Below are 72,089 nucleotides of genomic sequence, written 5' to 3'. Positions count from 1 at the left end.
ATAAAATTGTACAAAATTGATTATTCGTGCTGTATATTCACATTTACAAATAAGCATGCTGAAACTGTATTTTCCGTTATCAGATTTTTCTTACATTGTTTTTAGGCTGATTTCATGTGGGTTATAGTGTCACAATTGATCTGAACTTATGCCATTGGTATGATGCTTTCTTATATTAGATATTAGGATCACTCGAGAGTGAAAATGTTCATTTTCATTCATTTTAGAGTGACCTCGGGGATCACTCGAAGAGTGACGAGTGATCCCTAAGGCAGGGCTCGACACTAACGGTGGTCCGGTGGCCCGGGGCCACAAAAAACGCACGTCGGGCCACCAAAGTGTCAGAAATGAAGAATTTGGTGGCCTGATCGGGCCACCAAAAAAGGTCGGATATTTGCCTTTGAGCCACCAAATATAAAAGTTAGTGTGGAGCTCTGCCTAAGGTCACTCTAAAATGAGTGAAAATGAACATTTTCACTCAAAAGTCACTCCAATGTCACTCTAAATTCACCGTTTTCTGTTATTCACTCCTCACATCAAAAGTAAAAACTTCCACTCGATTCGTTTTTTCTTTTTCGGAGAGTAGAATATCACTGGTTTAAAAAATGTGTCCATAAAAACTTAAGACGGTTTAAGATAGCACAACAGACAAATTTGTATCAAAAACGAAATACTACATTTAATTTGGCGCAATACACTATGTCAACTTTGATGGCTGTCATCTTGATTTTTTTTCTTTTTGAGCGGTTGATCTAAATTCTGTCTTAAACTATCTATAACAAGATTGGTGCCAAGTTTCAAGCTACTACCTCTATTTGAAATTTTTTTTTTTTTGCTTCATCTCATCTGCTTCAGAACAATCTACTTTGAAATAATAGCGATCAGTATCACCTGAGCTACCACTTGGTATGAAAAGTTAGTTTGCAGGCACAAACCCTTGTCTGTCAAAGAAAAAGTCTGCATTTGTCAAGACTACTACACGCGCCACTGGCACTGCTGCAAGCGCCAGTGGCAGTGGTGCGTGTAGTAGTCTTGGCGCGTGCAGACTTTTTTTACGAACAACAAGGTGTTGGTCACAACTAAAGTGGCCATTTTTACTTAGTGAGTTTTCAAGTTTGAGACATTATAACTCCTGAACCGAAAACGGTACTGACCTCTAATTTTCTCCAAATATTAATTATATGTCAAACAAAATTCTTGAAACGTTTCAAGATAATCCGTCAATCTTTCTCTGATTTATGCTGAATCAAGCATTTTCATGACTTTCCTTTTTTTCAGAAAAATATCAAAAAATGAGTGTTTTTTCCTTAAAATCTCAATTCAATTATCACAATAACCCACAAAAATGGTATCAACATGTAGAAAATTTTATTCTCTTTCATATGACATCACATTTGTTGAAATCTGATGTTTCTATCGAATTCTATCATTTAAATAACAAATTCAGTAAATATGGCGGACATTTTGGACGCCATCTTGGATTTGGAGGCTTTCGCAACAAATTTTTTGAGGTAGACCAGTGGAATGTTGTTTGTTACAATAAAAACTTGAAAATAAGCATGGTCTACTTAGTTTGTAGAGAGAGTGCAACTCGACCTCTGTTTTTAGCTTTTGGCCCCCCGGTTATTCGGATAAAGAGAGGTTCAAGAGACCGACAGTGCGTGAGAGGTTCACGAGACACACTGCGGCTGCTGCTGCATGGGCGCGGGCCGCGCATTCTCATTGCCCGGGGGGTGTTTCACAAAGATTTAAGTTTGACTTAACTCATGCGTAAATCCCCAAACCCTGCGTAAATCCCTAAGTCCTGCGTAAATTTACGCAGGACTTTGAATCCTGTTTCACAAAGCTTAAGTCATGCGTAAGTCCCACCAAGTCCTGCGTAACTCTACGCATGGCCTGAAGCCATGCGTAAAGTCAGACTTAAATTCCAAAATGGGAAGTTCAAAAGCATAATCAACTCCTAATATTCATTAATTTCTTCCACTTTATCTTATCCGGAGTGAGATGGCAGTATTTTTAACAAACTAGAGAATCACTAGTTTTGTAGAGGGTCTACTCCTACACTATTCACTGAACAATGGTCCAAATTAAAAATAGTCATAAAAATAGATCCCTACCTACAAATGTACTGATAGTTTGAACTGTTTTTAAGTTAAACCAAAATTTTAGCTCATAAAGAGCTATATAATCTACATGTATCTGGACTTAATTAAATAAATTAATTATATTTCTACCAATCCTTTCTTGCCTGTGTTATCTTCTTAGCTGCTTACCCATGAATATTAATGCATGCCTATCCATTATAAATATCATGCATTCACAACAAATTAGAAAAACCTAACAAATTAGACCTATACTTGTTAGAAATATTATACCTCTTGTGTACAGGACGGGGCTGTGTCTATCTACACTAACTGGTTAGACCGATAAATTTGTCTCTTGTTCGGTAGCCTAATTGTATCTGTACAGTCTGTAATACGGTCGACTGCATTAGCGACCATATAAATACAGTTAACAAGAGGCTACCCGACAAGAGGCAGATTTATTGGTCTACCTCTACACATGACTGCCAATGAAATTAGCCAAGTTTCCATTTCTACGGTACCAGTTACATCTTAATGAATGCTTCTTTTTTTTTTCCTGGAAGCAAAAAACAAAACAAAATAAGACATGACAACCTCCCCCCCCCCCCCCCCCAGCATTTTGTGTCAGTTAGAGGAAACGGTTAGCCAATAGACAGTCACCTCTGCCTCGCATCAAAGGCTACAGTAACGTATACACGGAAAATGTTAGAGGTCTAGTAGTTTCTATGCCTAATCTTGATTGATGCAGTTCTCAAACACATTCCAAAATCCGAAAACGCATAAATTCATCAATTACTTCCCAATTCAACTCAGGGCCCAGCAATTGGACTTTAAAATTCGACCAATTGATAGCCATTATAGTAATAGCCATGATTTATTATGGTTCTAACTAACCTTATACATGCAGTCTAGGGCAATCATGCACTTTGTTTTCTTCAAAATCATGAAGATGTGGCACTGTGCCCCTATCTTGATTAATAACACAGTGCACAGACTCTACACTGTTAGGCATAGCCATGTTTAATTGATAGTCATACTAATACTAGAACTGATAAGAGTTTATATGTAGACATAACTAGATCTATACACAGCCCAGTTATTCGCACAGCGTATAAACAGCGTCTGGTCGGGCTAATGTAGACATTGTCTAATGACATGATATTAGTAATGAGCAGACTCTACAAATTACAATACAAGTACCGGTACAACACACACAGAGTTCATAATATTCAGTCCCTTCCTAACCTCGATGAATCATCTCTTGCTCAAATTACATAATTTCAAGGACCTACCTAATGACTAACAGATTAAGCTACACTCACTTCTGTAGTTACGACCAACCCTAGCTAGTTGGAAAAGAAAACTTCTCTTCGTGTGCAACAAGAGGCTAGCCAGAATCCTCTTCTACCAAGGTCCACAGTTACCAATTGTGCAATGTGAATGGTTGTACAGAATGCAGAGATCATATCAATGCCAGCTAGCTGCTGCGAGCTGCGCGAGCAACCCCATTCATCCTAACTTTCACACAGTCCAATATAAACATGTGGGACTGGATTAAAGAAGCCTCATGCACAAAACATCTCTTATATCAAAATAATCATCAAACGAGCGGCTATTCATGTACAAAAGAGAAATAATATGAGTCAGTAAATGAGCACTGTGAATAACGAATGATACAGTAATGTCATATGAATCGTAAATTTAGTTGCAGAAAATCAAAGCAATTTCCCTTCCAGAAATTACTCAAAAATCATCAGCAGACAACAAATGGCTAATTTGCATATTTTTGGCTCGTACATTATTATTCAAATCGAATAAGTCAGTCTTAGCCTAAGATTGACTTTGTGAAACAGACTTAAAAAGTCGCACTTAGACTAAGATTGACTAGCGCTAAGTCTGACTTACTAAGTGCGACCTTTGTGAAACAGGCCCCCGGTGTCGGTCTCGTGGGCTCTGTTTGCACAGTGTCGATCTCGTGAGCCTTTTTTGCTTAGTGTCGAACTAATGGGCTATATAACTCGTGATCCTATATTACCTGATGTCGAACTCGTGGGCTTTGTTCGCTTAGTGTCAAACTCGTGGGCTGTGTGATTCGTGAGTTGTATGACTTGTGGGCTGTATGGGTCACCGACACCAAGACCGACACCCATGAGTCATACAGCCCACGAGTTTGACAGATACAACACGGGGTTTAATGTGTCGAACTCGTGGTCTGTATGACTCGTGGGTGTTGGTCTCTTGACGTGCACCCTATTATGCGCATACTGTACTTGGGATCACATTGCAGATTTCCTTTGATTCTCCATGTTTTAGAATTAATCTCAAAATATCCACTGTTTTGAAACATACATAATAAACAGAAAAGAACATCTTTCAAGTACGGTACCGGAGTGGCAAAAGTCGAAGTAAATTTCAGGATGCTTGTAACTTATTTATTTATTTATTTACTTACTTGTGAAGGAGGCAACACATACTCTAGATCTTGTGTTCCTTTGCTTTTTAGTGGAATTTTTACGTGCATGATACAAGTACAATGTAGATTGAGCATGTATCAATCAAATTATTCTCAAAATCGAGTTCGCATGTTCTGTGATAAATGAACAAGTCAGCTGCACCCCTTCAAAGCTGCGAATAATTTGTTACATGGCTCATAACAATTTTCTACATATTATTATCTTTGACAGACAGTAGAGCAAGTGGACAGACGTTCCTATTTTTATGTGCATGATACAATGTAGTTGATGAAGCGTGAAACCTCAAAATTATGTTCAAATGACCAAGCTCTGATGTCAGGAGTGAACAAAGTAAGTTGCATCCCTTACTAAAAAAATAATGAAAAAAAATAAAATCATGTCAGTGAAAATGCATGATACAGGCCCATAACGCTTTCCACAATATCTTAGACAATAAACAGGAGCACAGAATGTTCCGAGCTCAACGGACGCATCAACCATACCAGCACACATGACTTCATGAAAAGATAAAAAACCAAGGAAGGATGGCAGGATTTATCACAACGTGCAGAAGCATTCTCGATAGAAATGATGAATATGGATTTTAATACAATGTACAGCTTGTAGATGCATACTGAAACTGAATAATTGCTGGTATAAAACATGTGAATTCAACATACCACAAGTAAGATATTCTCTCAATCGCCTCTTACATAATAAAGACCTTCAGGAGGTAAAATAAAGAGACTTATAAACATGAAGTCAAAATAATGATGATTTCTGAATAAATGGGTACAGGTACATGTGTAACTTATTCTTGCAATAGAGCACCTCTGTAAACATCTACTCTTTACTCAAACTGGCCAAAAACATGTCTGAGCTTTTCAGTTTGAAAGTGAATTATTTCGTTTCTAAATACATAACCATGTACAGTAGCAGCCTCCTAGAATATGGATGGGTGGGCTAAGGTGGAGATAGCAATGTAATGAAAAGGATGAGTTAACACAAACATTTCTTTTCCAGATACTTAGTTTTTAAACATGGTAAACAAAATCTTGGGGCAGGCTGCATTTTTGAGAGCACAATATGCATTCAAGGCACCATGACAAAACGGCAATTTAGCTCTGCTATTTCATGTACACAAATACATAACATCTCATTAACTCCCCAACATAATGTATTGCAAAATGGGGAGTTTTGCACCGGTCATTTGCTATCATGGCCCAATTTCATTGGCTGTGCTTGTTCATACTTTTGCTGATCACAGTATTTTTTTTTTTGTACAAGATGGAATATCTCCAAATATGTTTGGATGTTGTTATTTTTGACAACGTGCAAATGAGCACTCAATACATGAAAAAAAAAAAGTTCCACACAAGAAAACATTCTATATTTGAACACTGGATCCCTATACTCAAGATTATACATGAATTATGAGATTTATTTTTTTCTTTCTGTTCATGTCAACTCGTCACCTTTATACAGTACCTCGTAAAATCAACATTTCTCTAGGAAAACAGAATTTATTCGAACAATTTGAACACTACATCCAATAATCACAGTATACATGAATTATGTGATTTTTTTCTGCTTTCTTTTCATGTCAACTCTTCACCTTTATACAGTACCTCGTCAAATCAACATTTCTCTAGGATTACACACATGAAGAGCAGCATGTTCTCCATCACAACTCCTGCATAACAAACAAATCCTCAATTACAAAATTCATTGTGCATGTGTGTCATGAATTGATAGATAGATACATACTGCATGTCCCCCCCCCCCCCCCCAAAAAAAAAAAAAAAAAAAAAAAAAAAATACAACGGTACCCTCCGCAACGATAACTTTAAAAAAAGTGAATCAATCCAAATACAATTTCAGGGTATGAAACTATCAAACTCATTGCCCACATCATACAGAAAACTCCATTCGATTTGCTTCAGTGGTCAAAGAGAAATGAGGAACTTTGTAGAGCATGTCAGGAATCTCTTCCCTCCAAGTTCTGTCTATTGTGTTCACACATTAATATGCAGTTCCAAGAGCATCCAAGTGCTAAACTTGGAAGAATAAGACTCACAACATGCTTTACAACAATCCACATTTCTCTTTGACCGCTTCACCAAAACTGAATGGGGTTTTCTGCAAAATAGAGCTAAGATGTTATATTTTAAGACCCTGAAGTAGCATTTAGACAGTTTAATCATATTGGGTGTTATCAATGTGAAAATCTGATTGTAATTTTTTTTCTTTTGGACTGCTGTATTTAGATGGAAAGATATCAAAAAGATAAATTTGGGACCTGCAAAATCACCTAGTTATACAGTTTTATTATATCTGACCTCGATATAATGATGTTCCACTGTAATGTAATTTAACCCTTTCTATGCCAAATTCTGAAATCCATATAGATTTAATACACAGGCCCCCAGGTTCCCGTAGGGAATGGGTAAAGCCAGAGAGTCTACTAAAGTTAACTAAAACATGGGAGTGGAATTCCATACTAACTTGGTCACTATGGACTCTACTTTAATTTAGGCAAGTAACACTGCATACCAAGAACATAATCATTACATCACACCAGACACTGAAAGAGAAGAAGAACAAAATTGCAACACATGAATCCAACAGAAATCCATGTTTATCTAGAATTTTGATATCATGTACGAACTCGAACTCTACAAGAGAAAGGACACAAAAACATAAATCAAAACATATCATACAGTATATGAAGTGAAATCAGAGAAGGACAGAAATGCAGTGGACTCCCGTTACAACAAAGTCCGAGGGACCGCTAGTTTTCTTTCATTGCCTTCAAAATTTCGTTATAACCGAACAAATAAACAGTAAAAAACATAGAGCCGATAATTTTGCGACTCGGATTATTATTTCGTTGTAACCGGAATTTCGTTAAAACCGTGTTAGTTATAATGGGAGTGCACTGTACCTAAGTATACTTGAAAACATCTTGCATATGAACTGAAATTAAAGAAGGAAAGAAGTACATCGGCATAACTCAACACGTCACATACATGCAAATAAAACAATGAAAAATAATGAAAGAAGAGATGACTAGACTCTACTCTTTTGATTACACCGCAAAAATAAAATTATCACTTGGTAAAAGCCAATGATGAGGTAGCTCAGTGGTAAAAGCACTGTGAAATCCATGAGGGGGATGTGTTATATAGGGCTACATGACGATATGACTGAAAACCAAGGGAAAACCGTCGTAAGCAGGGGTGCATCAAAAATATATCAAGGTGATCACATGCTTACGATTCTTTCTCTGGCTTCTTCTTCTCTCTATTTCTTTTCCCTCTACATGTTTGGTCCTACCAGTCCTAAACTGGCAAGTCTGGTCCAGTTCCAGTAACATAATGACAACTTCATACACTGATCAGTGACAATTTTCATCTGTTAACGCTCAAACTCAACACTCCAATCAAAACTCACCTACAATAGATTGATGACGACATTTATTACTTGGCATCATTATCTAACTTATTGTCTTCGAAGATGAGACAAGTTTGACTGTCTACCCTAGAAAATCTGAATCTGAATCCTGAATGCAGCTCGTTCGATTGCTTATAAATACAAATGATCAACCTTTCCTAATGGCTTGCAAACACTGGATAAATAAGTGTTCTCAAAATTGCCAATACGTCACACACTCTTACAAGCCTCAATATGTAAAGATATAGGAGAGAACATAAAAAGGACCAAAGCATAGTATACACACGTATCTCCCACAGGAATAAAGGAGGAAAAAACAGCAAGCTGACCTCTTGCTATACAATGCATTATGCAGACTAGTTGCATTGCCCAGCAATAAATGTTTCCCAACATTCACACCTTCACACACTTCTTCTCCCTATAAAGCAGGTCTGTAGCTCATACATGTACAAGCATCAACATAATACATGTACATACAGTGTATCAGTGCAAATCCGGATTGCAATCAATCCCACTGATCATGAATTCATGAAAAGTTTAATGACCCTTTGCTTGTGTGAACCAGTGAATTACATGTGACTAGTATCTCACAAGCTATGAGGTCAACGCCCTCACGAGTATCATTTTCCATCAGTCATGCACACCTAAGTAAGGTCAAACCTGCTTCAGCAAACCACTGTCTATAGAGACCACTTGTTCATACAAACCATTACCAGTATACAAGTACATGCACAGGTGTATATCTTTTCCTGCGGACACGTTAATAATTATATCTATAAAGACTTTGTTAAAGATTGTGTGTCCATTACACTTTCTTCTGCCACCCTTAGTGGACTTCATATGCAGGTTTCATTGTATTTCAAACGTGTAAAATAGTTTAATACATTCTGGATAATCGGATATGGTTTGCACATTAAAGCAGGGATGCCAACATTGTAAATGGCGCTGCAGCATTCTGAGAGCTGAAAAGGCTTATTTTTGTTGTGAAAACAGTGTTTTTACTGTTCCTGGAATGACAGCTGAAGTAATATAATAAGGGGAAAACGGCATTTCCTATGAAACCTGCAGTATTTTTTTTTTGGGGGCTACAAACAGGAGAAAATACTGAAAAGAAAGTAACATTTACAATTGTGACCGTGCATCACAAAACAAACAAAAAGTCGCAGCCTTTGATTTTACATGAGGACTCAAAAAAGATGGAATGGGTCAACCAAGTCAATGTTGAGTTTTTCATATTTTCTGAAAGAACTTTTCTTCTTCTACATTATTCTTTAGTTTGGGATCATAACACAAATGGGAAAGTATGTTTTCAGCAGTTTTTCTACAACCCTTTTTTGGGGGGAGAGTAGAATGATCAGGGATATCTTAGACGTCCCTTTTCATTTCTTGAAATCGTTTGCATACTCTTCACTTTCAAGTCTAATATCTTTTGAATGGATAATGCTACTGCTTTGAAAGTTAGCAATACTCATGAACAGAATGTGTTAATAGAGCATGCCCAATTTCAGCTTAATCTGATAATCCCTTCATTGTTGTTGCTCTGATGGTTCACATCCTGTGTTTTGTTCCTTTCATCACACCGCTATCACACGGCTTGGTAAGGATTAAACACTTGAATAGACCTTGTACTTCAGAGCCTCTTTTCTCAGTTCACACTTTGCCCGAGTGTGTGCTTTCTTTCCAGTGTTTAGGTTAGTGGAGTCCATTTGAGTTGAGTAATACATCATTTTAAAGCTTAGATTCTGCTCTTTCAGAATCTGCCCTTAACTAAAAATTCATATCTGGTGACTTTTTGTTCGTTTTGTGATGCAGGGTCACAATTGTAACATCTGTGGTAAAAGCTTTGTGGAAAAATTTCCTTTCTTCGCACAGGTGCAACTGCTTTTCTCTATTTTGCATCAGAGTCATCTATAACAATACAGCAGCGTCTAACTAGCCTATAGGTCACGGCCAGAACAATTGCCATTGCATCTAACCCGGAAGTAGATGTACACACTAGGACACTGTATGCTGCACATCACAATTTAGTCCTGTTTCTAATTCAAGAACATGTACACGAGGTGCTCACTGCACGTACATAATGACAACCGGTTGTAGTTCCTAGTCAGAAGTCCACAAAAAATCCTCTCTGTGCCCTGGTTGCCACAGCATTGTATACAAAAACAAAACAAAACAAAAAAATACAGCAAAAACTCAGACGCATACTCCCTGCATCCTCCCCTGCATCCTCCCCTGAAAAGATGCATGAGTGGTTGTGGAAAAAGAGACGTCAGGTTGTAGCTTGAAAAACGCATGCATGGGGGTTTGAAATACATGTGGTCAGGGTGAAGAAAAAAATAAAAAAATAAAAGCTTGACACTTTCTTGCCAAGACTGCTGTTGGGGAGAAAGCCACTCCATTGTTCTGGATATGATCAATTGATGTGATCAGAGTCTCTCATTACGCATAAAGCTGAACAGGCAAAATATCCAGAATGATATACTATGGTACTTCCACAAATTTCAAGTCTTCCAGTTTCTCTTCCAAAGATAATAACCATATGAAAATTGTCTCCCAATCAAAAATCTTGGTTTCTCTCCGCACATCTCAAATACAGTGTATCATCATTATTATTATTTTATTACTATCATCACTTTTAAAAACATTTTGATATTCTAGACTCTATTCACACACTAACCACAATAGTTTCGACTTTCTCTTCATCTATTTCTAGATTCATTGATTTGAGCAGGTACAGGATAGGACCAGAAGAGGTCTTTTCACATATCTGCTCATACAGAAACATTTTATACATTTACAATGCATAGTAGTCTCATCTTGCCAGACTCATGCCATTCTCAACACAGCCTTCTTTTGAGTGCAAGGTAATCTACAGACGAAACAGTACCATCGCATTTTATTTTGGCAATTTGTTTAGTCTATCAAACCTGCTGCTTAATCTGGCAATATCTGACTCTTCAGCTATACTCTGCTTCCATATGCACCGTAAATTCCAAAAATTCAAACACTTTGAGGGCTTGCAAGTTTTCCTGTTTTTTTTTCTTTCATCACATCAATGCAAAGAGAAATACATGTGATGAGACTAAAACTGTTTCACATTCAATTACAGTCTATGGGATAGCCTTCTGCCAGTACGTTCAGACCTCCTAGTTCATCGTACATATCTGGTCGTCATGAAGTCCATCTATCTCCAAAAGCTCTCCATGGAAGCAATAGAACCACTAAGAGACTGGCAGATGGGGCCAAGAGAGGCTTCTTCCAGAATGAGAATATTGCTGCTAGTCCTTGGCCTTAGAGCAAGCATTTACAATTCTCTTCAATCCCAAGTCATCTCCTTCTTCTCCTTCTCTCCCTTCTCCTCCTTCTCTTTCTAGTACTTCTTCTCTCCATCCTTCTACTCCCTCTCTTTTTCCTCCTCCTCCTCATTCTTCTTCTTCTCCGCATCCTTATCTTCCCTTTCTTTCTTCTTTGTTCTCCTTCTCCTCCTCCAGACCTCCTCGTCATCCTCCACCACCATTCCCTCCTCCTCCTCCCTCCTCCACAATCTCCTCTTTCTTCATATCTTCTTCAATCTCCTCCTCTTCCTCCTCCTCCTCCAAGTCTTGCCCCTCCCCTCCTTCTGCTCATCCTCCTCAATCACCAACATCTCCTTCTCCTCCTCCCCATCATCCTTCATATTTTCCATCTCTTCCTCATTTTTTTTTTCTCCTCCTCCTCCTCCTTCTTCTCCATGTCCTCCTCCTCATCCCTTTCATCCATCTTTATATCTTCCCCCTCCTCTTCTTCCTCCTCTCATACTCCTTCTCCTCCTCCTTTTCTTCTTCTCCTCCATCTTCTCTTCCAGACCTCTTGGTCCTCCACCATCATCCCCTTTTCTCCCACTCATCCTTCTTCATATCCTCCCCCTCTTCCTTCTACTCAACCTTCTCCTCTCCATCCTCTTTCTCCTCCTCCACCTTCCCTTTCTTCCTCTCTACCCGCTTCTTCTTCTTTTTCTTCCCATCTCCTCATCCAGACCTCCTCCTCTTAATAGCCCACCATCCCCTTCTCCTCTCCCTCATCCTTCGTCATATCTTCCTCCTACTCCTCCTACTCCCCATTCTGTTCCTTCTGTCTCCTCCTCCTCCTCCTCCTACATTCCTTCTCTCCTTCTAATCCTATCCATCCCTCTTATCCTTCACCCCATCTCTATAAAATGTTATCACGACAAACTGATCCTTTCCACATTCTGCGCCTTCCTCTGCCTTGTGCCATAGTGGTGTGGGGAGCTGTTGGTTGAACTTTCGTCGGGCAGCCCGTTAATCTGTTTGGTGGGCGTCGATGGGGCAGATGTGGACTGCTGACTGAGACGACGCACAGCTAGCGGTACCGGTCTCTCCTGAGGCTGAAGCGAAGATTGGAGTAAGGTGAAATTGCATTGCATAAATTGACAAAGATGTATGAAAGTATGTGGTAATTCTGAGGATGCCAATTAAAACACATCTGAGCCCTAGAAACCATATTTCTGTGGATTGGTGCTATAACATTAATCGTTATATCATAATTTTACAACTACTATTAATGTTTCACGACATAAAGAATGAAAAACCAGATTTTTGTCAAAATAAGGCCTTTTGTTTTACATGACCATTTGTTTTGGTAGTAACACTGTAGTGGCAATATATTCTAGAAGACAAAAATTCAATTCTTTCTCTCCTAAATTAGCAAATGTTGTAAACTGCTTTCTGGTGTGTTCATGCTGCCTTAACGAATTTAGCAAAAACTATGATCTTTTTCTAAGATATGCAGTGACATTTAGAAATATAATTCAAAAGACAAGATGATAATTTCTAAGAGACAAAGAGAGATGACGGGGGAAAGGGCAGACAGGTAAGATTTGAATACTACCATCAAAAATTTGCTTGATTTAGAGGTGAGCATACAAGACAAAATTTCAAAAAAAAAAAGAAGAAAAGAAATGAAATATATAACGTATGCCTAAAATAGTGATATTTGGGCATTGATCAGCACATAGCATAGTAGTAATTTCACATTTATTAACCTATCTACATACATCATCATGCAACTATTACAACATCCTAAATGCCAGTTATTGTAAATCATGAATATTCCTAACTTTGTGATCATCATTCCATATATGAATATTCATAACATCATTGTCATTTTTCAATCTTGAATATTCATAACTTCATGGGAATCAATCAATATGAAGGGAGACAGAAATGATTGGAGTGGGGCATATTTAGCAACTCACAAGATGGTGCATAGTATAAACAAGTTTGTAAAAGGTGAAGACACTTGTTAAAATATACCTTAATCACTGCACCTGATCACAATCTCTCATAATTGGTACTGGTATAAAGGATACAGAACATTATATTTGTACAAACAACATTTGAGATTTGTGCTGGAACTGGCACTGCAAAGTATACTTTTGATTTTAAAAAATACACACAAAATATACAAGAGGCACATACCAGCATGGGCTTGTGTTTCTGGTAGTACCACCAAAATGCGTAGAAGCATATAAGGACAAAGATCAACTGTAGAAAAAAAAAGAAGAAAATGGGAGGAAAGGAATAAACATTATTTTCATCGCCACTGAGGACATAATATGCACATCATATTCAACGTGTTCATTCAGACTATATGGGGGAAAATTCTTTTTTATTTTTAAAGGACAAGTCCACCTTCATATACATAAGGATTGAGAGAATGCAGCAATATTAGTAGAACACATCAGTCAAAGTTTGAGGAAAATTGGACAATCGGTTCAAAAGTTACAAATATTTTAAGTATCTGCGCAGTCACTGCTCGAAGAGAAGACTACTATATAGTGTATGATGTCACATGCGTACAACTATATAACGAAAATAAAAAGAGAATTTCACAAAACTTTACTTTTTGAATAAAGTGCACATTTCTTCGACTTGCTACTGGCGTATGTTAACCCTAACTAGGCGGGGGGAGGGGGGGGGGGGGGGGGGGGGGTGGGGGGCCTCCGAGGCCCCCCTCTCGACGTTTCGCGCGATGTATCGCTATCGCGAAAAGCTATCGCCGCGACATTTCATGACTTTTTTCTTTCGAGTTTTCCGCATCTTTTGACACCAAATTTGCGATGCCCGGGCACGTGATTTCAAAGTTGCGCATAAATATGCACGTGCATGTCAGACCAAAAATTGCTCAAAAATGTGAATTCGTGTACAATTTCAATGCAAACTGTGTTTACAAGCAAATTTCATAAAAGCATGATTATTTTGGGGTTTTATTGATTAAAATCAATTAACAACATATTTTCGAAAAAACAAGGAAATACATAAGAAATTAAAAAAACAATAATATACTTAGGAAATTTTTTCTGATTGCACAATTTTTTTCTCTTACATTTGCTAAGGACACTAAAAAGAATATTTACATAAAAAATGTGCCTGTTTTGAGCTTCATTTAGTGATTTATTCCAAATTGGTTGATTTCATGCATCATTATGCATAAATTAGCATAATTTAGTGTAAATTATAATTTTGAAAAAATTAACTTCATGGTACTTTAAATTACATCATGGGGAATGTTTGTGCCAATTTTCGTCGCGATCGCGCGGTCGATGGCCGAGATCTGGAGGGGGGGGGGCATGGCAGGCCCCCCCGGCCTCTATCATCTACCTAGCCCGGCCTAGTTAGGGTTAAGGGAAATATTATTTCCCCTGCCTTCTGAAAGAGAGGAGTTGAGTGTTCTTTTGTTATGCGAGAAAAATGGAAATATGTTGAATTTTCTTTATTCTTTCTTTATATCGTTGTACTCATGTGACATCACAAGCTAAAGTAGTCTTTTCATCCAGCCGTGACTGAGCACAAACATAAAAAATTCATAACTTTTGAACGGATTGTCCGACTTTGCTCAAACTCTCACTGATGTATTCTGCTAATATTGCTGCATTCACTCAACTCACATGTCTATGAAGGTGAACTTGTCCTTTGAACTCTTTGTGTACCACGTTCCCCCGCACAACTCAGTAGATGGCGTGCCAATTTCACATATTTTGCTTGACCATATCCATATATCACAAAATGCCACCGTACAGTTAAAGCTTCACTCACGATTCCATTCCTCTCATACAGGTGTACTTATAGCTTGTATAGTATCATGATTGAATATCAAAGGGGTGTTGAATACCTATTGGATTGTTTAAGTTAATTCTAAGTTTTTGTCAATGTTTTGTGTCCGTACAAAAATTTAGGTGGTGGTCATTCTGACAGAAATATCATCAAAAATTTGTCATAAATGTTGCATCATAGCAAGCTTGTAATTTTCTCTACAACTTTGCTCATTGCATGGCCAGGATAACAAAAACATTAAATCTGTAAAAAAATACATGGATTTGAAAAAAAGAATGTTTTTCTAAAGCATGCCTGTGTTGCAGCTTAAGAATAATGTAGCACACAGGGAATTCACACGGAGGTATATGAAGAGTTAGTGGACTTGTTATTTTATGTAATGTTCTGATGCATAGAGGCATAACGGTCATGAAAAATGAGAGGAAAAAAAATAAGAAATTTCTATTGTAACAAGTCATGAGCTATCATTGAGTCTTTTTATGTCAATCTGCACATATCATGAGGAGAATTTTGGATTTATGCATCAAATAACAACATCCATAACAATTACAATGATAAAAGCAATGACACTGAAAATCAGATAATTATGATTGTGACACACATACTGTGACTTTACAACTACTATGTACTATTACTACTATTACTACCACTACCACTACCACTACCACTTCTACTACCACTACCACTACCACTACCACTTCTACTACCACTACTACTACCACTACCACTACCACTTCTACTACCACTACCACTACCACTACCACTTCTACTACCACTACCACTACCACTACCACTAACACTTCTACTACCACTACCACTACCACTAACACTTCTACTACCACTACCACTACCACTAACACTTCTACTACCACTACCACTACTACTACCACTACCACTACTACTACTCCTAGCAATTACATGTTAATAAAGCGTAATTACAGTATTTCCAATTAACTGGCTGGAGTTGCGATTACCTGAGCTGCCAGCCAGAGAAAGATGTTGATGAAGATTGTCTGCTGGAACATCTCCTGGCCATGTTTGATGCATGCCATCAGTTCAATCAGCGTGATTGCTCTGGGGAGGGAATCGGTGACCCATAAAAAACAGTTAAATCAAGTGAGACCCAACAATATGCCCAGGATATAATATGCCTTGTTATTTCATCAACCTTTGACATGTGTTGCTATGATCAAAGCAAATGCTGTTTATCACCTCTGCTGGCAGTGCTACCGCTACCAGCACCACTTTCATACCCTCACAGGGTGCTACAAACCCATATGGCCTGCTTGCCATGGGGCAACTAAAAATCACTCTTGATCAGGTAATACAAACGGGCGATGTACTGATAAAGTGGCATGAAATCTTCAACCAAATGGTTATATAATCTGTTATGTCCTGCCTTAATACCAGTATCATCTTCCAATCCTGGAGTACCATCATCATCATCATTATCATCACTATTGTCATCACTAGCATCATCATCTCCATCATCATCATCACTATCATCACTATCATCATCTTCAACATCATCACTATAACCATCACTATCATCATCTTCATCATCATCACAATCCTAATCACAATAATTTAATCAGTTAATCACTACAATGCATCACCATCATCATCATCATCATCATCATCATCACAATCACCATCTTCATCATTGCTAGAATGTATCATTATCATCTTTATCATCATTACTTTTATCATCACAATCATCATCTCCATCATTATCATTATCATCACTATCAATACTATCATCCTCATCCTCATCATCATAAAGAGCTGTTGTGGTTCCATGGATGAGACCACAGGCATTGTTCCTTAGCGGCAATATGTAAAACAAATGCATTCAATTCAATGTCAATCCTTATCTTCAAAATCAACCTTGTGCAGGTGACGTGCGTATCAAGTCATTTGAGCGAAGTTATCTTGCGAGGGAATCAGTCTAGAAGCATACATAGACTAGAACACAAGACTCTGGGGAAAACAATGGTTTTGGATCAGCAAAATGATAAGAATTATAAAGCGCATAATGATTAACAAACTTCTCCATGCGCTTGACATAATATATACAATCGATCATGACATGACATATACAATCATCAACACTTGAACATAATGAGGATTTATCACTAAAGTAATGCTAGTTTACTTACAGGAAAACCCACGTCTGTGTGCCAACTCTCTTGCAGTGTGGGTCAGTGATGTATGTGTAGTATTGCCTGTAGAAAAAAAAATGATAGGGAGAAAAACAAATGTGTGGTTAGAATGCTGAAATTTGTCACAAGAAGAGAAAAATGAAATGCGTATAAAATGTCACAGGGATATCAACCTTTCTGGCTCAGCCTCAAGATAAACTTGCTTAAGCTGCTTTTGCATAGTTCATGCCCTCTCTGTTGTTTTTTTTAGCTATGTGTTGATAATTTTCTGTAGAACCTTGAACATCTTAATAAGGTGGAGTTGATGCAGTTCAGATATCAGTACTGTACCATCACTGTCACTGTTATGATCACTATGGTATTAGGCAAAAACAGAGATACTATACATTTGATATTTAATACATTCTTGGCACACTTTTGAATGTTACCAGCCCAAGATTCTTTGCTACAAGCATGCTGTCATATACTTTTAATGATAATCTGAACACATTCCAGAAATTCCCACCTTTCCAAATATATAAAGAGAGCAAGAAGCAAATTAATGAAATATTTAAAGCATGAGAAAAGAATGTACATTTGTACTCATAAAAAACAAAACACAACAGAATAGGCACTGATGAATTTCATAAACAATATGGAAAAGCTGACCTTTTCCCTTTTTTCCTCAGTTCAGCTTTCTGTCATTATATGCCCCTAATTTCAACAGGGGAAACAGTCCACTTTAAATAAATCCCTTACCTAATAGTGGGAGCTGTAATTGCACATATGATAGTGATCCTAATAATGCCGATCATGTGGTCTGCTGGAAACACGTAAATCTGCTTCAGGAAGAACGTGTTTAACTCACACAGCTGTGAATGAAAACAAACCCAGAAAGAAATGGGAAAAGATGAATAAATATACAGAGGTGCACATTAAAGAGAATTAAAGCTGAAAAATCTTTTGTAACAAAAAATGTTTTTGTAACAGACAGAATTAATCCCTTAATTTCAAAAGAGGGACATTGCTCACAATAACCTTTACAGATTAGGTGACGGGATAATGTCACTGCCTTTTAAAATCACCCATTGGCCTCTTGCAAAAGTATCCACTGAATAGAGAATTTCATTATAACTTTGTCATATATAATTGTAAGAAGTACCGATTAGCATAATGAATATCAAAAAGTAACACTCAACAGAGCATGTTTTATCAATTTTCAACCAGAAACATCTCATTTTTGAATATGCATACACAAACTGGTGGGAGAGCTTTGAGGACGTGATGTCATTTCTCAAATCTGATTGGTACATGAGGTAGCAGTCAAGGTCATCTCATCATAAAAATTTGTTTGCTCCTTAACATTCCAAGATTCTTGTGTTCTAGGTCCGCTTTCAGTGAGACTTCCTCCTGTTAACTCTATATTTACTCTATATTCACTTCAGTCAGCAGGAGGACGGAGTGACATCTCCCTTTCACTTCCTACTGTTCTCTCTGCTCAATTTAATTTCATTCAGTCACGTTGAGATAGAGGGATATTTCCCTTTAAAGGGATGAGTTTTGGTTGAGATGGAGAATCAGATTTTAACTTTTTGGGAGATAATTAGAAAGCACTTATGAAATTAAATATTAAAAAATATACAATTTTAAGAGTAATCAAAAGTTTAATTGATGAAAATCTGTTTTGAAATGGCTGAGGTATCCAAAAACAAAGTAAAACAAAGGGGTCCTAATAAACAATGGGTCCCAATCTTTACAAGGACCTCTTTGTTTTTAGATATTTCAGCCATATCAAAACCACTTTTCATCAGTTTAATAAACTTTGAATTTCTCTTAGATTTGAATGCTCTTTCATATTTCAGGTTGTTTCTCATTTCTCACACAACAGTCAGAAACCTGAAGCCCCATCTCAACCAAAGACTATACCATCCCTTTCAGGCATCTGGGTGGAAAAAAAAGTCAACCTTCACCGTACCTGAACCACAAGCACCATGATGTAGACAGCTATAACCCGTTTCAGTGACGAGGTAGGCTCCAGCCAACGAACGCTGGTCCAGCTACAAATTGAGATACAAAGACAAAGGAGCTCATTACTTGACGATCAATAGCCACTTCATAGAGGGTCTCAAGTCAGTCATGAAACATAATGGCCAGAATTCATGAAGGTGGTTTAAATTTAAGCCATGGTTTACTTTCAATAGACCATGTTCTAAAATAAGCACTTAGGTATACCTTTGACATGCTCGTATCAATGCATGATTGTTACTGGACGTTTGTTGGCCTAAGCAATTTGTCAATCGTATTTACGTAAAAGAAATTTGCATAAACCATGCTGTAATTTTACAAACTTTCATGAATTTGGACCAATAGCCTTCAAAGAAGTTTCAAGATGAGCAATGTTTCAAATTCAACAAATCTGAGCTATATAATCCTAAATGCTACTAGACTTTGATATATATTATGTTAAAATAACGATGTGGAAATAAATGTCACTAAAAATGAAAGTTTGTTGAAACTGCTGCAAGAAACTAACAATCTGTTATTGACCAGTTTACAATCATCACATTTTTTTTATCATGTCAGAATAAACCATCTAGTAAAATATTCATCACCATGGCAATTTCGGTTAAAGACATCTTGATAGTGACAGCTGATTTTCAGAAATTTTCACTGTTATAGTGTATTTTCTCAGCCATTTAAACATCACATCACAGCTCAGATTAAAGTTCAACAGTGCAAAATGGGAAAATGGACATATGGATTATCTTTGGTGAAAAGATCCAATGAAAGTCTTGAGTGAAGGGCTCTGGGCTTGAAGTTTTTCTTATAATGGAAATACAAAGACAATGCCCATTATCGGAACTTACACAGGAGGTGAATTGATATGACATACAACTTTATGTCTTTCTTTTAATATCTCAGTAGGAAAGAGCTAATTTTCAATCAGCATATTCAAAGCAATTGCATGACCATTTGCCACATAGCAAGACTTTTGTGGTATAATGTACAAACAAGTGTAGCATAGCACAATAGGCACTTGGCAACAATTGCAAAATCTTTAAGGGGGGGGGGGGGGGGGGGTTAAACTAGAATAGTACAGGATGACAAGAGTTAACACAGGAAATTCAACCCCCCATCCATTGCTCTCACAATGTAGGGCCTACATACACCATGGTGATAAGGCTTTCATATGCAGGAAGTACTTCTTACAATGGCCACAGGATATTTACAGGAATCTTTTGTTGGCTTACCTTGCTGGAGTGAACTGGAGAACTGCTCGCTTGATCTTCCCTGAGGTAGATGGAATGTCTCTGGAATGCAAAAGAAGGAAATCAACAATGAACATTCCCTTGGCTTGGTGTATACCTTTCTTTTTTTTTTTCTTTCTCTTCTTTTTGGTCTTTCTTCTATTCTATCTATTTTGTTGCCACGCCACGAGCAGCTAGAGTTATCAGCCTATGCCTACAAACGTGTATACACACATTGCAGTACATGATATGTACCTGTAATGATAAAGTTCAACACAGATTTTGAACAAATGTGTCAGCCAACTGCATGCTACGGCACTGCAGATGAAAGATTTACTATGCCCAGAAACACAATACTTAAGTTATTAATATGTGTTATCAGACAATCAAAACTTACCAGGCATATTGGAAAACAATATAAAATGGCTTTGATGGAATTTTGAGATAGTAATTGCATCATCAAAGCTTCAGGAAGAGAAAGACAGGGTCATATGAAATGTTACGTCACAAACACCTAAGCAGTCTTAACCCTTTGGCCCGAATTCACGCAGGTGGTACAATTGAAACCATGGTTTAAGCCATGGACAATTTGTATGGAGCGCCAAGTGTCGCATGGCCTATTTCGTTACAAAATCAGTCATTTCGTCAACAAAATTATAATTTCGTAACGAAATGACAACATTTCGTAGACGAAATGATCATTTTGTAATGAAATGACAACATTTCGTCATTTCGTCATTTCGTCATTTCGACATTTCGTTATCGAAATTACTGATTTCGTAACGAAATAGGCCATGCGACACTTGGCGCTCCATACAAATTGTAAATGGTTTAAACCATGGTTTCAATTGTACCACCTTCGTGAATTCGGGCCTTTGAGTACTTTCAGTGCAAATGGGCATAGGATCCCCCTAAAAAAAATAAAAAATAAAAAAATAAAAAATAAATCATACACACTGTCCAATGTCCCTGGCACAGAAAGGGTTAAAATTTATCACATCCAATACTGTAAAAGTGGAAATTTTCGCGGTGTTGAAATTTTCGCGCATTTTGCGCAACCAGAAACTAGCGCGAAAATAAAAGCACGCAAATATTTTTGCTTGCCATGTGTTCCTGTGCGTGATGTCTTGATTCTGCGGAATTAAAAACACGCGAAACTCTTCTCACTCGGCCAAGTGCGAAAAATTAGTTGTGTGAAAATATCCACTTTTACAGTATAGGCTGCAGGTATGCTATCTTTCACTGAATCCTATAGCACAAGTGAAACTATACCCATTCATCAACAAGGAAATACTACAATTTTCATAGCGCCAGTCATTATAATAATAATAATAATAATGATAATAATAATAATAATAATAATAAAAATCAACATTTATATACCGCGCTTTAATACACAGTTTCAAAGCGCCTTATATGTATCATAATTATACCAAAACATGCAAAACATGCAAAACATAATTACAAAATCGTATCATATAATTACAGTGTATGACCTTTTTTGAACACTACTTCAGGGATACCAACCTTTGCATATAATAACACTGCGATGAACAGTGAAAACAATATTGTAACATCACATATGTTCGCACGAGTAATTTTTCATGCTCAGCTGAGTATTCAGATGAATTTCACATTTTTTTCATTCCGTGGAATCAAGACATTACATAGTGGTAAGTATAGCAAGAAGACTTATTTTCATGCTTTTATTTTCATGCTAGTTTCTGGTTCCGCAAAATGTGCGCAAATTTCCACATTTTTAAAATTTCCATTTTTACAGTATTCTGAAGGCAAATATAGTACACATTTTGACAAGGATATGGGAAAATTGCACATATCCAGTGTACTATCAGATATCAGCAGAAAATCACACATATGTTCTCATCTTGGATGAAAAATATTTTCACGGCATGAAATTTTTGTGAATTGGAGCTGACGGCCTTTTTCGCAGCATGAAATTTTCGCGAGTTGCCTCTAACATTCAATGCGTATAGTGTAGACAAGAACTTCCATGTGCATTTTAATTTTGTGAATCTTGGCTCTCGTGAAATTCGCGAAAGAAATTAAAATGCACACGAACATTCCTCGTTTTACAGTGTGAGACAATAACACACAAACATACTTGTTGACGGCTCTTCTAGGTGTCGTGATTACAGCAAAGCAAAATGACAGCACTCACCTGATGCTCTCCCACTGAAACTCGGTCATCTCCAGCCGCTTGCAGAGTTTCATCCCAAGCCAGATGCCGAGACCGTTGCAGACGAGGACGTCGAGGACGATGGAGTCCCACCAGCACTCGGCAAAGTTGGCCTGGAGGTGGATGAAGAAGAGCTAAGGAGAGAAGAGAAACAAGACGTGGAATTTATCAACGATTAATATCCACAAGGAAGACCACCCAAGAGATGGACAGACTGTGTAAAAACAGGCTGAAGGAGCAAACGAATATGTGCTCACTAGTAGAAGCCAGTCATCTAGCCAGCGACCGCCAAGAATGGCGGGACATCAAGAAGCGGATGCCACCACTCAACCCTTTGTAGGAGCCAAAGGCGTAAGTCAAGGTAAGTCAACATCCATGTACACCCAGTGGACAACAGTTTGAAAGTAATGAACCCTCAGCCTAACACATTTATGTTTGGTTTAAATAGGTCCTTTACAACATAGCATCATAACAGGCAGGAGTTACAAGTGTTTCTGTCAACCAATAGGAGTATCATGAAAGTAATAATACACAATTCCAAAGAAATCAAGGTAAGGCCTATGTGGTAATCCACAAATGCAGTAACGCTGACGGCACCCTTCATTCAGTGAGGAGGCATAAAAATGGGGCTCAGGTGTCATGTACTCCCTTGAGTGTTCTTGGGACGGGGTTTTCTTAACAAACAGTGAAAGAATGTTTCAGAAAGACCTCATATTTCCTTTAAGATGGAAACAATTTCATACAAGTATTCAAATATTGGACTGTTCCTTTTCTTTTTCCATTGTTTGTTTCCTCCAGTCAAAATTGGGCAAACTTTGATATCTAGGCTCATGTCCACTCTTTGGCTTGTACACAGTATTCCCCTCACCATAAATTGACCTCTGACCCTGCAGCAAATGACCTTTCACCCCTCCCAGCCCCACATACCTCTGTGATCTCCCAGGTGATGCTGATGATCCAGCAGAGGATGGGGCTGCGAATCAGGAGCGCCTTGAGCATCCATCCGCCAAAATGGCACAGGGAGTACCAGTCGAAGGAGCCCCAGATGCGCTCGAACGTGACGTCCGAGCAGTTCACCGCGTACTCCTGTAGAGAAGGAAAAGATATCACTTTTTGTTTTCTCTCAACAAACCACATTTGTTCTAAAAGCAATTTATTACAACAGTACAGTGTAAGTATTGTTCAGAGTTTTCATATTTAATAATACTTAACACTGATAATACTGATCAACATTTACTTACATTGGTTTTTTGCAATCCCTAACTCTCATCTTTTAACTATTTTGAAGCACTACAAGTAAAACTGGGTTTTTGTTTTATCTGCAAATGGTAAATAATACCTTTAGCTCCAGTGTAGAAGTCAAGCGATATATTGTAAACTCTTTCTTCTAAAATGGCAATATTGGTACAATTGTACACTACCTGCATTTATGCACTGGCATAGAGTTTATAAAGTGTATGGCCACTTAAGGACAGCTTATGATATCAAGAAAAAAAATGCACCACAGCACTGAAGTTTTGAATGGCCTAGAGGCAAAAGCATGACTGCAACTTGCACAAACAAAGATCTACAGTGACACTTAAATTGTTACACAAAGACATGCAATTTGTAACATGGTATTCACTGTTTTTGGCTATACGGTACCCTTTAAGAGGACAAACAGTACAGTGCATACATACACACACATACAGAAACCGGGAGTTAGCCAAGAGCCTTATGCAAGGTCTGAAGCCTACCTCCCCCCCCCCCCCCCCCCCCCCCAATCAACAGTGGCGTATCTAGGGAAAACGGCGCCCGGGGCAAGCGCGCAAATTGCGCCCCTAATTTCTGAAAAGGACTAGTGTTCAACCCCAACCCGATCCCGTTAGGGACTTTAAGCAAAGTCCACATGATATGCTTTTCAAGCCCTTAAAAGGGGTCTTTTGAGGGTGATTTAAATGTAATGAATTTTGATAAATTTTGGCGAGCGAGCGCAGCGAGCGAGCCGAAAATTTTTGTATTTCAGCTGACAAAACATGGAATTCTTGTCATTTTTTGCTTATCAAATCTTACAATAACTAATCAAGATAGTGACGGCATTATAGATAACGATTTATCTATACCAAGAACCTGAGTACTTTAAAAAATATTCTAAATCAGGGGGGCATTTCATGAAGCATTTTGTCCGACAACTTGTCGGACAAAATTTGCTTTCAGCCAATCAGAAGCAAGGATTTCAGTAGCTTTTAACAGTTTGTCAGACGAGATATCTGACAAATTGCTTCATGAAATGCCCCCATGTACGCGCGAGTGAGCCGAAATTTTGTACATTTCCGCGTCATCATCACGTTTTGTTCTTATCTCCTTTTTGTTTTGATAAATTTTGGCGAGCGAGCGCAGCGAGCGAGCCGAAAATTTTTGTTTTTCAGCTTATAAAACATGGAACTCTTGTCAGTTTTTGCTTATCAAATCTTACAATTCTAATCAAGATATAGTGACGGCCTTATAGATAACGTTTTTTACCAACAAACTGAAGACTTGAAAAAATACTCTAAATTAGTACGAGCGAGTGAGCCGAAATTTGTATATTTTCGCGTCATCATCACGTTTTGTTCTTATCTCCTTTTTGTTTTGATAAATTTTGGCGAGCGAGCGCAGCGAGCGAGCCGAAAATTTTTGTATTTCAGCTTACAAAACATGGAACTCTTGTCAGTTTTTGCTTATCAAATCTTACAATTCTAATCAAGATATACAGTAGTGACGGCCTTATAGATAACGATTTTTACCAACAAACTGAAGACTTGAAAAAATACTTTAAATTAGTACGAGCGAGTGAGCCGAAATTTGTATATTTCCGCGTCATCATCACGTTTTGTTCTTATCTCCTTTTTGTTTTGATAAATTTTGGCGAGCGAGCGCAGCGAGCGAGTCGAAAACTTTTGTATTTCAGCTTACAAAACATGGAACTCTTGTCATTTTTTGCTTATCAAATCTTACAATTCTAATCAAGATATAGTGACGGGATTGTAGATAACGATTTTTGCCAACAAACTGAGGACTTGAAGAAATACTCTAAATTAGTACGAGCGATTGAGCCGAAATTTGTTATTTCCACGTCATCATTACGTTTTGTTCTTACCTTGTTTGATTTTTTTGGCGCCTCCCCCCCCCCCCCCCGTATTTTCGAAACCGTTGGCGCCTTCTTTTGAATCAATTGGCGATCGCTTCAGAACGAAAGAAATTGCAGCCGCTGCTCCGTGAAACATTTTGCCTGCTAAACATAAAATGACATGTGTGAACACAATAGACATTGTCATTTTGTCCGCGCCATCATCACATTTTGTTCTCACCTTCTTCTATGTAAAATTTAGAGAGCGAGCGCAGCGAGCGAGCCGAAAATTGTTGTATTTCAGCTTACATAACATGGAATTCTTGTGTGAACACAATAAACATTGTCATTTTGTCCGAGTCATCATTATGGTTTGTTTTTATCTTTTTTTGATTTGGTTTTCTGCCCCCCCCCCATTCTTCCTCCCCCCCCCCCCCCTTTCCGGTGAGTTGTTTCTTCTTCTTCTTCTTCTTCTTTTTTTCCCCTTTTTTCTTCCTATTTTCTTTTTTTTTTCTTCTTCTTTTTCTTCTTCTTTTTTTTTTTTGCGCCCCCAAGGAGTGGCGCCCGGGGCACGTGCCCCCCTTGCCCCCCCCAGATACGCCACTGTCTACCCTCCATTACACATGGCTGGTGGGTAGCATGACATAAGCAATGTACAGCAATGGGTGGGTGATAAGCTTGTTTACATTCATAGGTGTCTCATAATGCCATCACTCAGCCTGACCAAGCTACCAGTCTCCATACCGTGGAGGTCATGGTGTGATTAAAACCAGAAGTCATGTTGACATTTAGGAGTGAAATAAATGCCACAGGCCTCTAATATACCTGCAGATAAATCATCACGCAATATCCACCTTCATTTCAAGAAACTAACATTAAAACTACATTTAATGACTTCAAATATTATATACACCAAATGTTCCTTCATGTAATAAAACAAATTCAAACAAGAGCAAACACTGGCATATCATACCAGTATTTATCATCGCAAACCAAGTGCACCAAAGTATCCAAGTCACATTCACAGGTCACAGGATGCTGACAATATCGCAGGGCTGGCTATTACAACGTTGTATGTGTACGCATTCACACATCAAGGTACTGTATACGCCAGTATTCAGTGAGTCTAAATCTTTGCGGATCGGGACTTCCAGACAATTTCGTGAGTGGTTTAATTCGCAATTGAGGAGTACAGTACATGTACCTAACGAAGAAATGTATGCATACATGTCACATTCATGTCATGATGAGAGTTAATATTTTTGCATGTTTTTAAATTCACGAATAGCACCAAACTCGCAAAATTCGGAAAAACAAAAACCTCAGGAAATATTTGGCGTGTACAGTATACATGCATTCTCTTGTCAGTGCAAGATATGGCAATGGCGTCAGGGCAGTGAGCTAGCTCAGTCTGTAGCGCGTCTGCCTCCATATCCAATGGACCTGGGTTCGATTCCCCACGTCTCACAGAGCAATGTTGCGTGTAATCATACCATCCCCTGTAGTAACATGCAAGACACTCCTCAGATAGGACATAAAATGGAGGTCCCGTGTCACAACTCGTCACAACTCGTGCACATAAAAGATCCCGCTTCATCTATTCATCGCAAAGAGCAGGGTGTTTAACCCGGTGAAGTGGTCCCTCCTCACATCCAACGGGACCCCATGGAAGACCATCTTAGTGTATACAGGGTGGCCCAAAAAGAACGGAACACCTAAGATTCTTAATTTTAGCAATATTGTTCCTAATATGTCATTATTTTGTATACTATTGGAAAGGCCATTCTTTTTCCAAAAGAATGACACCAAGTTCTTTAATTTTGGTTGATGCATCATGGTTTTAGGACCATTTTTATCAACCCTTGCAATTTTCAAAATGTGGTCATTTAGCACTCTCAGAGACACCGAAATCAGCGAGAATCCGGCTTGCCATAGAAGCAGTAACGTTCACAATGTGTGGATTGTGGCTGTCATTGTCCGTTACCATTGTGAATGAGACGACCTGACGACAATAACACTGTCCACCCCACATTCCGCACATTGCGAACGCTACTATTTCTACGGTAAGCCGAATTCTCACTGGTTTCTGTATCTCTGAGAGTGCAAAATGATCACATTTTGAATATTGCAAGGGTTCACAAAAATGGGCCTCAAATCGTAACACATTAACTGAAATGAAAGAGTCTGGTGTCATTCTCTTGGAAAAGGAATGGCCTTTCTAATAGTATGCAACATGATGACATATTTGCAACGATATTGCTGAAATTAAAGATCTTAGCCGTTCCGTTCTTTTTGGGCCACCCTGTATAGCTGAATATGGGCTATCCAGCCATCTTCTCAGATGAAAAATGAAACAATGAAACAAAAGATATTCAGGGAGCTTCTTGCAGCTAATCAGGGAGATTAACAGGTCTGGTACACCAGGTTCCAAGACATTTGCTTAGCTGCGACAATTGCTCCCAATGAAATATCTGCATGCAGAGTCAAACATAAATTCTACCCACAAATATAACCCTAGCCCTAAACCTAATCTTCACATCAAACTAAACCTAAAACCCTATCACAACCCTAACCGTAAGGCCCCAGTCACATATAAACACGGATCCCCAAGGATCTACATGATGACCCAGGGAGATCAGGGATAGTTTCGACCTCAATGGAGCATCGACGGTGTTGGTATGACTGTACACACGGTATCAACACGGCAGCTACACTGATAGGGCCGGAAGAGCTTGGTGTCTACAGGGACAAACATGGCATCTACACTGATCAACACGGCAGGCTACACGGCAGCCACACGAACCATCCCAGATTGCACTGCCAACATGGCAGTCTCTGGATGACGCAGGATGTTTTTGACCTCCAAAAGTTGCTGTGCTGGCCTCTCGGATGTCCAAGGATGCTCAAGGTATCAACACGGATCTCTCCCCGGATCACCCGGATCAGATCCCGAGTGATCTGGCATGTCCATGTGACTGGGGCTTAACTTTTAAGTCCTTGGAGAAAATAAGACTGGAGCAACGGTCACAGGAGTAAACGTGTCATTGTCCTGTCCATGCCGTGCTCACCTTCTCATGGAGGTAATACTCCTGGAGGTCCGGGTAGAGCCAGATGAGGATGCGCCTGACGTCCTCGTAGGTCTGGAAGAGGAAGAAGATGAGGACCAGGAGGTACAGGACACTGACGCCTGGATGAATGGGAGGGGGGAAAAAACAAAACAACACAAAATGTAAAGTTACTACAAGTCAACAAACTGTGAACAGTCCATCATCTCAGCACACATTCAACATTTGATCTCTAATCACCACAGTCAGTTGTAGCGTGAGACAGAGAGAGAGTAAGACAAAGAGAGCTGCATGCTGTCAAAATGAAAGGGAATAAAAAAGGATGAATTTTTACCTCATGTTTTTATTTGATGGTCTTTGCAAGTATTCCTTTTCTGTTTGATTCCCAGTAAACTACAGCTGGGTGACAAGGGAAATCTGATATGGCAGAGAAGACACAGGGAGAACTAATTCTACAAAATTCTTTCTTTATTTTCTTTCTTTTCTTTAAATTCTTTTGCTTATTTCAAGCACAACTCTTCCGTTTCAATACAATACAATATCATGCAATACATGTATGTTCAATACAATATACTGTAAATTTTCGCAGTGTCGAAATTTTCGCCCATTTCGCGCAACCAGAAACTAGCGCGAAATTAAAAGCATGTGAATATTTTTGCATGCCACAAGTTCCAGTACTTACTGTCTTGATTCCACTGAATTAAAATCAAGCGAAACTCTTCTTACCAGGCCGACCGCAAAAAATTAGTCCCGCAAAAATATCCACTTTTACAGTAATACAATTGAAGTTTAGAATGCTCTTCCTTCAAGGCTCAGAGTGTTTGATATAAAATCACAGAAATATACAATGTATTTAAATTTAGACCGATAATCTTACCAAATACAACTCTCCAGATGGCAGGATGAGGTCGTGTGAAAGGTCCTGAGTGGAAAGAGAAAGTGATCAAGGGGACAAAATTAACAATTATTTCAAACACAATGAACATCAAATGCACAAATCATCACTTCTCTCTTGCTATATATAATATTTTGGCAATGCAGATAACTTTCTGAGAGTTGCTCACTACTGTTATCAGCTAAGATTTCCTTCTTTATTGGTAAGAAGAAGAAAATACCAATTGATGTATCTCATCATATCACATCACAGATATCTAGGCAACCAAGTTTCTTCTTGACCCATTTAAATTGCAAAACTTCAGCACTAGAGATTTTACCGACAGGTGAAATACCGTACAATAAAGACACAAACACCAAAGCAAAGCAAAACATTGATGATACAACATTACAGCAACAAAATAAAAAGTGAAAAAAAAAATATTAAACTCACCATTTGGGAATGCCAAGATACTGATGATCAAGAAGTAAAAGACAGCACAGCAGATCCCACGATATACATTATGCTCGGTGCTTTCACTGGATCTACCAACATAGCACAGGAATATTGAATTTGGTAAAGATTTCCATTCATGACTCTTGTTCAAAGTGCCTCCCCCCTCAATTTTCTCAGTTACTCTGGCCAGTCACACACATGTAGAATATGCATTTTGTAGTAGAATGCTGATTTTGTCAAAGTTTGCCTCAAACTACCAGTGCAAGAATGTGTGCAGTGCCCACCAAGGGTTCTTGTTTTCAGTGTCAGTTCACTTCACTCAGTCTCTTGAATAATCCATAAACATGTCATATTTTCATCTTGTTATATACATTGGGGTCACACTTACAGTTTTCTGAACAGGTGGATGACACATGATGATAGGAAGTGATCATTTCAACTCTCTGATTTAAAACTATTGGCAGAAGATCAGAATACAAAATTGGGATTAATGCTGAAAAGTTCCTGTTCATTACACATATTGGGCCGGATGCATAAATGCTAGCAATTGCTTGTGCTAGCCTTTTACTCGAATCCGTATGCATAAAAACAAGCAATTGCTTGCGAGCAGAAGCTCTTGCTAGCAAGTACAAGCAATTGCTTGCTGTCCGCAAGCAATTGCTTAGAGACCAAGCATTTGCTTAAAAACGTATGTATTAAAACATACCTTTTGCTAGTTCTTGCTAGCAATTGCTTACGATTTTCCAAGCTCTGTAAAATGAGCTTGAGCTTTTGCTTATCTGGGACGTTCCCTTTTAAGTATCATTTTCATATTCATGGAAGAAAGACAACAATTGTGAAGGAGTGGTATAAATCTACAAGAAATTACTCTTAAGTAGAGTAAGAAATTTTTCATTTCAACAACGGGAATGTCCAGTGGTTAGCACGCAAAATTTGATGAAAAACAGGTAGGATGTCTCACTTCGGTGGAGAGCAAGGAGACGTCTCTCCACGTGCGATCTGGCAGATGCGGGCTATTGTAAGCAGTGGTGGGAATCAGCCAGTAATACGCGTGTGTGTATAGTTGTATGTGTGTGCGTCTGTGTGTGCATTTATGAGTGTCATTTCATAGCTCTTCTGCTATGTCAGGAAATGTTTCCGCACACACATGCCCTTTCAAATGCATGCTGCCACACTCGCCTTTGTTCTTGTGTTCGCACAGGTGTGACGCTATTGTTCGAACCCTAAGCAATTGCTTGCTGAATGCAAGCAAAAGGTATGTGCACAAGCAAAAGATTATATGCATATAATGTATTTAAGCAATTGCTTGAGCTACACCTTTTGCTAGACGAGCTTGTGCTTTTGCTTGAAGCAATTGCTTACAAGCAATTGCTTGTTTTATGCATTCGGCCCAATGTGTGAAGACGGTACAATGTACAGTACATATTGTTCACATCCTGGCAGTGGCCTAGCCTTCCAGCGTTGGCCGTTACAAAATATCAATATCTGGATACTAATACGCCATCATCACTTTACCTGGTCTTCACCTGTTTGTTACTGTACCTTTTCCCCTCAATCAGCCTTTCCCTATATCTGTAATCTATCTGACTCTGTCTATTCATTCTTCCATAAATAGACGAAGAAATTAAAGCAAACCACCCATTATTTGACCATAAACGCTGTCGAAAATTTGACTGCCAGACACATGTAAAAAATGTCATGCTTTTGCACGCAGGCGAATTTTGGAATGGGAGGTCAAACCTTGGACATAATTGGTGCAGGTTTTTTATGTTCCGTGATCCTCAATGCTCTGAGTTTAAAATAGATAGAGATATCGCACCACCACTAGGCACCTACATGTGTATAGTTTATGACGACAGACTGACTAAAGATGTCTACCGAGCGTATCTTTGATTGTGAGGACAATTTGCAGCTTGAGAAGAATCCCCCCCCCCCCCACTTTTTGTGGACCATACAAAGGAATACATAAGGTGTCATCATTTTGGACCCCTCACTTTTTTTAACCCGGAAGTACGTACCAGTTAGGTACAGTAAGTGGCACTATTAAAAAGAAATAGATAGAGATCTTGAGTGTGAGCGCAGTAAGGTATTGTTTTTGCGCTGAAGACCCTTTTTTTCTTTAATTGCCTGTCAGCTGAAGAAACCCGGAAGTGGAAGGGAAGAGATGAGCTGAAGACCTTTTCATTTTCTTTTTTTTTTTTTTTTTTTTTTTGCTTGTTAGCTCATGAAACCCGGAAGGCGGAAGTGCCCCCCCCCCCCCCACACACACACACACACTTTTCAAAATGCTCCGCCGGCCCTACCTAGAAAGCAAACAGCATAATGGCTAATGCATGCCATCCACATCTGCACTTGTGTATACATAATGTAGGTTCACGAACCCCTTATTATTTCCAATGGGCAATGCCCAAGCCAACGGCCTTCATTTTCACAAAATCAACTGTCGGTCTGTGATAGTGTGACTGCATGGCCATCTGCTCGGTGGAGTCCCCGGGACATAAAATGCACACAAAAGATGGTCACGCACACTAACGCCCACTTTCTGAAACAAGTCTTGCATCAATTGCAACCCAGCCAGGCAGGCAGGCTCCAACTCAGTCCGGGAAACCCGCTCATGAGGACCGCCCCCGCGTATGAGGATGGTCCCTCCTCATGAGGACCTCCCCCCGCCTCATGAGGCCCCCCGGGGAACGCCTCATGAGGCCCCCCATTCACTTCTTATTCATCTCACATCTGACGTACAAATTGTCGCAACTTTGCACGGTGATTTTTTGTTACACACTCATGTCCACTATCCATGATGAAAAGAAGAAAAAAATCCTGTCTGTTTTTTTTTTCAAAAATCGAGTTTTAATCAACCGATGCAGAGCGCCCATCAAAACACGGGCGCCAGCGCGTTCGCACAATGCAAGACTGCCGCACCTAGCGGCCTGATCCAACTAAATATTTTCGATGCTTTTTTCTGCGGCTCTCACCTCTCCGCGCACGAATCAGCCTCGTGAAGCTGAAGTCTGACATCTTTTTACACAAATTCGTAACGAGAAAAATTAAATCAGTACTAACCTGATCTTGTCCATATATTCCAAATTACTATTCCACACTGATAGAGTAGGTGGGTAGATGACATACAATGTACTCCAGTTTGTTAGCAAAATAATCACTTTGTAGGTATGACGAGTTCACTTTCTTCGTCAATTCCGCCCACGATTCCGCCGCCCGCTTACCGTTTGGGCGCTTTCTCTGGAATCATCCCGCGACGCGACGTACGTCGCATCACATCACGCATCCAGCACATACCAGTCTGGTATGTGCTGGATGCGTGATGTGATGCGACGTACGTCGCGTCGCGGGATGATTCCAGAAAAAGCGCCCAAACGGCGGAATCGTGGGCGGAATTGACGAAGAAAGTGAACTCGTCATACCTACAAAGTGATTATTTTGCTAACAAACTGGAGTATGTCATCTACCCACCTACTCTATCAGTGTGGAATAGTAATTTGGAATATATGGACAAGATCAGGTTAGTACTGTTCTAATTTTTCTCGTTACGAATTTGTGTAAAAAGATGTCAGACTTCAGCTTCACGAGGCTGATTCGTGCGCGGAGAGGTGAGAGCAGCAGAAAAAAGCATCGAAAATATTTAGTCGGATCAGGCCGCTAGGTGCGGCAGTCTTGCATTGTGCGAACGCGCTGGCGCCCGTGTTTTGATGGGCGCTCTGCATTGGTTGATTAAAACTCGATTTTTGAAAAAAAAAAACAGACAGGATTTTTTCTTCTTTTCATCATGGATAGTGGACATGTGTGTGTAACAAAAAATCACCGTGCAAAGTTGCGACAATTTGTACGTCAGATGTGAGATGAATAAGAAGTGAATGGGGGGCCTCATGAGGCGTTCCCCGGGGGGCCTCATGAGGCGGGGGGAGGTCCTCATGAGGAGGGACCATCCTCGTACGCGGGGGCGGTCCTCATGAGCGGGTTTCCCGGACTGAACTGTTTAAATTTCCACTTAGAAATCTAATCTACGCTTGTGGCTATCATCACACAGTCAGCTTTACGTCCCATGCATGCAAACTCATCTGGTTTCGTTGCTGGCTCTACGACTACGAGTTTACAACGACACAGCACAGCTTTGATACTTCAATGTAGCATGGGGCAAGACACCGGTTAGCTCAGCACACCACCGGTACGGCCATCTGCTCACGGGTCAGTTCAGGCGTACAAGTCTTTACCGAGCCGCAGACATCGGCCACACCTACTACCCGAAAGATACACGTGTGAAACGAAACGAGGGTCGATGCGATGTCATACTTACCCAGTAAACGCGAAATAAAACGTCCCGATCACAGCAACCAGAAGCAGCGTCAATGTATGGGGTTTGTAGAAAAACTCCAGAGTTATATCTTCCACTTCTTGCTCGTTGATGTAGCGAAAGTGATCGCTCATCTCCGAATTTGAACGCTTGTGCCCTCTTTTCGCCATTTCCAGACTGTTCTCATAATAACCACGCGACACACACGTACATCCACATATCATCACAACCAAAGATGATAGAGCGCCTCGCAGATCGCGCGCACTGCACAACTAAAACTACAATCCGCGCTCCGCCGCGCCCTCGCGTACGTTGCGTCGTGCCATCCTTGTCACCGAGCTCGAGTTGTTCTGCTAGCATTTCTTTTGCACTAGCACTCGGTTGAATCCGCGCACGAGCGACCGATTACTAGTATAATAACTTAATACAAAAACAAAAAAACAACAACAAAAACATGAGGCGCTCGTTGTCGCTACGCACCAATGAGCACACGGCTCGTCTAGTTAGTCATGTTAGTAAAAAACAACACAAGCAACAATACATGGCACATGACAGGTGTACGGATTTTATCACATCCTCGGCCTTTGTAAAGTCATTCGTTGGTGCTCGGTTGAACCCACAAGAAATGTCCACAAATGTAGAAACGCCAACTGATGTAAAACGGCATATAAAACATTAATAACAAATGTAGATACACTAACCACAAAAAAAACACAACAACAACGTAATGTAGATTAGAAATCGCCCACAAATGTACAAGACATCACCCATAATTATGTAGAAACGAACAGCGCCTTTTATGGGGTGCTGAACACGAATTCTAACAACAGCAAGCCAAAACTTTGATAACTAAACTGGTCCTAATATATTATAAACCACCCTATCTACATGTATAGTGGCCATTTTAAATTCAAAATGGTGCCTGAAGACAATGCCAGAAAAAAAAATGCATGTAGTCAAAGTTTGTTTTTTTTTTTTTCGTCTGATTCAGCACCCCGAAATTTACCAAGTTAGCTAGAAATAAGATATGGCGGGAAATATCACGGGATTCCATTTTTCGACATAGCTGAATGTACTGTTTATAACATGCTACAGGTGCTAATCATACGGTACAATTAGGGCCCATTAAAGGGGGAGGACTGTTAAACTCACAAATACACAAACGCCAACAAATGTATTGACGCCCACTAAAATAATGTAGAAATACAGCAACCTCAATGTACAAAATCGCCCAAATCATGTAGAAATTGGACAGCACCCACATGTTGAGAAACCAGGGGCGGATCCAGAAATTCCGTAAAGGGGAGGCGCCTTTGCGAAATTAAAGGGGGCGCAGGCACCTCTCCCCTATTTTCTTTTTCTTTTTATTTCTTTTGTTTTAACCAAAAAATAAAGAGGGGGCGCGCGCCCGGTGAGCCCTCCTCTGGATCCGCCGCTGGAAAGTAAACGCCCAAAAATGTAGAAATAATTTGCAAATCTCGTGCACAAAAAGTAATGTACAAACGGTAAATTGATTACTAGTATTGGCTTTTGTTGATAGACGTATAGGCCCTACCTGTAGATAACGTAAAAATACATGTATGCTGTGTACGAGTGCGTGTGTGTGTGCCTAAGTATAGGGATGGAAAGATACAGGGAGGTGTCTGGTGTGACCGCGTATATGATGTACGTGTGTGTGTGTGTGTGTGTGTGTGTGCGTGTATGTGTGAAATATCATGGTATTTTATGCAATGGACATGAAGAATCCATGAATCCATATATGAAGATATTATGCTTGATTACAATAACATGTATCTCTCCACCCGCACGCCCCCCCCCCCCCCCCCCCAAGTTTCTGTTTCTGTTTGGGTTTCGTCGATAGGCCTATACAGTACTCTCTGCATAATCGGGTAGGCTCGGGCAGAGCGTTTCCTACCCGATTAAGCGGAGTACCCGATTAACAGAAGAACACGTCTCATTCACAATTGACACACAATGTGTATGTACGTACATGCATTGTATGCTTAACACGCGTGCTTGCAATGCACATCATACCTTACACTTGCTCAGTCACGAGCAATATTATAGACAAATAGTTGTCGTTTGACTATAGACTCCTCGCTAACATGCAGGCGTTTTCCGAAATGAAAACGTCTCTTTGCGTGCACTAGTCACGTAGAACCTCGGGTTACTTTTCGAGAAGTGACTGGGGAAAAGCAAAACTATTGAGCTGGTGAATGGCCTGATTTTCGTTGCAAACTTCTCGTATTGTGAATGTTGTTGCAGAGCAAGGGAGGAGCGCAAGTGGGTTCAACTCCTGTCTGTCTATGCAGTTGTGAGTGCCAGCTACATGTGTAATGTTCGTTTACGTGTGGCAAGTCGGTACATGTACTGGTACATGTGTTTTCATGTTTAATCACTCCCCAAATGATCGGTCATCTTTGCAAGTCAAGCAGAGAATGCAATAAGCCGTGGAAATTTTGACATTTATGATTTCTTAAAGATTTTATCTGCGATAAAATGTGGGTAGAAGTTAGATAAGAAGAAAATTATTTACCCATTTATGCGGAGAGGCAACCCGATTATCAGGTAATTTTAATGTGCATTTAAACTGATTTTGACATTACTACCCAATTAAACGGAGTACCCGATTAAGCGATACCCGATTACGCGGAGAGTACTGTACTTAGATTATGTACTCCACAAACGTTGTGATACCGTTAGGACAGGAGAGCTGTTCTTGACATTACATCTTGAACTCTGCACTGGAAGTAGACGCAGGGAGCTGGGAACCACCCTTATAGACGTGACTGCTTCCTCCTCAAGTTCTAACTACTTTTCAAAGTTATTACTTTAAAATTGCCTCATCTATTATAAAGAAAAAAAGATCCTTAAAAAAGCATAAGGAGATTTTTTTTTTTTTTTTGCGGGCCTAGAACCTTGAAACATAGGGGCGCAGATCTTACAAAATTTCAATGAAATTATACTTCAAAAAATGGGTTTTGACCCACATGTTATGTTGTAAGCATTGTGGAAGGTTTAAATTTGGAGCATAAAGCATGCTCTTGTTGTCAGACATGCTTATATATAATTATTATTTTTTTAATGATGGATCATTTTAGTAGGCCGCTATCTTAAAATGCAAAATGGCCACCATACTGCAAATGTATTATCCAGAGACTTTTCTGTTCTCCTCCCTATATACTTATACCGGGGAAAAGCTCTTTGATTTTATCTCATATCGTATGCATCTAATAAGGTTCAAATCTGGGGCAAAAACCATGCTTTTGATGCCAGACATTCTGAAACATTTCAATTTATATAGGTGACCATCTTGAAATCAGAAAAAATCCGAAAAGTAATTAGCCTATACAATCAGTAAGACAATATACAATCTTCGTTAGAGAGAGGCTGATCATTATGCAGTGGCACAGGAATTTCTAGAGTCCATATCACTGTGGGGCAACTTCAGTTTGGCACATAGTACTAAACCGTGGTTTACTTCAAATGTTTTTAAGTGGCAGCATCAAACATGGGATCAAAGGGAATACAACTGATATGACCCCATCTCTTGAACCTCCTTGGTGATGCAGTGCCTATAGGGCTCACACCCATAATGGATTTCCCCATAGGGATATGTGTTAAAAATCAAATTTCAAAAAATTCGTAAAATAGCTGGGAGAAATGAGGTGTTTCAGCTATAACCTGGATAAGTGAGATATATCCTTTCATCCATCAAATTTTCAGGGTGGATTCTTCAGTCCAAATTCTGTCCAGGGGTCCGCAAAGCCAGACTAAGAGTTCTTGTCACTCAAAAAATCACCCATTTTCCGTACACGTACCCAATGAATAGTCCCCTCAAATTCCACCAGAAAAGCTTTCATCTTCCAACCAAAATGCAATTTGTAGAGGAATTCATACTCAATATCTACAGCTATTAAGTTTTTTTTTTTGCCAAACTACATCATTGATTTTGAATCAATTTGTTTTCTTCATTTATTTTGGTATCTTTGGTACGAATTTGTGAAGGGGTCTGGGACAGTCCATTGTATTTACGGGTGTGAGCCCTATAGATCGTAGAAGTAGCCGACATTAACGTGCGCCAGCTAGCGATCAAGATGCATGAGTGATGTGTGATGAGGCTCGGGCTGTTCCAATAGTTGGCGTACTTCTCCGCGGATATGTGCCAAAACCTCCCCCCCCCCCCCCCATACACACACACACACACACACACACACACACACACACACACACCCCACACACACACACACACACACACAAATCCACCTCATCTCTCTTTCTCTTTCTTATATGTATGTACGTAAGTGTGTGCGAACGTATTCATAAACACACCCATACGTGTGTAATACGTAATATACATTTTTATTTCAGCAAAAAAATATATTAATACTTGTGTGTAATGTATATCGCATACAAGCACTAGATATCCATTGCAGCATTATTATCAACATTTGACATAAGGAAGTCAACTTTTTTTTCCTGCTTGAGAGATTACAGTTTCGTTTTTGTGTTGCCCAGCAAAAAGAGTAAAGAGTGTTCTCTAGTAAACCATAAACAACCCTTTTATATGGCATTTCACGGTTTCGTCATTTTTTAAATCAGTTCATCTTCATCATCACTTTGACAAGAATTATTGCAAATTTGAAAGGTCCCTGAAGTGGTGTTAGTGATGTAAGTGACTGCTGGTATATACACTGTAAAAACATCGGTGTTAGATTTAACACCATGGGTGTTAAATCTAACACCGATCAAACTTTTATAGAGGACCACACCCACAGGTGTTAAAAATGTATTGTGACGGTGTTAAAATGTGTTCGCCTGGCACTTCGTGGTGTTAATTTGACACAATGGCTAATGATATTTTTGACACTGCGCTAGAGTTAATTCAATAATGACACCGCATGGTGTTAATTTGATATTGGTGGTGTTAATTGCAATGGTATAACACCCGTCCAGCTTCAATAGGGGACCACACCAACTGGTGTTACTGTGGTGTAAATTTGTTTACACATATTTTAAAAAATCAAGTACTTTATCGGAAAAATCTTTATCGTCTTGTTGAAGTTCAAAATTAACAAGAAGTGCAGTAACTAAGAAACTATTCAAAAAACAATTCTAAATTTGGAAATGACACCCGGAGGTGTTAATCTAACACCATGACTGAGCACCGGAAATTTAACACCAGCTCGGTGTTTCATATCAAATACCGGACTTTTTGCAGTGTATATAATAAATATGATAATACAAATCTTTATTACCTACAGTTTGACAACTGTATACCATTTCACATGTCAAGTGAGTGTTACACCAAGGAGGTTCGAGAAATGGAGTCACAGCAGTCTTATTCGCTTTGATCCCATGCTCGAAGCCGCCACTCAAAAATATTTGTGAAGTATGTGTCAAACTGGATCTGCCGCTCAGATGCGAAGACAATATTGACACGTATCTCATTGCATTATCACCAGCCACTTTCCAAGGAAGATAATTATGTCTTTGTGATAGTAATTACATTTCGCTATCACTACTTACAAACGATGGGCTGTATAGACAATGATGGTAAAGGCACGGGGTGCGCGAATAACAATTGCTCAAATATTGCTGAAATAGATATCAAAATCACTCGACTGTACGTGTCTGTACACTAATCTGACATATTAATTTATAAAGAATTATACTTGAAGATGATACCATAATACCATTATCAGTTTCATTTGGCGGAAATAAGGAGAAAAGTGATAAAACCGGCTTTCCATGAGGGTAAAATTTCAAACACTTTTACAAAATACAGCTCAGATTTACACTTTTGCACATATTATCTTCGAACGGAATTGACTTTTGTTTCATATGCTTTATCATTAGGTGAAATTTCATTGCATTTGATATATAAACGAGCAGCATATACCCGATATTCATGTTAGCGTTAAAAATGAATCTTAAGGCCGTGTCACACCATTCCGGGCAAGCTACGCGGGCTTGTGGCGAGGAGGTAGTTTCCAACACGTAGAAGATTTTCAGCGGGCGAGCAAGAATGTTTGCAATTTTCATTCATGCCTTGTCATACCGTACGGGGGAACTTCTGCGGCTTGACTTGCGGGGAAACAAATTTACTCCCCTGAGCTCTACGCAGTTGGTCCGCACCTGACAGCATCTAGCGCGTAGTTGCCCGGAGGTGCTCACGCAAGTCCGATTTAACCGCAGCCAAGTTTTGAGCATGACCAAAACTTTTTCCGGGTGAGTCGCGGGAATGCCCGTAGAGGTCCACGCAGAACTGAACGCCAGAAGGAGACCCTTAGCGGCAGTACTTCCCAGGCAATTCCCACGCAGGTACTTCGCAGTCCCGTATGCAGCCAAGATAATGAAATTCTGTGAGATTTCAGCCATTCCATTCGAGGAATATCCTTCACTGAGTTGTCAGCCCCCACGCGACTGGTACAAAGGTCACAGTCACAGTATACTCGCAAGTATAACGCGTCCAGCAAGTAAGACACATGTGCTGACTCGCACAAATCCTTTTCCGCCCTCAGGAATGTCCGGTATGCTAGAAAATCCCTACACGTAACAAGCCCGAGTAGCTTGCCCGGAAAGGTGTGACAGGACCTAAACACGGTTGCGGGTAAAAAAATATGCGTGCGCACCTCAGGGTAGCCTTTAAACAAGGCGACTCGCTCTGCGTGCCCCCGTATAGCGCGTTTAGCCCACAAACCTGTTGGCCGGCGAGTGGAGCGAGCCGCCTTTATCCACTCGTTCAGGGATGTGTACTTTTGTCGTTGTTGTTGCTTTATATTCTTTGACAAATTTGCGTACAAATTTGACGCAGAAAATACACACGGCACCAAGGCAAGCCTCGTTAATATTAAGTAGAATAAGAATAGTTACTTAATATTAACGAGGCTTTAATATTAACGAGGCTTGCCTTGGTGCCGTGTGTATTTTCTGCGTCAAATTTGTACGCAAATTTGTCAAAGAATATAAAGCAACAACAACGACAAAAGTACACATCCCTGAACGAGTGGATAAAGGCGGCTCGCTCCACTCGCCGGCCAACAGGTTTGTGGGGTAAACGCGCTATACGGGGGCACGCAGAGCGAGTCGCCTTGTTTAAAGGCTAACCTCAGGGCGACTACTTTTGAGACACATGCTATGGGTATGGACTGCCATGTGCGGATCATCTACGGGGACCTCCACGTAGTCAAATATTCTTTGCAAGTCGCACGCAAGGCTGGTGTGACACGGCCTTCAAGATTGCTCAGAAAGATGGCGGTTTCAAGCATCAAACATCAAAGGCACAAATGCACCTGTGGAATTCTTTTGTCCATCCATAGAAAACTGACAGCTGACTGGATAATTATACATGTAGTCAGTAACTGTTGTAACTCCATCTCTCGAACCTCCTTGGTTAGAAGCATACACAAGCATGCATAGCAGTCCGTTTGTAATGCAATACTCCCGTGCATGGTTAGATTGTGCAAAATACAAAGAAAAGTGATCGACAGGAGTCACTATAATGTCGCTATCAAAGTGCTCACTCAGCCTGTAACTTTAGGCGTTTTCACATCAGCCCGATGTTTCGAATAGCGCGCTGTTTTCTGAATTGGGAAATTAAAAAATATCTCGAGCTTGGATTTTTATCGGGCTGATGTGAAAACGCCTAAATACGTCATGGGGTAACCATTTACGTGAGTTACAAAGGGAATCAAAAGGAGAGCATGCCGTTTTGAGAGAAAGCGCAATTGAAAAACAGTTCATAAGTTGGCGTAGGAGTCTGCAAGATTTATTGGCAAAAAGTTTAAATGGACCAGCGTTACAGATATTAAAGTCATCGCTATAATGCAATTACTATATTCGCTGGATGATAACTCCTTTTCCTCTGTATGGTGTTATTGACGTTTTTATCGGTTTGTTTTTTTGTTTGGAGGGTGAAAAGACTCCAGAAATAACGCTTGTGTGTTTATCTCGTAGTGTGTAGAGGCGGACATCTTTCAAGTATGGCGGTGTCTTGTAGCTCCATGTTTCAAGTGATATTTTTGAAGGTCTCTCCCTCTCTCTCTAAAGTGTTCCGAATTTTCTTTAACCCTCTCCCTCGCCTTCCGGGATCAGATACCACTGCGTATAGCGAAATAACTTGTTTTAAAGGCTGGTGTTAAATGGCGCCACGCTGGCCGAGCGAGGGGAGGCAGCCACGCCCCTCGTCCCTGTTTCTCTGGATGCACACGAGGGCAATTGTCAGGGGAACAGTCATTGCGCACAAGCCGCCAATGAGTTGAAACACTTCATCAAGTGACCCAGTGACATCATACAGCCTGCCTGCAATGCAAGTGAATCAAAGATAAGTTCTGGGCTGTTACTGTATCATGAAAAGGACAAAGTGCATTCGATATTAATGATAACAGTGATCAAAGTATGGAGTAGGGCAGTGTGATATCCCGTGTAGATATGTAACTGACTAAAATAAACCTCTCCGCCGTTTACTTCGAGCAGACACGCATTATAATGGAAAGTTTACGTTTTTTCACAATGGTTTATGTGTATCAGTGTATTCAGTCTGTCTGTGTGTATGTGTATGCGTACGTGCCATTTGCGTTTCTTAATTACTATCATTTAGGACCCAAAATTGACCTATAAAATCATATATGGATATGAAGACAGAGAGAATTTATAACGTTTTGTCTCATTATTTTCCACTCTGATTTTTCCATCATGCATTGAACACTTCAAAATTTATGTATCGCTTTGTTTTGTAATCATTCATGAATGTGGGTTTTTTTTTTTTTTCGTACCTGTAATGTACCCGGAAATCACAATCCCAAATCCTGTGATGAATAACTTGGCAGAGAGGATTCCTTTGAAATTTTCCTCGGCGACGAAGGATACGAGAACAGCGTAGGATGTCGCAAAGCCGGCAAAAATACCGCCACCGGCGAAAAAAGAGCAGATGAGGAGATGCGTTGGGGACGACATGGCAGGGTAGAGAAGCAGCGCCCCACCAAGAGAGGCCATGCTAGCGATGAACAGTGGCGCTCCCAAATGGTGTCTGAAACGCAGGATTACGGTCATTGTCCCCTGGAAGACCAATCCGCCAATTGACCCAACCATGGGCAGGTAGGAAGCGAACGATTCCTCGAAGCCCTTGGACATTGCGAAGGAAACGACGAAAAGGGTCCAGCTGACCATGGCAATCTGCACGACTACTTTACATGGTAAGAAGAAGAGAGTGAACGCCCACTCCTGCACCAGCGCCCTCACCCCCAAATCCGACCAGACATAGTCCAGGATCCGTTCCCGAGTCCATTTGGGAGATGCGGTTTCTCGGCTATGAAGGAAATTGTGACATTGCTTTATCGGTTTTGTGGGCGTGTCTTCGTCAGTTCGTTCTAGCAAGTGTGCTGAAGCCTCCGACGGGCCCGGCTGGTCATCTTCATTGTATATGACTTTCGTTCTATCCACGAAGTCCAAAGGGGGACGGAGCGTCGCTGCTACTGGTACACAGTTAAGATACAAGGCTGCCAAACAAAATATGGCTCCTTCGAGTCCGTATCCTTCCAGTAGGGATGACGTCAAGACGGGAAACAGCGCGCCCCCAACGAAGCATCCCATGAGACAGATGGAATTTGCATATCCGAATTTGTCACCGAAGTGTTGGTGTAGAACGACGTGGGATATTTGGTTGATAGGGGAGCTGAACAACCCTGTGGAGAAAAGAAAAATATCAGTTCTATCAAAGACAAGAAATGATGAACCCAATGGCGAATATTGATTTCAGGTCACGCATTCATTGCGAGAAACATATGAAGCTGCAAGTGAAGTGACACTGGAAACCTGATAAAAGTTTAAATAACTACAAACGAGAAGGAAAAAGATAGTATGTTAATTCCGTACAGGCAACTTCCACCTTCTTCTAGTGCATCTGTGAGGCTGGCGTCCCACTATTATCCCGAAATTGGCACAGGGTGGCCATTTGTGGAACTTACGTATAATGTATATATACGTTCAATTCGCACGAAATTGGTTTAAAGCTGAGCAATCAATCAAATCATGTATACATGGCCATTTGTTAGCAGCCTAAGAAACTCCACCGGCGATTAGAACGCGATGTCGACTTTTATCGGAACACATCCTTCATGATTGTGTCCATCTCTGCTGAACTTCAGGAGAGTGTGACGCTTGCGTTTTATCAGGGAGGTTTTCCACCTCCATGGTTTTATTAAATGACTGCCCATGATAATAATACTCTCATTGACCGTACTTGAAATCACGATATGCCCCAAGTTCACTTTTAAGGCATCAGCCTAAGCAAGATAAAGCCATTGTTCTTATTTACGCCACTGATGTTAATGTGACGATGTTTTACCTGTAAGAAACATCATAACAGCAAACCAAAATGGCGACGTTAGGTATCCCGATAAGGCAATAGCTCCACTTGCACCCATCCCGCCCACGATGCAAAGAGTTCGGGGGTCTACCAGTGTGGAGAGATAGCTCACGAGGGGACCTGGATAGTGAAAGGATATGAAATACACGTAAGTGGAAATCAGTTCTGGCATGCATTCAAATGTCATGAGTGTTTTCGGTAAGGAAAGTTGCCGTTGACAAGCCGATTAGTCTAGCGGATATAGAGCACATATAGGGTGAATCATGCACATTATGGTAAAAGCACCATACTTGGTACACATGTACATGATGCCAATACAAGTCATTTCTGATATGGAGGCCACTCTGATTCTGCCTGTGGCGGCCGTGGCGGCCATTTTTCAAAATGGCCGCCATGTGATATAGCAGTGCTGTGTATTTTGGAAACTATAAGTCCGATTGTCGTGATTCTTGTACCAAAGTATAGATTTTGAGGGTCAAGGATTCCAATAAAATGATTTTTGAGAGGATAAAACCATGGCAACCTACTTATTGGCGGCCATTTTGAAAAAAAAAAATATGCCACCATGTTAGATATAACATGATCTTAAAACGTATGGACAAAGGGTCATGACTCTGGTACCAACTTATATTTTTTGGCGTCAAGGATTCCGATAAATTCAACTGTAAGTGAATATGAATCGTTTCATCCTACGTTTTGGCGGCCATTTTAATAAATATGGCTGCCATACAACAGATAATGAATATTGTATATCTTCGAACTCAAAAGATATATAATCACGATTCAAATGTAAAAGTATAGTTTTGGGGTGAAGGTTTTCAATATAATGATGTTTTAGCAAAGTGAATAGGTTCATCACATCCTTTGTTTTGGCGGCCATTTAATAAATATGGCCTCCCTCCAGTTAAACATGGCTGCCGCTCTACATTCTATTCATGTATCTTTAAAACCAATGGATGCATCTTCATGATTCTGGTACAAAAATATGTTTTTGAGGTTCAATTATGTAAATGGATATTTTTTTTTTGTGTATACAACCATCACATCCTATGTTTTGGCTGCCATTTTAAAATATGGCCACCGCAATATATACTATACTGTACATCTTTGAAACTAATTGGGGTCAATTATTTTAAATAAGCATTTGTTGACAAATAGAACTAACACATTTCGTTTTCATGTCCATTTTGATAAATATGACTGCCGCACTACATAGAGTATGCACACACACACACACACACATATACAGTGTGGCCTAGAATTAACGGAAATGCGAGTTTTCGCAAATATCTGCACATTTGCATTACTTTGATGCCAAAATGAATAACATAGAGTGTAGAGAATTTATCTAGAAGAAGAATGACACCAAAATCATCCGATTTGGTTGAGTAGTTATCATTATACAGATGTTTTTGTAAAGACGGGTCGAGCGTAAATTTCTTAGCTCAATTCAACAAATTTCAGCATCGAACAAAAACCACTGCCTTGGGAGACTTAAGCTGGTATCTCACTGAGCGGCGAACGTTTGCGAACGTAGCGAATTTGAGATTCGCCAACTTTTCTGACGAATGTTTGCGAAAAATCAAAGTTCGCTTCTGCCATTAGCGACAGTTAGCGACTTTTAGCGATGTTTAGCGACAATTAGCAACCCTTTAGCGAATGTTTGCGAAAGTGTTTGCGAACACAGGTGGCGACTATTAGCGAATGTTAGCAAATGTTAGCGACAATTTTGCAAACGTTAGCGACAATTTTGCAAATGTTAGCGACAGTTTTGCAAATATTAGCAACTGTTTGCAAATCCTTTGCGACAATTTTGCGAATGTTCTTGGACCTAGAAAAGAACAAGGCGATTGTGTATAGTAAGACCCATAAAACGACATAAAACCTTCCACTGAATTCAGATCTCTTGTGACAACCGTTCAAGATGGATTTCCAGGATATGGAAATAAATTTCTGCCAAGAAGAGGCTCAAGGTGTTGCTATCCTTGAAGAGCTGCTTTGTCAGGCTGCTGCTACAGCTATTCTCTCTAAAAAAGAAAGAGTGTTCACTCTTGAAGAAGTGAATAACAGAAAAGAGTGAGTTTCAAGTGAAATTAGAGTGATTTTAGACTGAAAATGTTCATTTTCACTCATTTTGGAGTGACTTCAGGGATCACTCCAAGATTTTCGAGTGGTCCCTGAGGTCACTCCAAAATGAGTGAAAATAGATATTTTCACTCAAAATTCACTCCAATTTCACTCAAAACTCACTCTTTTCTGTAATTCACTCCTTCAAGAGTGAACATTTTCACTCTTTCTTTTTTAGAGAGTTGTGCAGCATAAGAGAAATAAAATAAAGAAAAACAAGAAAGGAAGAAGAAAAGAAAGAGAGTCAGAGAGTGCTTGTTGCAGAGGACAGACTTTAGTCAATATGAAAAGCTTTTGAAGCAATTACAGTCATGATGGAGATGTCAAGAGCTTCAAGAACTTTCTTAGAGAGGAACCTTGTCTGTTTCAGAAGCTTTTATATAGGAACCATGTGGTTACTTGTTCGCTAGCAGTGGCGAATCCTATAAAAACGTTAGCGACACCGTATTACGACCGTTTGCGAATTCTTACGAATGTTTTGCGAATGTTTGCGAATGTTTGCAACTGTTAGCGAAAATACAAATTCGCAAAGGTTCGCAAAGAAATTTTGAACATGTTCAAAATTTCTTTGCGACAAGAAAAACTGTTTGCGACAATAAAAACCGTTTGCGAACTTTCTTGCGAATGTTAACGAACCTTTTGCAACCGTTTACGAACCCTGGCGAATTCCCAAATTCGCTACGTTCGCAAACGTTCGCCGCTCAGTGAGATACCCCCTTAACAAAGAATTGAGGCCGCACATCACAATGCGGAATGCCTGAATAGGATTATTGTCGAAAATTGACCTTCAATTGTTGGGTAGTCTCCGTTGCTGAGCTTTGATAAAATAAAAAGGAAATTAATGATTAACAAAAACATGTCTAGAAAGAAAAGTACTCAACCAAATTGGACAATTTCGTTTTGGTTTTGGAAAAATATTCGTTTCCATTTTCTGAGGGGCCACCCTGTATATTATCATATATACACCCTCACTTGCCATGTGTATTGTCCCATTGACAAGAATCGTTCACCTATTATTGGTAAATGAACCTCCTATGTTGTTGCGGCGTTTAGTTCTTTATTGTTCATTGATTGTTGTTGATTGACCATTATACCTCTATCACATTCACTATTCAAGTAGGTATTGAACATCACATAAGTTCAATTGTTGCATACCTGGAATACTAAAGATAATTATGTTGAATATCAAAGGTAGAATAAAATGGTGAGAATGGAATAGAAGACTTTCCAACCAATTTTGGATGCATAGACAGGAGAGTACAATTAGTGTATTGTCATAGTTTCCAGCCACAAAGACATGATTATTGTAGTCTTATAAGACCTACTGATTTCTAAAGTTTGTTTTCAGTTCTTGTTCGTTATTTCATAGTATGACCTTGTCAAAACTGTTACACAAAATTATAAGGAATCATATGAAGGAATCGAATGAGCTCTGACAATCCAAAACAATTATTGTTCGTGATCATCCATTGCTAAGCGATGATGAACGTGAATGCATATATATACAAGTGTAGATGCAGGTGCGCTTTAGAGCAGTGGCGTATCTAGGGGAAACGGCGCCCGGGGCAAGCGCGAAAATTGCGCCCCTAATTTCTGAAAAAGTGTTCAACCCCAACCCCATCCCAGTAGGGACTTTAAACAAAGTCTACATGATATGCTTTTTTCAAGCACTTAAAATGGGTCTTTTGAGGGTAATTTAAATGTAGCGAATTTTGATAAATTTTGGCGAGCGAGAGCAGCGAGCGAGCCGAAAATTTTTGTATTTCAGCTTACAAAACATGGAATTCTTGCCATTTTTTTGCTTATCAAATCTTACAATTCTAATCAAGATATAGTGACGGCCTTATAGATAACGATTTATACCAACAAACTGAGGACTTAAAAGAAATACTCTAAATTAGTGCACGCGAGTGAGCCGAAATTTGTATATTTCTGCGTCATCATCACGTTTTGTTCTTATCTCTCTTTTTTTATAATAATATATATAAATTTTGGCGAGCGAGCCGAAAATTTTTGTATTTCAGCTTACAAAACATGGAATTTTTGTCATTTTTTGCTTATTAAATCTTACAATTCTAATCAAGATATAGTGACGACCTTATAGATAACGATTTATACCAACAAACTGAAGCCGAAATTTGTATATTTCCGCGTCATCATTACGTTTTGTTCTTATCTTTTTTGATTTTTTTTTGCGCCCCACCCCCCGTATGTTCGAAACCGTTGGCGTCCTCTTTTGATCCAATCGGCGATCGCCTTCAGAACGAAAGAAATTGCAGTCGCTGCTCAGTGAAACATTTTGCCTGCTAAATATTAAATGACATGTGTGAACACAACAGACATTGGCATTTTGTCCGCGTCGTCACGTTTTGTTCTTATCTTCTTCTTCCTTTTTTTTTTTGGATAAATTTGAGTGAGCGTAGCGAGCGAGCCGAAAATTTTTATATTTCAGCTTACTAAACATGGAACTCTTGTCATTTTTTGCTATTAAATCTTACAATTCTTATCAAGATATAGTGACGGCCTTAGATAACGATTTATACCACCAAACTGAGGACTTGAAAAAATACTCTAAATTAGTACGAGCGAGTGAGCCGAAATTTGTATATTTCCGCGTCATCATTGCTTTTTGTTCTTATCTTGTTTGATTTGGGTTTTTTTTGCGCCCCCCCCCCCGTATGTTCGAAACCGTTGGCGCCTTTTGATCCAACTGGCGATCGCTTCAGAACGAAAGAAATTGCAGCCGCTGCTCAGCGAAACATTTTGCCTGCTAAATATTAAATGACATGTGTGAACACAATAGACATTGTCATTTTGTCCATGTCATCATCAAGTTTTGTTCTTACCTTCTTTTTTATATATATTTGGCGAGCGAGCGCAGCGAGCGCGCCGAAAATTTTTGTATTTCAGCTTGATACGGAACATGGAATTCTTGTGTGAACACAATAAACATTGTCATTTTGTCCGCGTCATCATCATGTTTTGTTTTTATCTTGTTTGATTTGGTTTTCTGCCCCCCCCCCCCATCATTCTCCCTCCCCCTCCCCTTCCGGGCGAGTTTTTTTTTTTTTTTTCTTCTTCTTCTTCTTCTTTCTTTCTTTCTTTTCTTCTTCTTCTTCTTCGTTTTTTTCTTCTTTTCTTCGCTTTTTTTTTTCATTTTTTGCGCCCCCAAGGAGTGGCGCCCGGGGCACGTGCCCCCCTTGCCCCCCCCCCCCCCTAGATACGCCACTGCTTTAGAGAACGTCTTCAGTATTTCTACTGGTGCTGGTAAGTAAGATCGATTTACTGAATATTTTATTCTGCAGTTTTATCTTCCAATAATTATGAAGCTAAGAATTTGTATTTCTTTGAGGTTTTACTTAAATTCATAAATTAGCATAATTTTTCTTGTAGTTTATATTTTGCTAGTAGACTCATGTGGAGCTGCAAATGACAATTAGATGTAAACCTATAAAGATGTATTGTATAATACCTATTATATTTGCCGGAGAGATGATGAACTACAACACCTAACAACTTGGGGGTTCCGCTCCGGATTTGGATAAGGTTTACTCCCTAGCCTTTGATTAACCCAAAAAAACTGCCCGCAAGGCAGCGGGAGACTCGTGGAGGGCGGGGACGTCTCTCTACCCGTACAGGACCAGAAGGACCTGCCCACTGCCACTATTTACTTTATCGTTTGATGTATAAGATTCAGTGTAGTTCTAAGTATCAGAACAGCCTGGTCAATCATGGATTTCATAGACATACATGTAGTGTGTTTACATTTGATGTAAGTGACCCAAGAAGTTTTAGAAGTTTTCTCACACTAGCATATTTTCCAAAATGCTTACAAAGTTAATCATGCCCAGATGTTCCACATTAGAATACTAAAAATGAGTGAACAAGTATATTGTTGACCCCTAAAACAAACGTTTACACCAGAATCAATCCACAATGGGCATCCCGCTTTCATAACACTCGTACGCTATTTATTAAATGGCCGCCAAAACAAAGGATGTGATGAACCTATTCACTTTGCTAAAACATCATTGAAAACCTAAACCCAAAAACTATACTTTTACACTTGAATCGTGATTATATATCTTTTGAGTTCGAAGATATAATATTCATTATCTCTTGTATGGCAGCCATATCTATCAAAATTGCCACCAAAACGTAGGATGAAACGATTCATATTCACTAACAGTTGAATTTATCAGAATCCTTGACGCCAAAAACATATCAGTTGGTACCAGAGTCATGACCCTTTGTCCATACGTTTTAAGGATATGTTATATCTATGGTGGCCACATTTTTTCAAAATCGCCGCCAATAAGTAGGTTGCCATGGTTTTATCCTCTCAAAAATTATTTTACTGGAGTCCTTGACCCTCAAGACCTATACTTTGGTACAAGAATCACGACAATCGGACTTTTAGTTTCCAAAATACACAGCATTGCTATATCACATGGCGACCATTTTGAAAAATGGCCGCCACGGCCGCCAAAGGGAGAATCAGAGTGGCTTCCATATCAGAAATGACTTGTATTGGCATCATGTACATGTGTACCAAGTATGGTGCTTTTACCATTAAGTGCATGATTTTTTCTATATCCGCTGGACTAGATAGCTTGCCTGTCATCACAGTCAAGCTTGACACTCCAGTTTGATACCATTTTACAGTGGCGGATCCAGAGGGGGGGGGGGAGGGGGGTGGGGAGCAACCGGCGCACACCCCCTTTATTTTTCGTTAAAAACAAAAGAAATAAAAAAAAAAATGAAATGAAACCCGGAAGTGGCACCAGAAACATTAGTCACGCCCCCCCCCCCCCCCCTTTACAGAATTCCTGGATCCGCCCCTGTTTTAATCTCCCATTGGCATGATTTTACAGAGCATCGAATCTTTGGACACTCGTCTAGACACAGTCCGAACCAGCAGAAAGAAGCTCTAGATGAGACGACTTCACACAATCCACCCCGTTGCTTCAACATGTAGGAGGGAAATGGCTAACATAATTTCTGTCATTCCTTACATTGCGCATTTTCAACGCAGCCCTCTAATATTCCCAGTTTGGTTCTTCCTCTTGTCAAAGTTACTTTTATTTAACAGAGTATAATATGATAGCCCGTTTCCACTTACACAGACGCTCAATTTGCATATTATCTATATGTATGCGTATACATACATGCACAGCATTTCTCCCCTTAGGATTTTTGCTTGTATATCGTTCCACTGCAATGTACTGTGTTACGTTAATATGTTTGTATTAGAATTCGCATCAAAAAAGTATGGTTGACTCTCTATTTCCTATTGTTGCCGCATCGTTGTATACGCCAGGTTAGGGCTCGCTGCTTGTTCAGCTCCCCCAACCATTTTAATGGCAGCATCGCGCTTTCTTTCACCCCAGAACGTTTCTGTCACTCTTTTGTGTAAAGTAACAATCGTTATAAATTCTTAAACAGTTTCTTTGGACTCGACGTACCATTTTGATAAGCAGATTATCTGGTTTAATCACCGGACAGGCCTGAAATTGCGGACAATGTCTCTAATCTCAATAAGGGTTTATCAAAACAGGTGTAAGCCAATGCCCGAGAGTGCCAAGCTCCACGGTAAGGGTAGCGATAGCAACGAAGGTGTTACTAAGGCTGCGTTCACATAGAAGTACAGTTAAACTCGCATAAGTCGATCTTCTCGGGACTGAGCAAAACACATGGACTTAGGCGAGTTTCGACTTGTGCGTAAGTCGAAAAAAATCGACTTACAGTTACACCACGCATACACGTGTATAATGTACATCTACTTTGGAACTGAGAGCTGGAGCAGTGTGCCCGATATTTGCCCTTCAGCAAGACGCTTTATCCGCATTGAACATTGCCGTTATTTATTTCCAAAATTAAGAGCAAACATCTGACATTTATTCTAGCATCTTATGGAGCCGATTGTTACCGCTGTTCATTTCCAAAACTGAAGGCAAACATCGGGCTTTTTTGTTGTTGTTATTGGCACGGCGTGCGTTTTTGGTGACCCCGGTCGCATATTAACCATTCGCGAAATCGTGATACGATTCGCGAAAAGACTCCGCTAAGTATAGAAGGCATAGATCGCTACACTCGGCAGAGGCGATACGTCGTCCTTTCACCAGGTCTGAGTAACGGAAACCAAAATCTCGCGTTAGTTCTTGCGTTACTATCGTTAATGTCAACGAAACATCGTTAATTTGGGATCGTTACTCATCGTTACTACAAACGTTAATTTTCCCGATCGTTAGTTTGCGTTAATAACGATTCAGGTGAAACCGCTTGCGTAAATGAAACGTTAATGTTTTTAACGCAAAGTTTCTTTTGGTATATACTGTATGTAAACAAAAACTGGCGTATCATGATTTTGACAATGATTTATTACACAATAAAATCTTATTCGACTTGGTGAAGGTGAATTCAATGGTTTTTCCGTGAAAGTGTTCTTGGAATTTCATCGACTTAGGCGAGTATTCGACTTTAAAAATTCGACTTGTGAGTGAATTAATACACGTAAGTCAATGGGGAAAAATCGGGACTTTTTAAAATCTTCGACTTGCGCGATTATTCAACATATGCAACGTCGACTTAGGCGAGTTTAACTGTATACTATTCGGGTATTCGGGCTCGTTTTTCGAGGGCACGCGAATAGCTTGAATCGAACGATAGGATTTCCTCACACCGGTTCACATAAGAGGGCACTATTCGAAAGTACGAATAGCTGCGAAAAGTATAGCAGAGTGGGAATCGAACTTGTTCGATTTTCTTGCAGGGTATACCGTCTCTCGTTTATGAAATAATGACACTTTTGATCTGGATTTGCCCTTTAGCAAAAATAAGCATGCATGTAGACTGACATGCTGATGCAGTTTAGAAATTGTTAATAAGATTTGCTGGGATGTAGGAGGAAGAAATCCTCACTGCATGGGATGGTGAGTTGACGGTGCGGGTGATGGTGTATTCGGTGCTCGAATAGCGAATACCGAACACCGAATACCGAATACCGAATACCGAATACTTCTATGTGAACGCAGCCTTAGGGGTAATAGTAGTCTCAGACTGTGCTTGCAGCGCCGACGATGGAGAATATTGCTAAATTTGTTCATCGGCTGTCGGTGCGAAATGCATTATGCATTGCTTTTTTTTAAAAGATTTCTTTGTCAGGTTTCAATTACACAACATTATTCTTAAATACATCTACAAAACAAGATACAACCGATTAAATCATAGAAACAAAACATACAACAAAAATGTCATAAATGAAGTTAATGGCATACCAATCATTCTCCTTTATCTATAGACCTAAACAACAAGTGTCACATATCATCTTGTGTTACATATGATTATTCTTTCTTACTCTATCCTCCTTATTTGCACGTCTTTCCAACTCCATCTTCCTTCCGGGTTCATCCAACGAGACCGCCCCACGAGTCACACAGCCCATGAGTTCGACACTATACGTAAAAGTAGCCCGCGAGTTCGGAATTATACAACATGGGTCTCTCATAATCATGGGCCTTGTTTGTTCAGTGTCGAGCTGTATGACTATTATGTGGGATGTATAACTCGAGTGGGCTGTATGACTCGTGGGCAGCATGATTCATGGGCTGTGTGATTCGTGGTATCGAACTCGTGACGTGCACCTTTCTTTCCCACCTCATTCTGTGATTTTAAAACTGAATAGCCATATCACTTCACACACACCCAGAAACAAACACACACACACACACACACACACACACACAGACACACACACACCCTTGTTATCTTTAAACATCCACCATCCATTCATGCGACATCCTTTCCGGGTCCCTCCTCCGATCCACATTAACAGTTTCAAATGCAGACTCTTAATAAGGGACGTCAAAAGCCCTGAGCACCTGAGGACAACCATCAAGCGTACAATGAGAGGGGGAAACATCTCGCAACTAGAGAACGGCTCTATGAAAATATGTTTAATACTGCATACAAAGCTGTAAGTTCAACAATCTATTGATTTTTTTCACCCTGATCAGGAAGAAGAAAAGATATCAATAATATTTATGACATATGGAGGACGCTTTTCGAGACCAGTTTAAAGGTATTGTTTATCAATGGGAACAGTGATTTTTACAAAAATCGAGTTATCATATTTGATGCATATGGGATTGTGTAGGTCAGTTGTATCACAAAACATCCTAACATATAAAACTTTTGGAATAAAGTCTAAAAGCCTGTAGACAGTTTTAACGGTCTAGACACAGTTTTGTTGTAATCGTTGTTCACTTTTTTTTACATTTAATAATACTTTAAACATTGATTGTACTTATTAACTTTTCTACACTGGTTATTTCTATCCCTCACTCACATTTTAGAACTATTTTGAAGCGCTATAGCTGGGTTTTTGTTTCGTCCGCAAATGGTAAATTACCCCTTTAAGTTAGGATGAGGACTCCTAAAGTAATAAAGTAGATAACATGATTAAAAAAAATTTCGTATGCAATATACGTACTTATGGTAAAAAGGATGAATCAATGTCATAATCATATTCTATGTATTGACTACTGTATACTTTATGTGATATAAAATGCTATCAGTTTGTGTATACAGCAAACCGATATGTAGTCCTAGATCTTTACCTTCGAGTCTTATCTAGATTATTCCTGTTAACATGAACTATAACGTGATAAAGGGAAGTTTAACCCTGAAATCTGACAACGTAAATCGGACGGGTGTACTTACAGGCCAAGAAGAAGACGGTTAACTCCATGGAGAGAATAAATCCCAGAGTGCCATAGTCTGTGTCCAGTTTTTGGACCAGGGAAGGAACTAGCACGCCAAAGGCTTTGAGCAGACCTTGAGTGATGCAGTCCAGTGAAAATTTGGCCACCAGCACCACGTATTTCCACTTGTCCTTAGATTCGACGAATGTCTCCGCCATGTTCATGTATGTCGCCGTGCCCAAGTCGCCACGCAGAGTGTCCACTGGTCCCAGGACCTACGATGAGTTTGCTTGCGTTTCTGCGCACTATAGCGCTTTCAACGCGATAGAGATTGATGATTACCAGTACTGGGTCCGGTGAATCGTTGTGCTCTGACTGATCTGCTGGCGTCTCTTTCAACACTTGAGGATTTCTTCCACCGCGACTGTCTGTATTACATCACTTCAGAATCATTTACACCTGGTGGTGCAAATGAAAAGAATCATTGGAGTAACCAAAACTTTGTACATCCGATTATCTGCTTTGACTGAGAAATATTTCGAGACAAAGCTCACACATCACATAATCACTGACTGCTAAAATCTGCTCCCGGATTGAGTATAAAACGCGTGGTATAGCCGTCGCACCTCTCTGGTCAATACAATAACACATCGTCCTGCTGTTGTTGGTGAAAGGTTTGACCTTAAAAAAAAAAACATAGAAACGTGAAAAAAATTAGCAATTCAGTACGTAGTCTTGTTCTCCATGCATTTTGCAAAATATGTACACGTAAATATACACGTATGTTAACAGTGTACATCAACAGAAGTTTACTTGTAAGTTGTATCTTTAGCGTGCTCCCTCCCTACATAACTAATCACAATAACAAACCCAAGCGCAAAGAGAAATGTGGATTGAGTGAAAGCAGAAACATTATAGTAGAACACATCAGTGAAAGTTTGAGAAAAATCGGACAATCTATGCAAAAGTTCTGAATTTTTAAAGTTTTGGTGATGGAACCGCTGGATGAGGAGACTTCTAGAGATTGTGACGTATGTGTGGACAACAAAGAACATAAAGGGAATTCCACAAAAATTCACTTTTCTGTGACATAATGAAAGAGCACTTGACTAACCGGTTTCAGAAAGCAGGGGGAATCATTATTGCTACCCTTAACATTTTGTCAGTATCAAGTTGATGGAATGTGTAATTTTCATGAAAAATTATTTTTTTTTGGTGGAATTCCCTTGTATTTTCTTTATATTGTTGTCTACACATGACGCCGTAACATCCAGTAGTCTCCTCATCAAGCGATTCCGACCCAAAAAAACTGTAAAAATTCATACCTTTTTCATCGATTGTCCGATTTCCCTAAAACTTTCACTGATGTGTTCTACTAATGTTGCTGCTTTCACTCAATCCACATTTTTCTTTGGATTTGGGTTTCCTTTGAGTATCACACAGTGTCTTTACTTTTTCGTCCCATCGCTTGCTTTGCTAAATAATTGTGCGTATAATTCGAAGTGGTTCAACATATTATAGCATCGCATGAACTGATCTATAACAATCGCGATTTTTGCATCTGGAGACACAATATAGCGTGCATCAAAATACCTTGTCTAAAGGGTAAGGTCAACCGATCATGAATGGTATATCATACCTTCAACAAAATCGGTTTTAGAATGACAAAGTTATTGAGTATTCAAATCTCATGTGTTTTCAGGAAGCTATCTTTATACGTGTTATTACGAGCAACGATTCAGATTCTCTGGAGGAGGCGATAAGACAACGAACCGCATTCACAAATCGCTTTTAAATTTGATTTTCTCTTTCTTGGTATGTTTGGCATATGAGGCTGATGAGACACAATTGTGTTCTTCGAAATAATCTTTGTTGTAGTGTTATAATAAACTATATAGAAACGATGACTTTTAGAGGATATGGGCCATCGCTGCTAAGTTATAATAAAATTACATCAAAAGCACACGAAAAAAGGAGATCTGTAATGTATATGCAGTCTTATCAATTCGAGATATTTGAGATTTAATTTGTCGGAAAAAACGCACGTAATTTAAATGTATGTGATGAATTTGATGATATCATCAAAAGACATTTATTGTTGTGACGACGGCAGAGTAATTAGGAAGATTCATTTTTCTCTGTTTGATGATGACCTTACTTTAGAGAAAAAAAACCAAAGAAAATAATAAATATAGCGTTATTTTTTGGCATAAAACCGTTCATACTTTTATAACATTAAATATACAAAGCAAAGAGAGAATTGTGAATCCATGTCAACCTCTCTCCTTTTGTGTGGTTATGACTGTATCTCATTTGTTGAAAACATTATTAAGAGACATTTAAATCCTATTACGGTCATGGTTATATGTCACCCATTTAAGATGAGACCAGTACCTTCCCGTTCGTCGGATTTTGTATCTATACCTTTATTTTGAATCTGTTAAATTTGACTAGAACACGATGTAGAATCGCATTTATGGGGGTTGGATTGCTGTCATCATACAGGCAAGCGCAAAATAGAAGAAATATTCCCCAAACTCCGATGAAGTATATAAGGATTGAGTTTTTGACTGTTCTGTCATATTCGGATACTTGACCGTCAACTCTCCAGCTGATTCACTCATGCACATCAGTTCAAAGGTTGGAATTAGTTTGAAAAAAGACCGAAGCCGAGTGTCTTGCTGGTATTTGCGGTGTATTGAGTAGTTCCATGCCAGTCCTTTCGATTCGAACTGCTTTAAATGTTCCCCTCTCTAAATCCACTCAGGGGTGTCGAGTTGCCCTCAAGAGGTCCCACGGAGTAGAATTCAACAAGGAAGGGCCAAAGACTGTTGAAATTTTAGTGACCTCTATAGACTCAAGATGTTCATTCTGTTTGTTTGCTTGTTTGTTTGACTTTATTTCATCACAAATTAAAAAAGAAAAAAAATGCTATCAGCTGTAACCTGGTTTTCAGCAAGGCCGCGTGAATATTTTACAAAACGCGTGTTTACAAACAAACGATGAATCAAAATAAATGTAATCAGAACGTGTAAAAAATAATAGTAACATGAAAAGTGCGTAAACAGTGTACAAAAGGAATAAAAATGAGAACTGAAAAATACAAAAGTTGGGGAAAATGGGCAATCAGAAAGCAGAAGAGGGTATAGGGGAGGAAGGAGAGAGGGAGGAGAGAGAGGGATTATGTCGCAATAAAGTGGGTTAAGAGGTTTCAAAATGGTGAATATGGTGAACGAGCGTTTAACGAGACACGGAGTGGACAAACAAAATGAATGACTTGTCTATGAGCATATCATTTGAACATACAACTAGAAATGTCGCTATGGCGACTGATGCCTCCGCCATAATGCATGATTCTCCCAATAGGTGTATAGTACAATGTCTTCACAATGTGTGATGACAGTTTCACATAACTGACAAAATACTGAAATGACACGTTTATCAGAAATATCTTGAATGTTCACTTTCCTTGAACTGGGTTTGCTATAATTGTCTAAGAGTGCAGGTACACATATTTGGGGAAATGAGGATTTTTACTTGACTTCTGACCGACCCTTTTATAAGTTTATGCATTGAGTAATTCTCAAGGTATGAAGAAAGAGTGTAATTACAGTACAAAATAGATTTTTGTTTGCATTTAAACCTGGCCTTTGACCCTTAACCTTTGACCTTTGACCTTCTGGCTGGAAATTTCCCAGAGAATCTCCATTAGGTAATACATGCATATATCAAGTTTTAAAACTAATAATGCAAGCATTGCATATACTAGTATATGACGAAAATAGTAAAATTTTGAGGAGTTGACCTTGACCTTTGACCCCTGACTATTGACCCATGACCCCTAAGTTCCCTAAATAATCCCTGCCAGTCAGTACATGCGTATGTACCAAGTTCCATGAAAATACATTGAACCATTTGCGAGAAAAGTGAAATTGTAACATTTTCACCTAGCCTTTGACCTTTTCACCTTTCACCTTATGACATGAAACTCTCTCTGGAGAATCTTTACGCAGTAGTACATGTCTACACTAAGTTTCAAGAAAATTCCTTGGGGCATTGCATAGATGTTGGGGAAATAGCAACTTTTTAGCATTTGACCTTGACCTTTTGACCTTTGACCTCTTGCCAATGTCAATAAAATCTACTCAACTAATTGCCCCTGTTTTTTTAGTGGTTGAGCGCACACGCATGCTGCACATGCTTTTGCTTGCTCTCCAAAAAAGCTTCTGATTGCTTTTTATTTTGACATTTCATTTGATTATACTATTACCACCATCTATGTAATAGTGCTCAGAAACTGCTAGACAAGTTTTATCAGTGAAGTGTCGGTTTTACGCAGTATTTTGATATATTCATTTCTGGATGGATTTGGATTTGGATTTGGATTTTGCTGTACTCAGTGTGCCCTGTGCTTCCTATGCATCACTGTGTAAGTAGCACATTCTACTATGTTCCTGCTTGGATGAACGTGAACATCTGGATTACAAGTCAGGCACAATGCAGCCTATTCATCTCAGAGTATTTGTTGCTCTTTGTCTCTGTGCTTTTCTGAGTGATCCAGTGCATTGCAGTGGCCAGTCTGCCCTACATCCTTTTCATCATGGGTCATTCACCAGAAGGCACTTTCTAAAGAGGAGAATTTTATACAGTCCAAACTGCACTGCCTCCTTTCAACTAGACATTCTCCATGATGGGTTGTTCATCCAAACCCAGGACCCAACACCCAAAATGGAGAGATATCGCCTGCGTCAGGTTGCCACGGCACATCTCAACATGGACAACGTCAAATCAAGTACACCTCAGGTGAACTTCTGCGATGGAGACATACCAAACTGCAACTCCCGCGAGACGTTTGCGACATCATCAAGTCTTGTGCAATTCAACGAAAGAGAACACGGAGAGGAACTCGAGGAGGCCGCAAGAAGAATACTGTCTCACGTAACAACAAGCCAATATCATCCTTGAATCTCCAGTTGTGTTCCATGAACGCCCAGTCAGTGTGTAATAAGACCGCTCTTGTTCAAGATTTCATCTGCGACAGCAATGTCGACTTGATTGCCATGACGGAAACCTGGTTAAAAGACACACATTCGGCAGTCTCTCGTGAACTTGTCCCTCCCAGATATCGTCTCGTTCATCGACCGAGGAGTGGGCGCCGTGGCGGTGGAACTGGCCTCGTCTTCAGAGAGACAATTGATGTTCATATGGTAGATGCTGGTGAGAAGGACTCATTCGAGTTCGCTGAGTATTCTATTTCATATCACACCTTTCATATGAAATTGATCAATATTTACAGACCGCCGTATTCAGAATCACATCCAGTGTCGGTTTCATCATTTGTACCTGAATTTAATGATTATATTCAGTGTCACTTGTTGTCGAATGTACCCCTGCTAATTACAGGAGATTTCAATATTCATGTGGATGTTATCAATGCTGAGTCAAGATCTTTTTCGAATCTCCTTGAGTCTCTTTGCTGCAGGCAATTGGTTGATTTTAGTACACACACACGTGGTCACACCCTTGACTTGTTGATTTGTCGGCAGTCAGATGATATTGTCATCGGCCAGCCCTGGCCACATGGTTCTCTGTTGTGTGATCATATCCCTGTTATGTGCTGTCTTAAGTCATACAAACCTCCATTGCCTTTCAAAGTATTGTCATTTCGCAGGTTGTCTACGATTGATATAGAAAGCCTAAAAACAGATGTTGTTGAAAGTGAACTGTGTAAGCGCATACCAAGTGATGTCAATGAACTGGCTGTATTGTATGATGCTACACTGAGTGACATCATTGATAAGCATGCACCTGTTGTAACAAAGAAAGTTGTTCTGCGTCCCCAAGTACCTTGGTTCACTGACACTGTCAGGGCCGCGAAACGGAAGAAAAGGAAGAGTGAAAAGTGTTGGTTGAAAACTAGGAAAGACATAGATTGGAATATTTACAAGTCAGAACGTAATTCTATGCTGTATTTGTTAAATGAAGCCCGCCGAAAGTATCACAATAATTTAGTCATGGAAAACAAAGACGACCAAAAACGTTTGTTTCACATGGTGAAGTCTTTGTTGAACATAGCCAATAAGCAACCTGTAATACCACAGCACATTGACAAACACACCTTTGTGAATGACTTAGGCAAGTTTTTTCATGACAAAGTAATGAAAATTCACGTCGACATTGAGTCAAGATTGAATGTGCTGAGCAAACCATTCACAGATTCTCTTCAAGAGACCTCACACAGTGCACCAATGTTCACAAGCTTTAAGCCACTCTCAGAGCATGATGTTGAAAAACTCATATCTAAGCTCAGTAAAAAGTCGTGTGCATTAGACCCAATGCCTACAAAGGTTCTCTTACAATGTGATAGCGCACTGATTCCTGTTTAAAATCCTTAATCAATTTCTCTTTGGCAACTGGTCAATTCCCCTCACAGTGGAAACATGCTTCAGTTAAACCCATTTTGAAGAAGGCTGGTATAGATATGGAGTTTTGTAATCTGCGGCCTGTGAGTAACCTGAAGTATGTATCTAAGTTGGTTGAAGGTGCTGCCCATCAGCAAATTGTTGATCACCTTAACGTTAATTCACTCCTGCCTTTTAACCAGTCGGCTTACAGACAATTCCACAGTACTGAAACAACACTGTTAAGAATAAAGATTGACATATTGATGGCTATGGACAATCAGAAAGTAACCATATTGCTTTTATTAGATCTGAGCAGTGCTTTTGACACCATAGATCATTCTCGCTTAGTGGAATCATTGAACACTTGCTTTGGCATTGATGGTGTTGTTATGAAATGGACCAAGTCATACTTAGCAGATAGATATCAACAGATCGATATACAATGTAGATGGTACTGGTTCAGATTTTTCCCAGTGCCCTCTGCAGTCCCACAGGGGTCTCGGCTGGGCCCTCTGTTCTTTACTTTATACACAAGTAATCTGATCAAAAATGTGTATGAAAAGTTTCCTGGTGTATCCTGTCACTGCTACGCAGATGACACACAGATGTACTGTATTTGTCGTTCACACCTGACGCACTTGCTCGGCAGCAAAGCATCACTCACATGGAAATATGTGTCAATTATGTACGTGAATGGATACTGCAAAACAAACTCATGCTGAATGACAGTAAGACTGAACTGTTATTGATTGGCACATCCAAGCAAATATCTAAACTTTCTTTTGATGGGATATCAGTTGGAAGTACCGTCATAAAGTCATCTTCCACTGTTAGGAATCTTGGAGTGTGTTTTGACACACATCTGAACATGGAAGCACACATCACAACTGTGTGTAAATCATCATACCATATGATATATAATCTTAGACGTAGCAGGAAATATTTTGATGAGAACAGTATGAAAATGATCGTTCAAGCATGCATTGTCAGTAAATAGGATTATTGTAATGGGCTATTATATGTACTCCCTGATTCTCAAGTTGGGCGCCTGCAGCGAGTCCAAAACTCCTGCGCAAGGCTTATCTGTAACAAACCCAGGTTTTCAAGGATTACTCCTCTTCTGAAAGACTTACACTGGCTTCCGATTCGTAAACGAATATTGTTTAAGATTTTGTTGATTGTGTATGAGTCACTCATTGGTCAAGCCCCCAGGTATATATCCGAATTATTAATATTCAAATCTCATAGACACACTCACAATTTGCGCAGTTCTAAGGACACTCTCCTTTTACAAATTCCAACATGTAAAACAAAAGTAACACTGGGAGACAGAGCATTTGCCTGTGCTGCTCCCAAACTCTGGAATGATCTACCATTACAAGTCCGGAAATCCCCAACCGTAGCAGTTTTTAAATCACGGCTAAAAACACATCTTTTCATTTGATTGTTTATTATCATCAAGCACATCAGAAGCTTTTGCAGCGCAGAAGAATATATGTCTATAGGTTTTGCGCTTTATAAATTGATATATTATTATTATTATTATTATTATCATACATCATCCTTGGACTAAGTTTGGTGAAAGCTGCTTCATCCAGTATTGAGTTATCACGTACACAGATAAATTTTAGGATTTGACCTTGATCTTTGACCTTTGACCTCTGTCTGATTTCACTAAAAAACTAATCAAGTAATTGTCCCATCATACATCATCCTTGGACAGAGTTTGGTGAAATTTGCTTGAGTCTTGAGTTATCGCGTAAACAAATACAATTTCATGATTTTACCTTGACCTTTGACCTTTGACCTTTGGCCAATTTCACCCAAAATCTAATCAAGTAATTGCCCCATCATCCTTTATACTTGGACCAAGTTTGGTAAAATTCCAGTTAATATTACTCAAGTTATCGAGTAAACGAATGCGGATGGACGTACGTACAGACGTACGGACGTACATGTACGTACGGACGGACGGACAACCCGAAAACATAATGCCTCCGGCACCACTTCGTGGCGGAGGCATAAAAATTAACTTTTGAATAGAAAGTGTTGCAATCATATAGCTCTTTTCTTTATTTCTTTCTTCCCCAAATTTTTTTTTAGCTCTCCATGGGCTATTTTGTTGTCTCATTGTCAACATAGATATGACAACTTATAATCTTCAGCCATAATCTCGTTTTATCTTAACATTTCTCTCATTATCGTTTACACAAACAATGTTAATGTTGGAGTGACTGCCACCTTAAACATTTAAATTAAACTTGTTAAGAGTACCCGACACAGAATGAATATATCTCTCATCCGCTTGATATTAAATATGTTTTTTCCCCTCATGAATCTAAACCTAGGAACTTTGTTCTGTAACTTTTGTACAAACAATTGTTGCTTAATCAGAATCATAGTACAGGTTAAAGCGTCGTTTGTCTTGGCTTTACTTTTGTCATAAATAATTTGATATCTTTCTTGTCTTAAGACGTATAGGGAGATTATCAAAAAGCTTAGAAGATAAGTATAATGCGCTTTTTTTCTATAGACAAAAAAAAAAACGCAAACTGGGCCAAATGCGCGGCCAATTCTAGTCTGATTTCCAAACCCTCTGCCCGTACTATTTCGCTATTCATGATATTAACCCCCTCAACGTCGAAAACTAGTATAGTTTAAGGTGGTTTTGTCCTGCAAAGGATTTTTCCTTCGGCAAAGGCCTTTGCCCGAACGGCGACTATACCAAATTGCGTTTGTTTACAAGCAGGGCGCCACTACGACAAAATATTGAAAGGTTTGAGCCCGGCAGTGTAAACGGATAAAATTGCGGGGCTCGGCCCAGCCCCGCACTGTAAACGGGGTCTTAGTCTGATAAGAAAGAGTAAAATATTACGAGTTCAACGGTACAATTTTGATCGAAATCAGGTGAAAAATAGGGAAGTTATGACATTTTGAAGTTTCGCTAATTTTTCTGGAAACAGTTCTTGAACGGTCAATATGAATATGCAAATGACAAAGTGAGCATGTCATCCCTTTACAACTTGCTATACAGTTTGTACATTGAATATTGAAATTTCCAGTTTTTCATTCAAATGCAATTATGCCCCAGGAACAAATCCGGTGCATATCTAACCGATCATTATTCTGAAGTTATTGAACCAGGAATAGCATCATGTTTCAGACTTCAATGATAGAAACATTGATTTTTAGTCATTTCTTTGTACACGATCAATGGAAAATTGTGAGGGTAAGGCATGGTTAACTCACTCGTTTGCATATTCATACCCACTGTATAAGAACTGTTTTGCAGAAATTAACAAAACTTCAAAATGTCATAACTTCCTTATTTTTCATCCGATTTCAGTCAAATTTTTACCATTGAACTCGTGAGACTTTATTCTTTCTTATTAGACTAACTTATATTTGGAATGAATTTCCCCTTTAAGTGAAGAAACCTGTCTTATAATTTTTGAAGCTTCGCTAGTTGGGAAGCATGTCCAAACATCCAAAAGATCTATACTACTTACAATAGTTCAGCTGTGGTTGAATCAACGTTTGGTAGGCCTACAGGATCAATGAATTTCTCCTATCGAGGTACATGTAATGGCTGACACGCTTTACCGAATGAAACTTTTTTTATCTTAAAGTCTTTTTCTTCCCTTCTCCATTTGATTTTTTTCTGGGGGGGGGGGGTCACGTCAGAGATGAATCAGCGTATTAAGCTGATATAGGGTACATTCATGATCACTGTTATAGTTCTCATTCATATGAGGAGCAAAGGACTATTTTTACTTGCTCATTTCACTGCTACTTCTAGAGATCTTTAAATGGGCTCATAATTAACATGCATATTACCCTTGCTGGAGAGCAAGACTCCATCACAATGTCATTCCCCATGACCGTTGGCCTGTTTGTAGGGTCTATGACATGTTAATGAAGCCTCGAGATAGGGGCTCTGAGAGTGATTATATAGGACGATAAAGAAACTATACAGTGCACTCCCGTTATAACGAAATGCTCGGGACCGGCAGTTTTCTTTCGTTATAACGAAATTTCGTTATAACCGAACAAATACAATATGTAACGAAAACAAGAAAACCACGTATATATATCATATTCTGTTTGCTGAATACTCATCATACACTGGAAAGCTATGTGAAATGTGATGGGATAACTGTATCACAATAATAAACGCAAGTTCCCCTCAGAAACTGTGCATGACACAAAGAGCGAACACACAGTGGTGTGAAGCGTTCACCCAAGCAGAGAAGCTATAAATGCTTGTTCCGCTACGAATTTTCGAAAGCAATTCGCATTTCGTTATAACGGAGCACATTTCTTTTGTTTTTCTTTGTCTATGGCGCTCGGAAAAGACTTCGTTATAACGGAAATTTCGCTATAACCGTGTTCGTTATAAGCGAATTTTTTACCATAGACTTTAATGGTGATAATTTTGGGACCAGAAGATTTACTTCGTTATAACGAAATTTCGTTATAACCGTGATCGTTATAACGGGAGTGCACTGTAATGCAATGCAAACGCATCTTTACTTGTGTGGATACATGACACCCTTAACATCGCTTATGTGGCTAAATGAATATCTCGATATATTATATGTATATGCCATTATCTAATGATGATTTGTACAATATTTTTTCTTTTCTTTAGAGTAATTTGGATACGCTCACAAAAAATAATAGCGTCCAAACCAAGATTCTGTAAGTGACATCATCTGGGCTCAGGCAATCTTTGCTAAAGTATATAGGGCCTATACTAATATGATATGAGACTGAGCATATTCTGCACGTTTTAATGTTACACTGTGTTACAAAAGATATTGCATGGATATATACAAGTCATTCATTAGTAATCCGAAGCGAAATAACAGAAATATTATCTTGAAATACATGGCACAAAGTTCGTTTTTCTTTTGACCACATAAGTAATGATCAGGTTGTTATGATTCAATACAAGTCAACAAGCATTTGCATCGCGTACAGTCCCTTTCATGAAGATTATTTTTCCCCCACAGTCACGCATTTTGCCCATAAATGTAGCAGCAAGCTCATTTACATTCATTGTGCTTCTCTTGAATCTCTTTTCAGATTTGTGTGGCCAACAATAGCTGGATAGGAGGTAAACGTTAAGTCGTTCCATGAAGACAAAGGGAAGCAGCCTTGGAAACCATATAATTATATTCTGAATGTACCTGCAAACAAAAAAGAGGTTCTTTCCACCCAGTGATTCTCGCGTACAAAATTTTTAACTACAATGTATATAACTCTTTGCCTGTCAAGTTCAGATTCAGATTCATTCAGACTCTTCTTTATTGATCTATGATAAGTCTTATAGAAATTTTGTTTCCGTTGACACTATTGTACAGTAATGAAAACACGTCTCAAATCACATCAGTTAATTGTTTCAAAGACAGTTACAATAAACGTTACGAACAGATCATGTAGCAAAAAAAGCTAGAGACTAGAGGAAGGAATCAATTGGGGAAAGAAGGGTCTGCAAATGGAAAAAAGCACAAAGAAAGAACAAAATGAAATTGAAAAATGAAAAAGCGAATAATAATGGTAATAATGATAATTTTTAAAAAAAAAATATATATATATAAAGTGGTTAGTCATTTCCCTCCTGGATGTTGAGGCCATGGGGTTGGATGGTGTGAAGTCGTCTCATCCAGAGCTTCTCTCTGCTGGTTCTGACTGTGTCTGGACGAGTGCCTAAAGATTCAATGCCCTGTAGAGTCATATCAGTGATGGAATGATCGGGTAGATTGAAATGGTGGCCCACTGGAGTGTCGAGCTTGGCTGTGTTGACAGTAGATCTGTGTCCGCAGAAGCGTCTTTTGAGTGTTGTCTTGGTTTCCCCAACATACTGGATTCTACAAACTCTGCAAGTGATGAGATACACGACATTAGTGGTAGTACAAGTGATGTTTCCCTTTGTGTGGTGAGAGAGGCCGGTAGAGTTGCTGGTGAAAGAGTCACTCTCATGGATGTGTATGCTACAAATGATGCACCTGCTGGCTGAACATTTGAATGTGCCATGCTGTAAAGGAGAAGAATTGTCAGTGAGGGAGGGTACTTCAGCACGGACGATGAGATCCTTGAGGTTGTGGGGGCGCCGGTATGCCAGGATGGGAGTATCTGGGACGGCCTGCAAGAGACGATCAGAGGTGTGAAGGATATGGTGATTATCACGAAGGATATTGTGGAGAGAGGGTAGATTGGGGTGGAACGTGGTCACGAGGGGTATTCTGTCAGTGATGTCCTGCTTGTTTGTTTTCGGTTTGAGAACTTCAGATCTGGGGAGAGAAAGAACTTTGTTGATGGCTTGTTGAACTCTCCTGGTACCGTAGCCCCTGGCTGCGAGATGTCTCTTCAGGTTCCTGGCATGGAAAGAAAACTCAGAATCCTCAGAGCAGATACGGCGAAGTCTGAGGGCTTGACTGTAAGGGATACTGGTTTTGCAGTGGCGGGGATGGCAGCTGGCTGAGTGAAGGTACTGATGGGTATCTGTGGGTTTAGTGTAGAGAGTGGTGGTGACATGGTTAGACTCCTTCCTAACGGTGACATCAAGGAAGTTGGTCTCTTCTTGGGAGAAGTCGGACGTGAATTTGATGGTTCTGTGGAAAGAATTGATGTGGTCAATGAAAGTATGGAGGCTTTCTTCCTCCCTGGTCCAGATGAAGAAAACGTCATCGATGTAGCGCCACCAAATCCATGGAAGACAGGGGGCTGAATCTAACATCTGCTGCTCTAGCTTGGTCATGAAGAGACAGGCGAAGGAAGGAGCCATCCGGGTACCCATTGCTGTGCCAGATACCTGTAGGTAGTGCTTGTCCATGAATGTGAAGTTGTTTTTCGTCAGTACATGTGACATGAGGGATTTGATGTCAGATATGGGGGGGGGGTTGGAATGGCCGCTGCATGTCAAAGCCTCACAGGAGGCTAGAATACCTTCATCATGGGGAATATTGGTGTAGAGAGAGGAGACGTCGAAAGTACCGATGATTGCTGTCTCGGGTATCTGGTCCTTGATGTCATCGAGCTTCCTGAGAAAGTCTGGTGTGTCATGAATGTAGGAGGGTGCGAGTGAGACAAGAGGTTTAATGTGGTGATCAACAAAGAGGGAAATGTTCTCTGTTGGGGAACCATTTCCAGAGAGGATGGGACGACCAGGATTGCCAGGTTTGTGGATCTTGGGGAGGAGATAAAATCGGGCAGGTTTGGCATTAACGGGGGAGAGAAATTTGTGAGCCTTCTTGGTGAGGTGTTCATGTTCCTTCATGTCATCGAGTGTCGACTGGATCTGTTGGGAGAAATTATCTGTGGGATCAAAGTCAAGAAGTGTGTAGTTGGAAGGATTGCGGAGATGTTTCATGGTTTCATCGATGTACTGCTGGCGGTCCATTACTACAACAGCTGATCCTTTGTCTGCGGGCTTGATGATGATGTCCGACCTGTTTTTGAGAGATGAGAGAGCCTGGCGTTCTTCCTTTGGGAGATTGTCATGTGATGCAATGTCGAGGGTATCTGCGAAGTAGACTTGAGATGAGACAGCTTCGATGTACGTTTCCAGGGAGGGAACTCTATTCTTGGGGGGAATCCATGAGCTTTTTTGATGAAAGGGCTCAGGAGCAGAAGGGGGTTCATCGAGAAAAAACTCTTTGAGGCGTAACCTGCGGTAGAAAGAAGAGAGGTCTTGGCTGAGTGCTATCTGATCGACCTTGGGTGGAGTGGGGCAAAACTTGAGGCCTTTTGAGAGAAGAGACGTTTCTGCTTGAGAAAGGGGAGAAAAAGAAAGGTTAACGACAGAAGTGGAGGATACATCAGTGGATGTGGTGTGTCGCCTGAATCTGTTAGACCGTTGACGTTTCTTCGTGAAGTTGCCTATTTTCTTGTTCCTGCGAGCAGTGAGGTCAGACACATGTTTTGAGAGACAAGATTCAATTTCATCATTGTATTTGAGCCACTGGGTGTCGGTACAGCAAGAGCGAAGTTCACTCTCCAGTCTGTCGATGTCAGCTGAAGAGGAAGTGAGAGAGGCGGCACACTGTTCGGAGAGAATGTTAATCAAGCGGATGGAAGCTCCACGTAGAGTCTGGTTCCAGCGTTTCCGTAGTTCAGGCGAGAGTGTTCCAAGAGCTGGAGTGCAGTGGAGTTGGAGGCCTGTGGGTATCATGCGGTTGAGGGAGTAGAATCTGTAATTATCCTGGTGAAATGAGAATCTGAGGGCCTTGAGCTTGGTTTTCCTCAGTTGATGAAAAAGAGATAGATGGTTAGCCATGGTAGGCAGAGGACAGAGAAGAACAATGATAGCCAAACAAGGGAAGGAGAAATACATAACCTGTCAGAATAGAGGGAAATTCAAAAAAGGAAACAAGATAGACCTGTAAGGCGAATAAACCAAAGGAAAAAAGGTAAGTACAGTCGGTCAATGTACAGGCCAACCTGTGCTAAGCAGAAAAGTGAGTGGAGAGAAAAGATAAAGGGAGATGAGACAAGCTCAGAGACAAAGGCACGGAACTGAAGAGAAAAATAACAGGGACGGAGACAAACACCTGAAAAGAAAGTAAGAAATACGTTACAAACAAATACCACACTGTAGAAACAAAGATACTACAAGTCGAGAAGTGGGAGGGAAACAGGGCAAGGAAGGAGACTGAACTGGAACAAAGCAATAAAACAGTTAAAACAATTAAAACAGAACAGAGAAGACAAAGAGGATAAGGAGGATCACGTGGGCGTGATGCAACAGCAGAGAATGAACTAAATGTAGCAAAAAAAGCTGCTGAAAACTGCTTATCCAATAAAGGCGAGCCAATGGAGTAAAATGGAGTCAAAAGGGGCCTGAGCTTTCGATCCTAGCAGAATCTTCGTCAGAGGCAAAATCACATATAAGGACTTTACACAACAAGAACAGTCAGGGACAAGCTGGGTACACAGAACAAAGAAACAAAGGAGAGGGTGGGAGGTCATGGGCAAGGAGCCCAACAGGTAAAAGGAGGGGGATTAAAGCAGGAGGGTGGACAGACAATAGGCAGAGGAGAGGAGGCAGACAAAAGGCAGAGGGGGGTCAGTGATGATCAAGAGGATCAAGGAGGCAACCAATGAAGGAAAAGGATGAATAGGGAGGCAACATCAAAGAAGATAGGGAACACCAGAGGGATAAAGAAAGGGAAAGAGTGAAAAAGCAACAGCAAAAGGAAGGGAGGGGGGGCGGCTGAGCAAACAGTGAGCCCTGAAAGGTGTACCAGGAGGAGGCAACAAGGGGAAGAAATCAAACATATCATTTTTCAATTTCATTTTGTTCTTTCTTTGTGCTTTTTTCCATTTGCAGACCCTTCTTTCCCCAATTGATTCCTTCCTCTAGTCCGAGTCTCTTTTATACAGCCTTTTTCTACCTACACACACACACACACACACTTGGTTTTGTTTGTTTACACATACTTGTGCTTATTTTGCCTTGCCTGCTTTTTGTGTACTTACAATGTATACAATTTTCTCTCCCCCAGTTTTTCATATGTGCTTTATTTTATTTCTTTTATCAATATTCTTGTCATGACTGTTATTTCATTGTCATTATTATTACTGTGTGTGTATATGTATACACTTTGATATGTTTGATTTCTTCCCCTTGTTGCCTCCTCCTGGTACACCTTTCAGGGCTCACTGTTTGCTCAGCCCCCCCCCCCCCTCCCTTCCTTTTGCTGTTGCTTTTTTCACTCTTTCCCTTTCTTTATCCCTCTGGTGTTCCCTATCTTCTTTGATGTTGCCTCCCTATTCATCCTTTTCCTTCATTGGTTGCCTCCTTGATCCTCTCGATCATCACTGACCCCCCTCTGCCTTTTGTCTGCCTCCTCTCCTCTGCCTATTGTCTGTCCACCCCCCTGCTTTAATCCCCCTCCTTTTACCTGTTGGGCTCCTTGCCCATGACCTCCCACCCTCTCCTTTGTTTTCTTTGTTCTGTGTACCCAGCTTGTCCCTGTCTGTGCTTGTTGTGTAAAGTCCTT

General features: G+C 39.8%; 3 protein-coding genes across 3 annotated transcripts; all 3 read right to left on the bottom strand.

Annotated features, from left to right (window-relative positions):
* Positions 1 to 12,191: 12,191 nt before the first annotated feature.
* On the bottom strand, positions 12,192 to 34,650 carry LOC139719674 (phosphatidylserine synthase 1-like). The gene is made up of 13 exons (XM_071631076.1): positions 34,484 to 34,650; positions 30,169 to 30,260; positions 29,719 to 29,763; positions 28,845 to 28,963; positions 23,616 to 23,774; positions 22,671 to 22,822; positions 20,495 to 20,554; positions 19,219 to 19,300; positions 18,003 to 18,115; positions 17,262 to 17,327; positions 16,077 to 16,176; positions 13,468 to 13,533; positions 12,192 to 12,374 (listed from the first exon to the last, which is right to left on the bottom strand). Exons 1-13 carry the CDS (start codon positions 34,648 to 34,650, stop codon positions 12,192 to 12,194), a joined length of 1,404 nt encoding a protein of 467 aa, XP_071487177.1.
* A 7,970-nt stretch (positions 34,651 to 42,620) lies between these two features.
* On the bottom strand, positions 42,621 to 55,896 carry LOC139719663 (monocarboxylate transporter 3-like). The gene is made up of 4 exons (XM_071631067.1): positions 55,698 to 55,896; positions 44,829 to 44,969; positions 43,258 to 44,166; positions 42,621 to 42,784 (listed from the first exon to the last, which is right to left on the bottom strand). Exons 1-4 carry the CDS (start codon positions 55,894 to 55,896, stop codon positions 42,621 to 42,623), a joined length of 1,413 nt encoding a protein of 470 aa, XP_071487168.1.
* Positions 55,897 to 60,753: 4,857 nt separating this feature from the next.
* On the bottom strand, positions 60,754 to 70,363 carry LOC139719651 (uncharacterized). The gene is made up of 2 exons (XM_071631059.1): positions 68,428 to 70,363; positions 60,754 to 60,857 (listed from the first exon to the last, which is right to left on the bottom strand). Exons 1-2 carry the CDS (start codon positions 70,361 to 70,363, stop codon positions 60,754 to 60,756), a joined length of 2,040 nt encoding a protein of 679 aa, XP_071487160.1.
* Between the last annotated feature and the right edge of the window lie 1,726 nt (positions 70,364 to 72,089).

The sequence above is a fragment of the Diadema antillarum genome, unplaced genomic scaffold (assembly GCF_040938485.1).
Source record: "Diadema antillarum isolate AM-2024a unplaced genomic scaffold, OU_Dant_1.0 scf00000009, whole genome shotgun sequence".
In the NCBI taxonomy this organism is placed as follows: domain Eukaryota; kingdom Metazoa; phylum Echinodermata; class Echinoidea; order Diadematoida; family Diadematidae; genus Diadema; species Diadema antillarum.
Note: the sequence above shows the minus strand (reverse complement) of the source record. Positions and strands in the feature narration are given on the sequence as shown.

What these genes read in the sequence shown, in the direction of transcription:
- LOC139719674 (XM_071631076.1), bottom strand. Translation starts at nt 34,650, where the DNA reads ATGGCGAAAAGAGGGCACAAGCGTTCAAATTCGGAGATGAGCGATCAC. An exon ending in CTCCAGTTCACTCCAGCAAG is followed by an intron (nt 19,301 to 20,494) that starts GTAAGCCAACAA and finishes CTCAATTTGTAG; the next exon opens with CTGGACCAGCGTTCGTTGGC. An exon ending in TTCTCTGGCTGGCAGCTCAG is followed by an intron (nt 13,534 to 16,076) that starts GTAATCGCAACT and finishes TTTTTTCTACAG; the next exon opens with TTGATCTTTGTCCTTATATG.
- LOC139719663 (XM_071631067.1), bottom strand. Translation starts at nt 55,896, where the DNA reads ATGGCGGAGACATTCGTCGAATCTAAGGACAAGTGGAAATACGTGGTG. An exon ending in AACCGTCTTCTTCTTGGCCT is followed by an intron (nt 44,970 to 55,697) that starts GTAAGTACACCC and finishes TTCACTATCCAG; the next exon opens with GTCCCCTCGTGAGCTATCTC. An exon ending in TGTTATGATGTTTCTTACAG is followed by an intron (nt 44,167 to 44,828) that starts GTAAAACATCGT and finishes TTTTCTCCACAG; the next exon opens with GGTTGTTCAGCTCCCCTATC.
- LOC139719651 (XM_071631059.1), bottom strand. Translation starts at nt 70,363, where the DNA reads ATGGCTAACCATCTATCTCTTTTTCATCAACTGAGGAAAACCAAGCTC. An exon ending in TCTCGCAGCCAGGGGCTACG is followed by an intron (nt 60,858 to 68,427) that starts GTACCAGGAGAG and finishes GTCTCTCTGAAG; the next exon opens with ACGAGGCCAGTTCCACCGCC.